This window comes from Dasypus novemcinctus, chromosome 5 (genome assembly GCF_030445035.2).
Source record: "Dasypus novemcinctus isolate mDasNov1 chromosome 5, mDasNov1.1.hap2, whole genome shotgun sequence".
Taxonomy (NCBI): Eukaryota; Metazoa; Chordata; class Mammalia; order Cingulata; family Dasypodidae; genus Dasypus; species Dasypus novemcinctus.
In genome coordinates this window covers 847,386-908,333 of record NC_080677.1, presented here as the reverse complement: position 1 = coordinate 908,333, position 60,948 = coordinate 847,386, and the positions used below count along the sequence as shown (strand labels likewise).

The window sequence follows — 60,948 nt, the reverse complement described above, 5'->3', positions numbered from 1 at the left end:
CAAAACTTTGATCAAAATCCATTCTGTATTTTTATGTTTTGCAATGAGCTTAAGAATGAGGTATGGAAGCGCAGTTGTCTGTGTTATTTAATCTGCTGTGTTGCCAGCAACAAAAGTGCTGTGTGCTTGTTTACTTATCAGTCTTCCCTATAAGTTTATAACTGTCCCAAAGATAGGGACCATGTCAATTTTCTGACTCTATCTTCATCTTGTAGTCCAGGGCTCAATAAATATTTGGCACCTGATAAATGAATGCTGTCCTCCCTAGGCTGGTAGATAGTGTCTGAGAGTGACGTCAATTCTTTCCCTCCCTGTACATGCTCACCACTCCTTCCATTAACAGATAGAATCTATTTCCCCTCCTTTGAAACTGGGCTGTCCCTGTGCCTTGCCTTGACCTGTGGAATACAATGGAAGTGATTTTTCTGGGACTTCCAAGCCTAGGCTATAAGAGGATTGGCAACTTGAACTTTCTTCTCTTGGAGCCCAGCCATCTGCAGTAAGGAATCCCAGACAAGAGGACTAAATTATATTTTTTTCCATTTTTTTTTTTATTTTTTAAAAGATACTTCGATTATATAAATGTTACAGAGAACGTATAGGGGATTCCCATATGCCCCGCTAGGCACACCTCCTGCATTTTCCCACATTAGCAACATCTTTCCTGAGTGTGGTACATTCAGTGCAGTTGATGAACACATTTTGGGGCATTGCCACCAAGCGTGGATTATAGTTTAAATTGTAGTTTGTACTCTCTCCCATTTGACTCAGTGGGTTATGGCTGGATATATAATGGCCTGTATCTGTCATTGCAGTCATTCAGGATGATTCCCAAGTCCCGAAAATGCCCCCTATTACACCTGCTTCTCCCTTTCCCTAGCCCAGAACATCCATGGGTCCCTGTTGCCACAACAGTGGTGTTTCTTCCATTGCTAGGATCACAAGTAGTCTATGGCAGAATACTAGTAAGTTTATTTTGGTGAGAGGACTAAGTTATTGAGACCACACAGCCACAGAATGGGTGGCCACCTCGGCTTTTCCAGCCCAATGGGTCTGCAGGTGAGAACCCCAACGAGACCAGAGGAGAGTCGCCCAGCTGGGCCCCAGTCAGCCCGTAGGATTGTGAGAAGTAATACTAGTGTGTTTTAAGCCACCAGATTCGGGGAAGGATTCTTACATAACAACAGAAAATTGAGACACTTAGCTAATCACCAGGGCAGAGACAGAAACAAGGGAGGAGCCTTGGATACAGCTAAAAGTCAACTTGGAATTTTTAAGGAAAACGTCTAGAAGTGGAATGACCACCACTGTCTTTTAGGTGACATTACTTTAAAAGCAAAATATTTAACTTCAACTGTAAAAGCTCTTGTTTTATAAATTGATTCTGAACCTCAGCTGCATTGGTATTAGCCTGAGCAGTTCATCATCTCGATTTTGTCAAATGGTTTCTGAAATGATATGCTGAATTTGAGGGCAGTCTTACACTAAATACATCACATCTCAATTTCATACCATGAAATTTCTTAAGTAGAAGGAAACAACCAATAGAATTCTGGCTAAGGAAATTCATCAAGGACTTTCTTATCACATTCAAATTAATTCAGGCTTTTATTTATGGATCTCAAAATCTGACATTTTAAAATAAAACAAATGATATCCACTTCAGAGCTGATGCCAAACAAAGGCTTCAACGCTAAACATTATGAAGATTGTAACTTTTCAAGCTTTTGACATTTTATAAATTCTGACTCTTAAGTGTTAGTGAAAATAGAACAAACTCTAGATTGTTAACCTATTTTATTACAAACATAAAATAACACCTTTCATATTCTATCACAATAATTTTTATTTTATGAATGTCCACACGAAAGCAATAAAGCCATTTCCTTGCAATTCAACAGAACTGTCCAAAAGATGCGTCAGTTTGTATGAAAGAGAATGAGTGGGGGAAAGTTCACACTGAATGTAAAGTATATCTCAGCTTTATCATAGGTGACTGCTGTATTTATTTCCAGAAATTTAGAGAAACTGGGCTTTCTCTAAACCTGACATTCTTTATTTGATTTCGTAGAAACAAAGTACATTTATCACCCAAATAAGTTATGTTGATGGTCGCTTAAGCATGAAATAAGAGAAAGGAGAGAATAGGGCTGCTGCTTTCTGCTGAGCACCATGCTAATTTCACCTTCCGCCTGTGCTCCTGGCATAAAACTGTCCTTTGGTCTTAAAATAGCTCTTGCAACAGTTCTTCTGATATTATTCTTTCATTAAATCATCACCTAAGTAGTAATTGTATCCTATTGATGAAAGAAATCTATTGATGTTCTATTTCCTTTTTATCAAGTAAAGGTCACATTAAGTAAAGCTGGCTATTAAGTAAACAGCAAATAAATTGAATGCTATAATAAATGTCTTCATCTGCATACATTACAGAGTAGAAGAAATGAAACTAAATATGAGTTTAAATGAAGTTCAGGTAAATGTAAAAATATTGTAGTACTTGAGAAAACATTGCGTAAGTGAAGTTCAGATGACTCAAGTAATGGGTTTCAAAATGGAAAACCTCATTATCATAGAAAAAAATTTATTAGTCCAGTAGAACAATGATGCTTTTTTTCTGGTTTGAGTAGTAGATATGCAAGGTATATCTATTTTTTTTTAAGATTATTTATTTATTTATTTCTCTCCTCTACCCCGCCCCCTTGTCTGCTCTCTGTGTCCATTTGCTGTGTGTTCTTCTGTGTCCGCTTGTATTCTCGTCAGGCAGCACTGAGGATCTGTGTCTCTTTTTGTTGCGTCATCTTTCTGCGTCAGCTCTCCGTGTGCATGGCACCATTCCTGCGTGGGCTGTGGTTTTGCATGGGGCAGCTCTCCTTGTGCAGGGGCCTCTCCTTGTGCAGGCGGTACCCTTAGGCGCTGGGGCATCCCTACATGGGCCGGCACTCCTTGTGTGCAGCAGCACTGTGCGTGGACCAGCTCACCACACGAGCCAGGAGGCCCTGGGTATCAAACCCTTGGACCTCCTATATGATAGGCAGATGCTCTATCTGTTGAGCCACATCCACTTCCCATGCAAGGTATATCTATATGAGATTAAACAATGAGGAAAATAATGCAGAATTATACAGCTGTTCTTTCCTTATCCTTACAGTGTCTTGGGAATTTTATCTGGACCTAGTTATTAAGCAATAATCTGGCAGCTATGTAAACACACACACACAAAGTAATTCTTGAAGCTCAAACTGAATTAAACAAAATAATTGTATTTTGTACCAAACCATTTAAAAGGCAATATATCTTTCTCTAAAGCAAAACTATATTCAGCAAATAGAAGCAAGCCTAAATTTTGAACTAGAATAAGTTTCAAGCATCAAGAGTCTTTTAAAACATCTAAAGATATTCACTCCAATTCCCTGATACAGCCAGAGTAACATGAAGATAATTATAATTTTCAGTCCCATCTGCAAGTTTCTCATCATATACACAAATCTTAACGCCACAGAAGGTATATTTTACCTGCTGGAGTGCCATTGGAGGGCTGCGTCTCGGCTGGGGTGAGATGTGGCAGGGGGTGAAGAGCCTGTGCTGACATCCGACATGCTCGTGGTGGGCAGATTCGTCAGGAGAGGGACCTGGGCTTCTCCTTTACCAGCCTGAGCCGGTCTACAGCACAGATTACGGGAGAAGAGGGACTTCCATAGGAAGACAGTGTTAAATTTGCATTGCTAAGGCTGGAAAACTGCCTTTATAGGATACCAGGGAGCCAGAGTTCAGTAGGAACATCCGAGTGCTAAAATCACTTTTTCCTCAAATGACAATGTAGTTGAAGGACACTGAATTTGACTCAAGAACGATGAATGTCTAGAAGTTTGTAAATATTTTCTAGTAAGTCCACAGAGTAATGATTTCTGATATAGTTATATGTGCCCCAGTTATAAAAAGGTCTGTGACATCATATATAATTGAGCTTCTTGCATCTACCAAGACCTTTACTTTTCATGGAACTTTCCCAAGGAACTTTCGGGGCCCTCAAGTAGCTGCACTGAGACAGCTCTGAGGGGTAGCCTGGCTCTCAAGACCAAGTATTATATAGATTAAGAAGCTACTCTGGGGAAACGGACTTTGGCCCAGTGGTTAGGGCGTCCGTCTACCACATGGGGGGTCCACGGTTCAAACCCCGGGCCTCTTTGACCCGTATGGAGCTGGCCCACGCGCAGTGCTGATGCGCGCAAGGAGTGCCACCCCACGGCAGGGGTGTCCCCCGCGTAGGGGAGCCCCACGCGAAAGGAGTGCGCCCGTGAGGAGAGCCGCCCAGCGCGAAAGAAAGAGCAGCCTGCCCAGGAATGGCGCCGCCCACACTTCCTGTGCCGCTGACGACAACAGAAGCGGACAAAGAAACAAGACGCAGCAAAGGGACACAGAAAACAGACAACCAGGAGAGGGGAGGGGAATTAAATAAATAAATAAATAAATAAATAAATAAATAAAAAAGAACCTATTCTGGTGTGTGGTAGGGAGGGAGTTTCTCTCAACCAATCCTTAGGGCTTGCTTTAAGGTTTTTGACATACCAGATATTAAAAAGGATGTCTAAGCTTGGTACTCTGAGTTTTAAAGTGCTTAAAATTAGTTCAAAACTTTAACAGAAAAACACAAAAACTGATGACCAACACATGACTGCAGCTGTGGGGAGGTGGGAGCCATCCCCTAATGACAGGAGGGTCAAAGCGGGAGTTTTAGGGAAGGTCATCTAGAAGAGGCAACGAGGAGCTAGAAAGACGCCCACCCCACCTCCAGCCTTCTGAGCTCCATGGGGACAGGGCTTATTTACCTTCATCTAAATACTTATGTTGCAGTTCTGATAGCAAACAGCTGCTCGGTAGTTTCCAATAAATACGAGGTGGAAACTGGGGCCGAGGCTCTCAGTTCCAGAAGCTGGGAGTCCCCTGGTACCAGCTTTATCTCCTCAGAAAAATAAATAAATCAATAAATACTATGTCCTACAGTCTAAAATATAAACAATAATGTAAACCAAAATGGAACCATGTTTGACAGCAATGTTTCAAAATTTGTACCTCACCTGCAGCAAATATAACATGAACAGCAAATATAACATGAAAGAGATCATAGTTGGGGAAAGGGCAAAAGGGTTTGATGTTGGATATCTGGGAGTCCCCTATATTGTGTATGTGAATTACTGTGATCTAAAACTTTTTTGAAGACAAAATTAAAAAATAGAAAAAAAAAACAAAAAGACAGGATGTAGACACTGAGGGAGAAATGAAAGTACCTTGCCACGGTACATACAGGGCAACACCTATTACAGTGATGAAAGGCAAAACGTTAGAAACAAAGCTTTATAATATTTTTCATTTTATTAATACAATTTATTTTTACTCTGTTAGTATTTCTAAATTACTATGTATTCTATTTCTAAACTTTAAACCCATCCCTGTATTTCAATTTCCTATTAATTGAATTTGGCAATATATTAGGGTTCACTGCTGAAGAAGTTTTGGATCACAGAGAGTTCAACTATGGCAGGGGAGGAACTCTGGTGTGGGGTGTTATTGCTGGGGGCACATGGGTGGGGGGAAATTCTCCAGGGCATGTATACAGGGTACATAAATATGTTAGGAAGTATGTTGGGTATTTTTATAGTAGTTACAGTTACAAATGTCAACGGAGGGAGTGCTGAGGCCCTACCCAGGGAAGCTCAGTCACATTCCCCAATGGAACAACAATAATCCCCAAGTGCAACGGCAAAGATCAACAAGGAAGGATGGTCCAATAATGAGCCCTTGATACTATTGACTGTGCTTAGGAGCCTGTGTGCCTGAAATATGAACTAGGTCTAGAGCTGCAGGGTGCCTAAGAGTTACCTCCTGAGAGCCTCCATGTTGCTCAAATGTAGCCACTCTCTAAGCCAACCTCAGCATGTAAATGCATTACCTTCCCCCCAGCATGGGACATGACTCCTGGGGATGAGCCTCCCTAGCGCCAAGGGATTACTACCAATCACTAACTGGAGAAGCAACTAGAAAGAGACCTTGAATAAAAGGGTCAACACTGACCAGCAGAATATCTCAGCCTACATCTTGGATCAAGTGTTAAAAACTGCTCTTTGACCTTGAATAAAAGGGAGAAATGGCAAAGACAAACGAGTTGATATGGCTAAGAGTCTTCCAGAAAGAGTCAGGAGGTCATCAGAGGGGTCACGCTTATGCACACCTCAGCAAGACCCCAGAAAAAGCCAAAATAGATAGAACCCTAGGTTCTCCTGAAGGCTACAGAGATCCACAGTGCATATAATCATGCCAGATGGATTTGGAGCTCTGTGCCATGTCAGAGGGCCCTACTTTGGAATTTGTGCTCCTGAGTGTGATGAAGCTGGACTCAAATGTGACTTTTCTACACATGCCTCTTCTGTCACTTTTACTGGACTTGTGGTTGGCACTAGGGATGGACCATACTCGGGAGATTTGAATCTCTGGGCTGCCCATATGCCAGCTGGGCCCAGAGCCTCAGCAGAGTGGTGACTCCTACTCTCTGGTTCGTTGGTCTAACCCAGGTCAGCTAACAGGGAGGTGAAGATGGTCAACCACCACACCAGGGAATCAAGAGTGCCTACAACTGTAACCAGAGGAATTGCATCTATCATCCTTGTGGAATCTAAGCCCCCTCTTGATCTAGAGCTGGAGTGGACATCGCCATCCCAGGGTCCACAGAATGGAGGAATAAAAATATGGACTAGACTGGACTTACTGACATTCTACTATAAAACTATTGTGAAAAGTAATAGAAGAAATTTTAGCATTGAGGTGGAGAAAGTGGCCACAGTAGTTGCTGAGGGCAGGGAAAGGGTAGAAGAGATGTGATGTGGGGGCATTTTTGGGATTTTGAGTTGTCCTAAATGATATTGCTGGGTCAGATGCTGGACTTAATATATCCTGCCATAACCCACTGAATGTACTGGGGGAGAGTGCAAACTACAGGGTAAACTATTATCTGTGTAGTGCAGCAGTACCCCAAAATGTGTTCACTGAGTGCGATGAGGGTGCTGCAATGATGAGGGAGGTTGTTGGAGTGGGAGGAGTGGGGTGAGGGGTGGGGGGTATACAGGAACCTTATAATTTTTTAGTGTAACCTTTTTTTCGTGATGTATATATCTTAAAAAAAATACAATTTACAAAAATGATGTGGTGGGGAGTGGGGAGTGGATTATATGGGAACTTATGTTTTTTGTTTTTTATGTTTTTTAATTAACATTCCTTGTGAGCCATTAATTTTTAAAAATTAAAAACAATACTATGATCAATATCCTCCAATAAAACAGCATTCGGTTAATAGCATCAGCATCATGGAAGAATAGAGATCATCTAACCATCCATGGACATAATCCACTTGTCCATTCATGAATTGTCTTCTTTGGGGCTCTTTAATTACAAAGAAGAAAGACCCACCCATGCTAGCTCAAGTGAAGAGGTTTACTTTATGGAAAGATGAAGAAATCTCAGGGAAACTCTAGAAAAGGAACAAAACAGAGGTAGGCACAAAGAATGGGAGCAGAAACCAAACCACTCTTTATCCCGTGTGTCCTTTTCTCTGCATCTCCCCACACAAGCCACCGGGGATTCAGCGGGGACTCAGGAGAACCAGTGAGGGGCTTGTCTCCTCCAGCGTGATCCATCAGGGAGGTCATGCAAGCAATTAAACTCATGTTTATAACAAAGTGTTGGGCGGTATGATAAAAGAAATAGTTATATAGGCTACTATCCAGTAAGGGACACCATTTTGTCCACAGGTCAGGAAGGTTCTTCTGGGAGAAGTAATTCTTAAACTGAGACCAGAAAAACAGCCAGGAGGAAGGAAGAGAGGAGAGGAAAAAGGCTCCAACCAACCAAGAAGAGAGAGTGATGCCAAGACTGACGAATGGCAGGCAAGCGGCACTGACACCCGTGGGTCAGTGACTGCCCAGGTCTTCACAAAGTGTTCAGGAGGCTCTGCCTAGCTTATTTGGCTGGAATTAGACTGTATACTAGGTCCATCTTCTGCTAGTCCTCCCCCCTCCTGATTCTTAGTGCCTTAGTCGCACACTTTACTATTGTCTTCAAGTTCCAGATTGTCTTCAGTCTTGTATTACTTAGCTGCATTTGGCTTCCAGACCATTAGAACCTAATGGAATATCGCTCACTATGAACAGTGAACTTGGGAGTGAAATAATTTTCGTATGGGAAAAGGAAGTTTTGAAGTAACTTTCAAGTGAGTAAAAAGCACAAAGATGACTATTTCTAGGTAGTACATTGCTATAATACTTTCCCTTGAAGCAATGTGTCAAATCAAGGAAATTTTAAGGAAAAAAAACATTTATAAATTCTTCGAGGAAATGCCCACTCTATCTCCCGTCTCAGCCTTCTGAAATCAAACACATATTAAAAGATTCATCTTCAATACAACCTTCCCGGTGAAACCTTTCTCAGCCCACCGGCTATAAACCAGTGCCCGTAAGGTTTGGTTATAATACTCCTCTAATGAACGCCTCCACTGCAGAGCTAAGGGGCTCTTGATAAGACTACCCCTTCTCCTCAGCACCTGGAGCCTATTAGAAATTCAAAAGCTCAGGCCCCACTGCAGACTCCCTTCATCAGCATCTGCAGTTTAGCAAGAGGCACAGGTGATTCATTTGCACATTGAAGTCTGAGAAGCCCGGCTTTGCAGCACGGGCCCCTCCCCGTTTTCATTGCCCTGCTCCCAGTCTCTAGAAAACAAAGGCACCAAGCATGCCCTGTTTCTCCACTTACCCAGTTACCCCAGGAGCTGCTCTTTCAACCCCACGAGGCTCTGTAGTTCCCTTTTCCTCTTCACTATCCTGAAACTCTCCCCCTCTGCCCTCTGGAGTCCACGGTCAATCATCAGCAATGCCAACATTTTCACCCTCTCAGAACATTTCCTTCAGCTTAGGCTGTTACAAACCATTTAGCCCGCAGCCCTGTCAATAGAGGCGTCTCTCTCTCCCAATCCCCTCAGCGCTGGGCCTGATATGGGGTAGGTAACCTCTGCCCCGTGGTGCAGCTGCTGGATCACCTTCTTCCACAACTCTGCCCCCTTGGCCTTGAACCCTTGTCACCAACCTGTGTGACCAACGACTCTTCCTTATGGCCGTCATCTGCAAACCCTTGAATCACTCCCCCTTCCCACCTCATTCCTAGAAGAGTTTAGTTCTTGGCTTGCCGTCACTCTCCACAACCCCACTTCTGTTATACCTCTTGGTGATTTTAACATACACAAAGACAACCCTTTAACAATTTGGCTGCCTGGTTTCTTAATTCCCTCACCTCCAAGGAACTCATTTTTCACCCTACCTTAGCTACCAATTCCTGTGGTCCTTCCAATGGCATAAACTGGTAATTACCAATAACTGCAACTCTTCCACAATTTAAATTTCAAGCATTCCACTCTGAACCATGAACTCCTATCTTTTTTTTTTAATCATTTTTTTTATTGAAGTATATCATTAATGTACACAGAAGTTTTAATTAACTTGACTATAAAACTGTGGAGATGGATAGAGTTGATAGTACACATTATAGTGAGTAACAACTGGTTTATAAATGGGATTGTGACTGAAAAAGGTAGTCTGGGGAAGTAAATGTCAATAGAAAGAAGCTAAAGAATAATCTAGGGACTGAATAACACAGGGAACCCAGAGGCGGTTGAGAATTGTGGTTAAGGGTACAAATGCAAGAGTCCTTCTGTGAGCTAGAACTCCTATCTTTTTAGTTCATTTTCTCTAATACCTCAACTCCAACAAAACTTCAACCTACTGGGACCCACAATTCATTGTTGCTTACCCAATTCTATTTCTCTTTAGTTCTTGCCCAGCGTAAATTCCATAGTATATCACTATATCACTCTGGTAAACATCTTCAACGCATGTACATCTAAAATGCTCCATTTCTTCACTTGGAAAACTCTCACTTCTGTACCTATAGCTTCTTTCCGTTTATTACTAAGGATGAGCCATTCCCTCACATTTAGCAGCAGATCCCATCTCTCCTTACTCCTTTCTCCGTATCATCCCTTAAGCCATAAAAACACATCCTGTGTCTCATTTTAAAAATAAACCCCTTCTTGACCCCAATACCCCTTCATCTCAGCAAGTCTATACTTTTTTCTCTTATTCCTAGCTCTTGTTGTCTTTGGAACCTACTCCAGGCAGGCCTTTTCACCAACCATTTTATTAAAACTGCTCTTATCAAGGTCACAAACAATCCCTACATGTTTTAGTTTGCTAAACACTGCCAAGGCAATTTACCAGAAATGGGTTACTTTCTACAATGGTGATTTCTTAGTTTAAAAGTTTACAGATTTGAGGCTAAGAAAAATGTCCAAATCGAGGCTTCATCAGGAGATGCTTTCTCCCTGAGCTGCAGCTGTGGGCGATCAGGCCCATGACAGGGCACATCTGGCCATTTCTGCCTTCTCCTCCAGGCTCCCTTGCTTTCAGCTTCTGGCTGCTCCATCCGTGACTTTCTCATAGAGCAGCTGGAAGTGCAAGTTTAACCCATAGAAGCTGTGGGTTAAGCTTACACTTCTGTTGACTTCAGCTTGGGCTTCCAGGGCTCCCTCTCTCAGCTTCTAGGAGATTTTCTGTTTCTGCAGCCCTGCCAATTCCAGTTTATCAAGGATTGTAGTAAGAGGATTTACAACTCACCCTGGGCTATGCCCTACTGGGTAATCTAATCAGAGGTTCACAATAGGTTCACACTCACAGGAATGGACCACTTTAAGAACATAATGTTCTGGGGTCTCTAAAAGACCACAATACAATACTATTACATTACACACTACCACTATACATTGCTAGTATAAATTTGATTTTCCAAATCTCAAACTGCATGTTACATAAACTATCAGCAGCAGTTGTCCTGGCTGATCACTTAGTCCTTGAAAGGATGTGTTCTACTTTCTTACTATCTCACTAAATGTTCCTTCTTCTCCTTTGATGGTTCCTCATTTTCTTTCCAACTTCTTAACATTTTAGTGCTTCAAGACTCTGTTACAGGATGTCTTTTCTTTTTTAGCTACACTTTGATGCTCTCATCCCAAGTCTTAAAAAAGTCTATAGTCAATGATTCCCAAATTCTATCTCCAGCTTGAACATCTCCTGCACCTCCAGACTAGTGTATCAAACTGCCTACTCAGTGTCTTCCCTTAACTATTTAACAGACCTCTCGAACTAACATGCCAAAAGCCAAACTCCTGATTGTCCTCAAAAAACCACTCCTCTCCTAATCTCCCCACTTTTAGTAACTGCAACCTCACCAGACCTATATTTGTCTGATTCCTCACAACTTGTATGAAATTGTGCACACAGGAGAATTATTTTGATTTTCAAGTCCTTTGGGATATAGATACAAATAAAGCAGTTTTGTTTTGTTTCTTAATAGTTGACAGGGGATGACCTATTGTCAGTGGGAATTAAATCTTCACACTGACAGGAAAGGATTTGGATAAATAAGGCATTGGTAGTTGCCTTAAAAAAGAATGAGGGTTTCAAAGATTTTTATTTTACCGACCTCTGCCCACCTATGCATGGTTCCCTATGCTGAGTATGTAACAAGCTCAGTGTGATAACCGTGCGATTGTAATTACTTCAGCAGCATCCCTGTCTGGATGTGGCTGCCCACGGTACTGAGTAGTTAGGTGAGTCTTACCATTCCATCACATATTTCATCTACTTCAAACGCCATAATGAAATGTCCACCAATGTTGTAAAATGAGTACACAAGCATATGAGAAATTCCTCTGACAGGACTGTGGACCTGCTGTAAGGACAGAGATGATGCTGTGTGAAGGTAATCAGAACTCAGTAAGAAGCAAGCCACAGCAAGGCCAGCTAAACCCAGCATCAGTGAACACTGCCTCCCAGGAGGTAGAAGGGTCAGGAAAAAGGAAGACTGAACGTCCAGTAAGAGAGCCCATGTTCCAGACACTGCTGGTTCATTCACATATGCCTTCCCAACTAATTAACCTCAACACTGAAATCTGGGGATTAACATCCCCATTTTGTGGACCTCTGAGACTCAGAGGTCTTGATACTTATCCTAAGGCCTCATGTCATATAACAAGAGAGTCCCTCTTTGTGCAACTACTGCTCTTCCCTGAGAGGAAAATCAACTTGGTTTGCTACTGACAGTTTATTATGACAGGGATCCTGATTTATTGTACATAGAAGAAATAACACACTTTTCCACTTCTGTAGTTTTACCTTTCAAAGCCCTTTCACATCTATAAGCATTATATTCCTCTTATGAGGAGGGACAGGACCTTTTATTCTCATTGCATTTACTGAGAACAATGTCAGAATAGAAGCAACTGGGCCAGTTTTTCTGGTCCTCTAATTTACATTTCTTTTTTCAGAAGGCCTCAAAGGCATCCTAGAAAAGTACTGATTGCCACCCTGGCCAGACTCAAATATCGTGTCCAGGAGTAAGCCCTTCCTTTCAAGATAGGTGGCGCCTACACATGGAAGGCACTTAGAACTGCAGGAGGCCACCATGGCTATGAGTGATGTCATCTGAAAATGCCCAAAAGAGTATTAGAAACACAAGAGGGAGAGAAAGAAGTGGTTTTTCTCTCTAGCCGATGGGAGAGGGGAGGCATAGCAAGGACTGCTACTGCCCAAGTCAAAGGGCCGAGCATACGTGGACCAAGACCTGATGCCGGGAGCATGGGAGGCTGAAAGCAGTGCCAGGGCAAGGCCAGGCAGGTCTAGCTAGACCTTAGAATTTAGCCACTTTTAGCATTTCAGAAGCAAAGTTTCTCTTCCTACCGTTACAATGGCTTTCCTCCCTATATTGTATCTTATGTTCCTTTATACAATTTTAGGAGTGAAAGGAAATGATTCTGCCCGGTTCCTGATTCACACTCAAAGGGGTGGTGAAGAAAAAAAGCCTCTTACTCTTAGCACTGAAGAGGGACACGTGTACAGAATCACCAACATGTTTCCTTCAGGACTCTGTGTGTGAGTTAAAGTTTTCTGACAGTTGATTACTGTGGTCAGAAAAGCTGATAATTTGCTTTGGGGTGTATTAGGCCAGTGGTTTAAATTACCACGTGCTCAGGTATGTTTTATTTTAAAATAAGGAATGACACAATCAGCAATATATTAACACTTTAGTTTCATACCTTCAACAAGTATTTTTTCAAGTGGGTCACTGTTCTAGGCACTTTGGAAATGGCACTAAATCAGACAAAATGTCTTTCACCGAATCTATATTCTAATGGGGTGGACAGTAAAGAACTAATATTCAGGTGAGATGGTGTTGTGGAGGTGGAGGGGGTGAAAAATAGCCAAAGGGTATATATTTTGAAGGATACAGTATCTACATTACTTACCAAACAAGGATCAGTTTAGAAGGAATAGTGGGAAAACTTAAAAGCTTATATAATGATTCTTAACCCTATAAGGTATATGCTCTAACCTCTGCCAGTCCATCATCATCTCTAATAAATACTATTCATTAAGAAAGTCAACAAGTGTTTCTTGAGTGCCTATTAAAATAATAATCAATTAGGTAAGGATTTTTTGCAGGGCGGGGGTTGGAAGGGTGGGAGGTAGGGAGGAAAATACAAATACATTGTTATTAAAATGTAATTAGTGAACTGATCTTCTATTTTAATGAGTTGTACTAAATCATCGAATCAAAACATTCCAGAAGCCTTTCCTAGACATCTTCTAAAGAGCTTGCAAAACAGTGCTAAAAGGTTTGATATAAAAAGGTCTCTTAGGCACTCAAAAACCCTGATGGAGCCACACATATTCACTTACACAATAGGATAACTCAGAGGTAATCGGTGGAATAAGCCCTGGAAAATCTGAGACAACCGCATTCAAATCCACACAGAAAAGTCTTTTTTTTAAAGCATAAATTCAGCACTGATGTATAATTTAGACATAGAACTCAGTTCATTTTAAGCAGGAGCTTTCTGGTATAAGGTGCCAGCTCTGAAGATGAAGCATTATGGAGCCTCCTGCACTCAGGTTAAATCAAGTACCCTTCCTTCCAAGCAGAACCTTTCTAACCAACAAATGGGAGGCAGGTGTCCAAGGACAGATTCTCTAACAAGGCAATGCCTTCCAACAGCAGCAAAGCAACTTGGGTAAGAATCGTGCCTTTTCTCTCCACCCGTCAAGCCTCCATTCAGTGCCCATACTATTATCGAACCCTCCTTGATGAGTCTGGATTTCACTGGACAGAAAGGCCTTCTCAGGCCCACTGCAGGCCACTGAACAGTATCTTTGGGAACAGGGCCCAAGAATGTTTCATGAAACTCCCCCGGGTGATTCTTATTCTTATCAAGTTTAGGTACTGCTTTATAACACACAGTACTAGTTTAGACACAGGAGTAGTTAATAAGAAAAATACATTAATTTATTCTTTCCTATTTAAGCCCAATTTTTGCTTTTGAAGGTTATTCTACCACGAGAGTTCTGGGCCAGCCCTCATTTTATTTACACATATAAATACAAAATATTTATGTAATACCTTACCTATCCAAGTGTCAAGAACTATTATTCAGCAAAAATACCACTGACCAGCCGAAATGCATAATCATCTTGTATCAATAATTGATGTGCAGAATTATCACTTTTCCACACCAGAAAATACACATTTGCCTACAGCAAATGTAGCATTTCATACATGTGCACATATACATACAAATATACATACATATACTCTTTAAATAGCTACAAAATGTGGCTATATATGGGCTCAAGATTAGATATGGCCAAGGCTTCATTTTATTTCCTTGAAGACACTCATTCACTCAAGATTTAAACACTATCAGCATCTCAGAATGGCAGGAAATGTTACTGTGAAAACATACTTTGTTCCCTTAACCATTAGGATCCCCAAACTGCAGAATATTGTCCAATTCCAATTACACACTTGCCCACCTTATTCCCTAAGAATCAGAGGATTCTTAGTGGGTGTTGCTAAGTTTAATATTAGATTTCGGAAATGAAGTTCAATATTAAACACCGAATGAATAAATGAAGATCATGCAATAGCTTTTTTAAAAAGGGAATAAATGGCCCCACTTTAAATTGCCCTGTTTTTATAGGACAAAGAAGATAGGCCCCTTTTCTATTTCAGATTCAACGTCACAAAGCTACAAAATTCAGAACTCCAGTGTTGACAAAGAGTGACTAATTACTTGCCTAAAGCAGGACATCTCATTTTGAAGTGCTAACCATGGTTCTCAAGAATTGATTCCAAGTTGTGCCTAAACTTCCTAAGAACTGTTTTTGATTATGTTTAAGTTGTGCTTATGAACAAAACTCCTTCCCTACCCCCAACTCTTACAGGTGTTCACTGTCTTTATCTTCTTTACTTGCCCTGTTTCTTCTTCCATCACAGGAAAAAATGTATTTGCAGAGTAAAACTTGAAGTGCAATAGTTCACCATGCCCTTTAATTTCTCCTATAAACCAAAATACTCAGAAAGTCACTATTTTTATTATAAAGTTCAATAAGTATATGTGATAGAAAAAAGAGAAGTCTGTTTATTTGAAATTAATTTAGAAATAAGAAACATCTTGGAAGAAAAAAATGAAACAAAAACACAAACCAAATAGGCAAATTTTTACTCCATGAGCTTCTCAAACCCTTGCTTGTCTACCAATCCCCAAGATGAAAAACAGATTCTTCCAAAAAAGGTGTTCAGCCACCACTGTAAAAGAAAAGAAAAATGAACAATTTTGAATGTATGAAAGATTTTAATAAGGTATTTGAAATACAATATGCCAGAATTTTAGGACACCAAAAGTTATTTGAGAACCACACCTTGACTTAGAGATGAGGAGGCTACTGGAAAAGGTGTATTTTAAAACTCAGAATGCTCACTTTGGAAATGTGTTTAATAGTCTAGCATGACATCTTTCTGAACAACACACAAAAATACTAATTACCTAATAGGCTACTTGGCTGAGAAGTTTTTCAAGTTGATATACAGTTAACCAGTTGGGTGAAAATAAAGAATGCAGACTAGTGAAACGTTTCTCAACTACTGCATCTTACCATGATCACTCAAAAATCTGGTTTAACCATAATGAAAACAAAAAATTACCTTCCTTGAAGGACCTCTAAAGTTTCAAAGGCATTAACATTAAAACTGTATATTCAGATATAAATTTCAGTGCTGTGATGCTAAGTAAATAAAAAATAGTTCCAATAGTAGATGAAAATTATAAACTAGTATTAAATATATATTTTAATGTTAAGTATTTTTAAGTGCTTATGGTTCGGTATTAAAATTTTATTGCTATAGGTAAAGCATGCAATTCTGTCTAAGTCCTCTAAAATTTAATATTGTAGATATTAATCTGACTACTATAACTGTATAGAAAATAAGGGGGAAAAAACTATATCACTAGGAAAACAATGAGATAACTCAACTTAATGAAGGAGAAACTTGTGTTGTATTTCATTTGCTATCACTGCAAAATGATTTAAACATTGATTTATACTCTTTCACACAGGATAAGATTTCTTTTAGTTTTAGAGCAGTTATGGCATATCATAAAAAGAATAAGTTTTCTGATAGCTTTTCTCACAAAATGTTTTATTCTATCTTTGCTATAAAGTAAAAAATATCTAAAGATAGATTTATAACTCCTTAAACATTGAAACAACTTTGGAAGTAGAAAAGTATTCTTAGCAACTAGCTTCCAAAAAGTCTCAATGTTAAGCATGGTAAAGAATATTTTTGCATTTGCCGTGGAAAGTACAATTAAGAGAAAGCAAAACCTCAATACTTGTTTTGATAACCTTTTTGGAACCACTGGACCTCAATCCAAAAACAGTGGGCCAAGAGTGCCTTGCTCTAAATACTTTAGTGGCAACTCAAGTAACAATATAAAAGATGTTCTGATGCAAAACTAGGTTAAATAACATTATGCTAGAATAAAAGTTCAAAAGGTCTCCATAATAACGGGATCTAGCAATAAGGAATTTACAAGGATAGTCTTATTCTTAGGCTGAAAACAACCTGGGCTAAAGGAGATCTAGTTTATTAGCAATTTAAGAGAAACCATCTGGGTAATTCAGTTGTTGGCAACAACACATCCATGGCAGGCATCTGGTTCTAGGTACTGGATTTTATGAGGGTTAATGCAATGCAAACTGAAGAATCAATGCAATGCAAACTGGTATCGAATGGAGTGTTCTGGCGGAAGGAAAGAAGGAAAGATGGCTTACAGTGGTAGGATACAGGCTCCTACACCAGCCTGCCTGGGCTGCTAGCCATCCAACTCCTAAGTTCCTTTGTCTATTCATGCTTTAGTTTCTTCATCGTGACAGAATACTCAAGCAGAATCAGGGAAACTGGAGTTCAGTGTCACTGGGTTACAGCTGCCTCATCAGTAAAAGGTGGATGAATCTCTGCAAAGACCGTTCTAGTCCATGCAACTTAATGCTTCTGTTCTTGCTCCCACTTCATAGTTTATTTCTCCAAATTGATATGAAATTTGTATCTGGTGATGACCACCCATGACTGTTCTTAGTTTTACCCTCTGGACCAACAAATAAACCACCTCCCCCTTCCTTTCTTTGGTACATGAACACGTTTCAGATTTCTCCCCAGCCTCATTTTGTACAGGACTTTTTTATTTCTTGCCAGGCATCACTATCTGCCTTGACTTACAGTCATGTCACTGCCTTTCACACCACATTAAGTTTTGAGGCAAACCTACTCCATTATTTAAATACATATCATATAGAACCTAGCTCAGCGCCCTATTGTACCCATGAAAAACAATGAAGAAAGTGTTTGTTGAATTAAGTGACCATCTACAGTTTACTTTTCTAATGCCAACAGTGGTAATAATAGCTAACATTTACCAAATAAGAATAAAATGATCCCAGTGTTTCTCATTTTTCCTCCCCGTCTCTAACACACTTAAAGGTCATTTCTAAATTTAAAAAAATAATTATCATTTAAATGCTCACCCCCATTTTTTCTTAGGGTCTTTACTATAAGGCAAGTAGGAACTATCCCCCACTGAATAAAATGGGGCGTAGAGAAGCTAAGTAAACTACCCAAGGCTATGGCAGCTTTTAAATAAAAGAAATAGGATCTGAATCAGGAGATGTGCTCCAGGGCTTGAACTCCATATCACCACTGTGACTTCCAGATGGGGAGCATTGCCTGTGTACCTTCAAAATCAACAAGTGAAGATGCAGCATAAAGGGGAGGGGACTTAGATTTGAATATGGTTCAGCCACTGAACACTTGTCACCTTTTGAGAGCCATTCACTTATTTCCTTGACCTTTTCAAATTGTATTAAAGAAAACAGTTGCATAGACTTGCTATAAATAAGATGTAAAATCACTCTGAATTACTAAGTACTCAATAAACATCAGTAGTATATAACAGTCTTAAAAAGAGACATCTCTGTGTATTAATGAAATAGGCTGTCAACTGAAATGGTTTCAATTTTCATCCCACCCTAGATATACTCTGTTACATAAAGTTTACTTACACAATGATGTTATTTATAGGGATATGGATTAATTTCACAAAAAAGCCAATGAATCCCATTATAGCAAATCCTATTGCTGTTGCCATTGCAATCTTCTGGAATTCTGCATTTAAAAACACACAATTCAAATTATTTTTTGTCTCTTCAAGAATGGGGAAAGAAACGATCAGTGACATGAATAAACTTAAGGTGCATTTCTCCTGATTAGTGGATATATAAAAATATATAAAACATAAAATATAAGGAAACAAATTAACCTTGCTAAATATATTGATTATAAAAGCACGAAACAAATTATTTTAGTATCTTCGATTATGATAGAGCGAAATGACTTGAAATATCAAACTGGGTTGAGCACTATTTCATAAAAATGTTTTAGATGCAGCAGTCTCAGTTTAATGTTGGTTCTTAAGGAAAGCTTTCTTGACCTCCATACTCAAACAGTCCTCCTATTATGTGTTCTCAAGCCTCCTTCTATTTCTCTTACAAAATACTTATTAGAGCATTAAATAAAAATCCTAAGTATTTGTTTTCGACTGTGTTCCCAGCAAGATTCTCAGCTCCATGAGAGGAAGAACTATCTTGCCAGCTCCTAACTCAGGCAGCACTGAATGAAAGTAGACAAATTATTATACATCTTTTAACACATGAATCACCATAAAGAAGAAAATAAACTTTCTAGGCTGGTAAGAACTATGAATTTTCATGTTACAATTTGTTCGTGGGAGTAGGGGGATGGCAAGGGCAGAGCAAGACTTAAGGATTTCCAAAATAGAAAATGGAAGTGCTAAAAAATACAGTCATAAAATACTAGTAAGCCAAATGTAACATGGAAAGCAAGGCTGTGATATGCTTATACTATTGGAAAATACATAAAACAAGATTTTAAATAACAAAGACTGTAGAAGATTTAGGAAAAAGTGATGTTAAAAATGTAGATGAAAGTAATGCAAGTTATTAATCAGAAAATAAGCCAATCAAATGAAAGGCTTAGAAAGGGCAAGATTTTATTTTTTTCTGTCATTTTAAAGCTATTACCTTTTCTGTCAGGTTTCGTGCATCTTTTAACCAGCCGAATTGAGTCCTTCACAAACTGCCGACTTGGCTCAACAAACTGCATTACTTGATCCATGATTGCCTGTTTAAAAAAAATAAATAAAAGAACAAAAACTACTCACTGGTATTATTTATTGTATAGCAAGGATTTGCTCAGTTAAAATCAAAATTTAAATGAGACCAGACATGAATGCAGGCCTGATATGGGTCAATTCCATTACATAAAATAATACAAACGCAGACCCCAAGCCTCAATTGCCATTATTTTTGTAAACTCCAGCTAAGAATCAGATCAAAGGCAATAAGAAAAGCAAAGGTGTACTGGTGTTCTCATTAATACAAGACTGCAAACTTTGTATAAAAGAGCTACCTCCGTGTATGAAAAGGTTAAGCCAACAACACATCTATTCCTTACCCACTCTGCAATCCTCATTGCTCCTGATAAGGACTACACTGGTATCCAACAAATATTTTCTATATTTTAATTTAAACCCTCAGAAACAGGGGGAATGCAGTAAATGCCAACTATGGTGCTGCAAGAGCCTAAAGGAGTAGTAAAAAACTAATTGTTCTAAAATATGCCCATGCAACATTTCAGAAGAGTGTATGTGGGGAATGCATGTATTTAGATATGCATACGTAACTTTCAAACGTTCAAAAATACAAAGATTGGCTAAAGCAAGGACCAGATTCTGAGAAGCTACTACCTAAACTCAATGCCTTCCTTTATGCCTAGCCACTCAATTCAAAGAAATAGAGCTCTATATTTTATCACATAGGTGGTTTTGCGTAAAGCAGGATTAAAACTTAGCTTTTACTATATCACCATGCTTATAACGGTGGCCAGGCACATACACGCTCAATAAAAACTTGCTGAGGGAAACGGACTTTGGCCCAGTGGTTAGGGCGTCCGTCTACCACATGGGAGGCCCGCGGTTCAAGCCCCGGGCCTCCTAGACCCGTGTGGAGCTGGCCCATGCGCAGTGCTGATTCGCGCAAGGAGTGCCGCGCCACACAAGGGGTGTCCCCCGCGTAGGGGAGCCCCACGCGCAAGGAGTGCACCCATAAGGAGAGCCGCCCAGCGCGAAGGAGGGAGCAGCCTGCCGAGGAATGGCGCCGCCCACACTTCCCGTGCCGCTGATGACAACAGAAGCGGACAAAGAAACGACGCAGCAAAAAGACACAGAAAACGGACAACCAGGGGAGGGGAGGGGAATTAAATAAATAAAAATAAATCTTTAAAAAAAAAAAAAAAAAAAAAAAAAAAAAAAAAAACTTGCTGAATCAATGGATGAGGGCCACTTCACGGGCAAGTGGTCACACAAATTCCTGGCTATGCCCTCCCAACACAGATGGAACTATTATTAGTAGTAATGAAAGAAAGTGTAGCATTGATGTGGATAAAGTGGCCACAGTAGCTGCTGAGGGTAGGGAGAAGGAAGAGATATGATGTGGGGGCATTTTCAGGACTTGGAGTTGTCCTGGGTGGTGCTGCAGGGACAGATGCTGGACATTGCATGTCCTGCCATGGCCCACTGGGTGGACTGGAGAGAGTGTAAAGTACAATGTAAGCATTATCCATATGGTGCAGCAGTGCTCCAAAATGCACCACATGCAATGAATGTGCCATGATGATGAGAGTTTGACGTGGGAGGAGTGGGGAGAGGGGGATGGGGGGTATATGGGAACCTCTTATATTTTTTGAATGTAACAATCAAAAAACAATAAGAAAAAAAAAATTCCTGGCTATGAAAGGTAACCTCTCTCAGCGCAGTTTCCTCCCCTTGGGTGGGCAGTAGAGAATTAAATGGAATAATGTATAGTTAGTACACCAAGAATTCTATAAACATAGTGGGTCAAGTATATTGGGTCCCTCCAAAAAGTTATCCCTGTTTTCTCAGTATTCCCCCTTAACTTTACGCTGCAAATCCCGTGGACTTGAACTTCATGTAACAGCAGACATCACGGTGAAAGCCAAGGATCCCTTCTCCAAAGAAAGGCACATACCCAACCACCGCATTCCACGCCGGTGGAGGGGATCCGTTTGGAATCGCCCCATTGTCCCGCCTGACCTCACACAATTTCAGCCCTTCCAATGCCTGACCCCACATATTTTCAGCTCTTCCAACGCCAACCCCGAAGAGGCCCCCGGCGGCAGGCAACCGCCGCTAACTCAAGACGACGCTGGACGCTCCCAGGGAGGCCAGGCTTGAGCGGCGAGCCCCGTCGAGGCCCCGGCCCTGGTCCAGGAGAGAGCGCGGGCCTCCTGCCCCGCCACGGCCCGGCGCAGACCTCCGGCTCGCCCACCCACCGCCCCCGCGAGTCGAGAGGGCCCGCAGCCCCGGACCGACCCACGACCATCCGAAAAGGACCCCTTACCTGCCCCGCCGCCGGCCTAGACGCCAGGGACACGTAATACAGCAGCGAAGAGACCAAGGCCCGCCGGAACCGGAAACGCGTCACAGGCTCAGAGCCCGCCCATTCCTCCGTCTATTGGCCCCTCACAGGGAGACCTCAATGCGCCGGCGCAGCGCGACGTGCTGTGCGTCCCGCTTTCCGGAAGTCACGGCCCGAGCAGCTCGGTGGCCTACGTCCTCCTACCTCGGCTTCATCTTTCGTCTGCGGACCGAGTGTCGGGTGCTCGCTACGTCGCGGTTGTCTTTGCGGTGCGCTCCGGTCCGACTTCGGCCTCCACCTGCTCACATGAGAATCCCTGCCCTTGCGCGGTGCCTGCTCTCGTGCCCTTAGCTAGGGAAAGCTTGGCCACGTGGATTCCATGGAGTGGAATCATCAGTTTTTCTTGATCCTTTCTTTCCTGAGGGTATCCAGGGTTACGTGTTTCCTGGCTGTACTTATTTTTTGCATGTATATAATTTCTTTGGCCAAAACGAGGCTTATAAGCAATAGTATAACCGTCCCAACTCAAAGTATTTTCCTTAACCCCAAAACGTGCCCATTTTCTTGTGTGGCGAATAGCGCTGGAATTGAGGCCATATTTGGTATACTCCAGGTTTGTCTCGGGAAAAGTGTCTATAACATATATAGACTCTCTGACTCTGTTTTGCCGTGATATTCCGAACCCAGACGTTGGGTGACTGGTGAGCATGCCAGGTCAATAAACGATTTTATGTATGTAGAATGAAATCTCCTTTCCACAAGTATTTATTGAACATCTGTGTTTAACACTTTATTAGGAATTGTGGATAAGTTAGACATTTTATACTACCCTCTGGGAGCAAATAGCCTAGTAAGGGAATTTCAGGTGTAGGGATGGGAACTGGAAAATAAACAAAATAATTATAAATTGATATAAACTCCCTAAAGCAAATAAAGTGTTGGGGATGGGATGAGGAGGTGGGTTAATTCAGGATTTCCTCAGATGGTCATTATAGGCTTCTAAGAAGATGACACAAGGACAATTCTAAGGGATGAAGAATTAGGAAGTCATAGCCCTGTCTGTTTAGAATTTTTAAAATTGACCATTAAAACGAAGGCAAGGTTAAAGTTAGGCTATGGACCATGATTGGTGGTAAAAGCCTGATGATACCGTCTCATAATCTGTAACAAATATTCCACCATGGTGTGTGTTGGTGAAAGGATACTGTATGGGAATTCTACACATGTGCACAATTGTTTTGTAAGTTAACGGTCTCTGTAATAAAAATATATTTTAAAAAGTAATAGGGCGGGTTGGGGGAAAAATAGACCAAATGTAAGATATGGACGATAGTATTTTGATGGTGCTGTTGCATAGTTGGCAAGAAATGTTTCACAGCAATGCAAGGTGCTGATGGAGGGGTGATGTGTGGGACCCATGTATGAGGGTGTTATGCTTATTTGTAAGTTCACACCTTTTCCTATACGCTTAGTTTATGGATGTTCATGTATGAATGATACACTTCAAGGAAAAAACATTTTTGAAAAATTGGGCCAAAAAAAAACTAAGGCAAGATATATATATTGGGGGCGGGGGGGGGGGGGAGATTTTGGACCACCTGTGATAAACTCACTAGGAATTAAAAATTCCACAAAAACTCAGATCCACTAAATCAGAATAACTGGAGGTTTGGGGATTGGCAGTCTACATTTTTACAGGCTTACCAGGTAGTTGTAGATATTGAAGTTTAAGAAGCACTGAAAGCTCTGACATCTTTCTGAACTCCTAAGCAATAGTCTTTCCTGTTTTACCCTTGTCATTCTCCATTGTTAGGATAAGAGAGGAAAAAAAATGCACAGACCTCTGAGCTTTAAAGGGTTTTTGTTCTGCTTCATATCCAGCATATACTACAGTCAATAGTCCTGTGAAACCAATATTGACAGGTTTTAGTAATTTGCTTTGAAATGGGGACACAAACCATAATCATACCATCACATATTTGGAAAACTGAGGCCCTTACCTAGAAAAAAGGATAACCATCATCTTAAGACATTGCCACAGACCACTGAGCTGAAACATTACAGAGCGCCATAATGAACTTTCCTTTAATGTTTGGATGAGGATATCACGTCAGTGATTTCAGTTTTCCAGAGTTCTCCTTGAATTAAGAGTTTATGAACATAGATTTTGAAAATGCCAAATATTGTAGGGTCATAGAATGGTTAATGGAACTGTATTGCAAAACTAATATAGTCTTTGAGAAGTGATATAATATTAAGAAGACTCTAAAGAATGCAGCCACTTGAAAAAAAAAAAAAAAAGCTCTTCAATGAGATATAGCCGAAAAGTCAGTCATGTTAGAATGCCCTACAAAGAAATATGCATATAACATAGAAGGCAAGAAAGGAAGAGGAGGGGGAAAAACAAAAAACAGTTAAATAGTAAAATGTTGGAACAAAATCTAACCATATCTTTAATTTTATTACATTTAAATGGTTTAGTCACTCCATTAAAAAAAAATCAAAAAGGATTTAAAAGAAAACATGAAATTCCAGTGTATACTGACTGCAAGAGATGTACCTTAAACGTAAAGACATACAGGCTGCAATTCAATAGATGAAAACGCAAATGGTAAGAATTTGTCTGAATTTGAAGTTCTGGGTTTGTTAGTATCAGATGAAATAGACTTTAGCATTGGGACTTTCTGGGGATAAAAAGAGACATTTCATAATGATTTATCAATTCACTGGAAAGGCATAACAGTCATAAATTTGTGTGCCCCTAGTAATATAGCTTCAAAATACATGAAACAAAGATCAACAATTAAAGAGATAAATAAACTTGTCCTACAGACAAGTAGGAGATTTTTAAAAATCCTCTCAGCAACAACTTAAAGAAGTAGAAAACAAAAATCGGTAAAGAAATAGAAGCTCTGAAAAACTCTTATCAAACACCATTACCTAATTGCTCTATAGATAAGTGTGTCCCCGCAAAATTGCAAAATCCACATTCTTTTCAAGTGCACATAGTAGCTACAGTATGATAGAACATATGCTGGGCCATAAAAAAAAGTCCTAATAAATATGAAAGGGTTCAAATCATTGTTTTCTCTAACCAATATGTAATTAAATTAGAAATCAATAACATGACTATTTGGAAATTAAACAGCACACTTATAAATAACCTATGAGTCAAAGGAGAAATCACAGAAATTAGAAAACTCTTTGAACTGAATGACACGGAATATATATATCAAACCACAAGATACCACTACATACCCATAAGAATGGTTAAAATTTAAAAGGTTGACAACACCAAATCTGGACAAAAATGTGGAGCAAATTAACTCATTGTTGGTAGGTATGTAAAATGGTGCATCCTATCCCTCTGAAAAAGGTCTGGCAGTTTCTTATTAAACTAAGCATTTACTACCCTGTGATACTGCACTTCCGATTTTAAGAGAATTGAAAATATATTCGCAAAAACACTTGCACAAAAATGTGTATAGGATCTTTATTTATAATAGTCAAAAAAAGAAAACATGGTTCGAGGGCTCATCAATAGGACACACAAGTAGTCTCATAATGGAATACTAACTCAGCAATTAAAACAGCATAACAATGTGACAACATAAATGAATATCAAAAACATGGCAAGTAAATGACTTACATAAAAGTGGGTACTGTACGCTTCCATTTTCAAGAAGTTGTAAACAATGCAAACTAATATATGATTGGGAAAAAAACATTACAGTGTCTTCCTCTGGGGATGTGGGAATGAGAAGAGGCACAAGGGAACTTTGAGGTGAAGGTAATGTTCCGTATGTTGATAGGAATTAAGGTTATACAGCTGTATTCATTTGTCACAACTCATCAAATAGTACTTCTTAAAATGTGTGCATTCCACTTCGTGTAAAATTTACCTCAAAAAATTTAACACTGTAAACAAATATTGAACTCTAGCTAATGATGTAACTGCTGAAGTATTTAGGTACCTGCACCATATTTTGAAGTGAATTTAAAACATGAATTCACGCTTAGATAGAGGAATAGCTCAATAGGTGGCAAAGCAATAAAATGTTAATTGTAGACTCTTAATGGTGGTATATGGGTCATCACTGAGCAATCCTCTCTGGAATTTTTCATAATAAAATGAAAAAGGATGCTCAGATCTCTAAATGAATTTTTTAAAACTTTAATGTAAATGATGTGTGTAAATTGCAAGGATCAACAGTAGAAAGTATAAATAGTCTCAAAATCCCTCAAAAAATATCAAAGTGAAATATGAATAATGTTGCATAAGATAAGCTGAATTAATATTCCATTTAGATTTTTGAAGCTGGGAAAAGTTAAAAACCCTTGCATAGATACATAAAGGATTTTTTTTAAAACACCAAGCTCAAATAGTTTCTCAGGCATTGAAATAGACATGTTAATTAATGCTTTTCCAAGAGTTTGTCTTTTTGTTCCTTTAAGTAGGAAAATATAACCTTTAAAAGCAAATGGCGCATATGATATTTTTATGTTTATTTTACATCCAGGCAAGAGCTCTTTGCTTATTTGAAAGAGAATTAAAAATTAAATCTCTACATCTTTTTTAGATTTTAAAAATGGGTATCGAAAACATCTATAACTAGAGATCTCATTGTGGTAATTCAGGGAGGTCTATTATTTACAAAACAGTAAATATTCTACCATACGATGTAGTATAAATACATATGTGTATGTATGCCTAGAAAAAGTCTTTTAAAACTATTGTTACATTGTTTTTTAGAGCAATAAGATATGTCATAATGGACAGCAAGCACTAATAGAACTATACCATATCTTGGCAATCTCAGGAAATGATGCCTCATATACATTTAGTGGAATGAAGCCATAATACTTTGGTTCAAGATACAGAAACACTAGTTATATAGCTTACCATTCCAATTTTGACATCACCCTTCCCTGACTTGAAGTTGCCCCATCAGTCCTAGTCTCTTCTTTGTTTTCTTGCTTCAACTATGCTTAAATATTTTTATTCACTTATCTTTAATTCTTCTGTTACATTTTATCCCTCCATTTGATTCTATTTCTACTTCCTTTTATTTTGCTTCTAATCTAGGTCAATGATGCTCCCTCTTCTTGGGAATTCATAGTTTATTTCTTCTCTGGAACTAATAGTTTTATACAATAAGCATCTCACAACTAAAATGGTCAGAAAATGGGAAGCAGGGAGGATCTCATAACACCTGCCTTTTGGTGTGTTATTTCATTTAAGTATAATAAACTGGGCTAGCTACATTTTTTTAAAAAGATGAAGCTGAAACTCAGAGACATGAAGTATAACAAACATAGGATTTGATACAGAGGGTGGAACATCATAAAAAGTTATTAAAGAGTTAGCAGATAACCAGGAAAAATAAAGAGTGGGTATAGATACACAGAAATCATTGGGGCAGAGATATTTTAGAGTTAAGCTGAAAGCCTTCCACCTTAAATGTTTTGTTTTTTTTTGAAAAAAAAAGTGAGGTTTTCGCATACTATGAAAAAGTTATTCTGTCTTATTTTGTGGAAAAATATAATAAGGCAGTGTAACTTAATATCAATCAGATGACTTGGAAGATTTAGATGTCATATACTTAATCATCCGTGACCCCATATTGTCAATTCTAGTGAACAGTTTTCATTTGTTTTTTACAGCATTTGACATCATTGACAACGTTGATGTGACAGTTGAAATTTGGTGAATTTCTGGAAAAAGTTTTTGAACTAACACATTCCTGGGGGGGCTTTGATTGCATTAAATTCAATTAAGGGACCTTTGATTAGGTCATTTGATTGAACCACTTTAGGGCTTTTCTTAAAAAAAAATCAGTTTCTTTGATACATACTAATAAAGCATACAATCTATCCAATGTGTACAATCAATAGTATTTGGTATAATCACATAGTTGTGCATTCATCAATTCACCATTATTTTCTTTACTCCAATATTAATAGTAATAATAAAAAGTAGACAAATAACTATACCACTTCATTTTCACCTCTCAGTCTAAGATTACCCTACAATACATAGCTATTTCATTTCTGTTGCCCTAATTTTTTTTGTACATTCATATTTTTCTTAGGCATTTTTTTCAATTTTATTGATACATATTAATAGAGCATAATCCATCCAAAAAGTACAAACAGTGGTATTCAGTGTAATCACATGTTTGTGCATTTATCACCCCAGTCACTCCCAGAGCACTTCCAGTATTCTAGTAATTATAAGCAAAAAGCAAAACTCTTCACTCTCAATCTCTATGCCCTGCCTGGCATACACAGCTTCTATTCTTTTTCCTTCTTTCTAGTACATTTGTATTTATATTTTGTAAAAACAGTCTTAGAAATGCAGTATCATCCATATTCATGCTTTGCATGAGGTTTTACTATTTTACACATTTCCATGTTACAGATTTTAGCTTTTCTTCTAGTAACATACATGACTTTTCTAACCACTGTCCTGCCCGTACAATAGCACTGCTAGTTACAAACACCATGATATGTTTTTACCATTTCTATTCATTTCCAAAGATTTGCAGCCTTTTTAGCATTTACACACAGATTAACCCCCAGTTTTCCATTCTCTACTCTCCTATTTTCTGGTGACCTATATTCTAGCTATTAAGTCTTTGAGTTTACACAGTATATTTAGTTCATAATAGCACAGTCATACAGTATTTGTTCTTTTGTGTCTGACTTGTTTCACTCAGCATAATGTCCTCCAGGCTCATCCATATTGTCATATACTTCGAGACTTCATTTCTTACTGCTGCATAATATTCCATCGTGTCTATACACCACAATTTGTTTATCCATCAGTTTATGAACACCTGGATCTTTTCCAACTTTTGGCAACAACCCAGCTGATGGACCCAAAACTCATTTTGGAGCACAGTGCTCTATAGATGTCTGTTATATCTAGTTCATTTATCGTATTATCCAGGCTGTTTCTTTATCCCCTGTCGAGATGTTCTATCCAATAGTGAGAGTAGTGTATCAAAGTCCCCAACTATTATTGTAGAGGCATCTACTTCTCCCTTCCCTTTTGCCAGTGTGTGTTTCATATATCTTGGGGCATTCAGGTTAGGCACATAAATATTTAATATAGTCATTTATTGTTGGTGAATTGTCTCTTTTATTAATGTATATTGACCTCCTTCATCCTTATAACAGTTATGCATGTGAAATCTATTTTGTCTCATATGGTATTGCTACCCCAGCTCTTTTTTTGGTTACTATTTGCATGGAATACCTTTTTCCAACCCTTCACTTTTAACCTGGTTGTGTCCTTATGTCTGAGGTGGGTCTCTTGTAGACCACATAGACAGCTTATATTTTTTCATCCATTCTATCAGTCTTTGTCTTTTGATTGGGAGTTCAATCCATTAATATTCAATGTTATTACTATAACGGCATTACTTTCTGCATGAATTTTGTCCTTCAGCTCTGTTGTCATATCATTCTATTACCTGTCTTCTTATCTTTTAGTTTACCCTTTTCCTAATAATCTTCATTTCTAAACTCCTTCAAATCTTTCACCCTTTTTTTTCCTTTCAGGCTGCAGCATCCCCGTTAATATCTCTTGTAAATCTGGTCTTTTGGTAACATATTCTATCAGATTTTATTTGTCTGTGAAAACTTTGAACTCACCCTCATTTTTGAAGGACAGTTTTGCTGGATACAGAATTCTTGGCTGGAGTTTTTCTCTTTCAGTACCTTAAATACATCATACCACTTTCTTCTTGCCTCCATTGTTTCTGATGAGAGGTGGGCACTTAATCTTATGGCAATTCCCTTGTATTTGATGCTTTGCTTTTCTCCTGCTGCTTTTAGATTCCTCCCTTTATCTCTGATATTTGTCATTCCAAATAGTAGCTGTGTTGCGGCAGGTCTGTTCGGATTTATTCTGTTTGGGGAGCGTTGTCCTTCTTGTATATTGATATTTATGTCCTTCATAAGAGTTGGAAAGTTCTCAGTCATTGTTTCCTCAGATATTCGTTCTGCCCCTTTCCCATTCTCTTCTCCTTCACATGAATAATGCAAATGTTTGTGCATTTCACATTGTCATTCAGTTCCCTGGGACTCTGTTCCATTTTTCCCACTCTCTTTCTGTTCTGTCTTTTCCAGTTCAGATGTTCTGTCTTTGAAATCACTAATCCTGTCTTCAGGCAATTCAAATCTGCTCTTACGTGCTTCTAAAGTATTTGAATCTCATCCATTGTGTCTTTCATTTCCATGAGGCCTGTTACTTTTCTTTGCAGGCTTTCAAATTGTTCTTTATGCTCTCCCAGTGTCTTCTTAATATCCTTTATTTCTTTAGTCATATTTTCCTTAAATTCTTTGAAGTGATTTAGGAGAGTTGTGTGATTATCATTGATTAATTTTCTTAAATCCTGTATCTCTTCAGGATATTTGCCTTGTTCTTTTGGCTGGGCTATCTCTTGTTTCTTAGTATGGCTCATAATTTTTTGCTGATTTTTTTTTTTTTAATTTCCCTCTCCTTCCCCCTCATCCCGGTTGTCTGTTCTCTGTGTCTGTTTGTTGCACCATCTCTGTCCACTTCTGTTGTTGTCAGTGGCATGGGAATCTGTGTCTCTTTTTGCTGTGTCATCTTGTGTCATTTCTCTGTATGGGCGGCGCCATTCTTAGGCGGGCTGCACTTTCTTTCGCACTGGGCGGCTCTCCTTACGGGGCGCACTCCTTGCGTGTGGGGCTCCCCTATGCGGGGACAACCCTGCATGGCAGGGCACTCCTTGCATGCATCAGCACTGCACATGGGCCAGCTCCACATGGGTCAAGGAGGCCCAGAGTTTGAACCGCGGACCTCCCACGTGGTAGATGGATGCCCTAACCGTTGGCCCAAGTCCGCTTCCCTTTGCTGATGTTTAGGCATCAAAAATGTTGGTGAATTTACTCTGATGGCCAATGTCTCTCTCTTGCTTATTTTTTTTCCCCACAGCTTTTCTTTGATATTTGGTTCAACTTATTCTAAGTTTTTAAAATTGCCTGGCTTAAGTTTTCAAAATTGGGGCACATATTTTCTCCCAGAGATTGGATACATAGAGTGCAGAGAACAGTTTTTGCAATTTCCAGACTGGCCAACATATGGCACTCATCAGCACACCTTTCCACAGAGGAGTTTCAGTTTCAGCTTTCCTGTGTTCCTGTGTTGAATCTCCAGAGTGGAGATTCAAAGTGGGCTCTGCTGGCCAAATTCACTGAAGAAAAGCACTCCAACCTCCCCTTCCTTTTCCCTTGAACCAGCTGACAGGCAGGAAGATGTCTGCTCCCCTCTCAGTCGGCTGCAGTGAGCCAGGAATTTTAACCCAGGCTAATATCTTGGGGCTGGGAGGGGAGCCCTTCCTAGCTGCCACGGAGGCTTAGGAACTCACCTTTGTCATTTCAGCTTCTTTGTCTCTCTGTCCCTCACCCTTCTGGGAGTTGTGTAGTATTGTCCTCGGCTGCTGATCCCCAAAGCATGTTTCTCGATCAGCATTTGTGTCTTTCTCCAGTGCTTTCATGAGTCCATTCAGCTCTGCCTGTTAGCCCATCGCCATCTTCCTACAATCCTTCACGTTAGAGCTTTTGATTGTATTATGTCACTGAGACATGACTCAGTTTGGATCTTGGCCCTCTTGCTGAGGTTTATATAAACTGAGAATACACAGAGAGAAGAGACACAGAGAAAGGGAGCTTTGCCATCTTTACCCTGCCATTTGAGAGAGAAGACTCCAGGTTTGCCTGCAGCTGCAGAAAGACGGAGAAGCGCCAAGAGGTTCAAGGAGACAAAGCCTAGGGAGAGAGGCCTGATTGTCCACAGCTGAGCTCGGGGAGAAAGCAGAGCAGCTGAGGCTAAGAGAGGACACCTGGAAAGAGACAAACCATAGGCCTCATCTCCCACAGCTGATATCTGAAAGACTGAGCCTGGAGAAGGCAGGGCCCTTGGCAGAGATCAGCCACCACCTTACTTTGCCCTGCAGCAGGACTTCAGGATCTGCTATCGCCAACCTTAGGTAAGAAAACATCTCTATGATGCCATGATTTGGACATTTCATGGCCTTAGAACTGTAAGCTTTTAATCGCAAATAAATTCCCTTTATAAAAGCCAACACATTTCTCGTTATTCTGCATTGATAATCTTTGACAAACTAAAGCAATTGACTTCCTTCTAGAAACCGTCTGCTCCCTCTGCTTCATGAAAATTTTCTCTCTTTCTCAAACCCCTTTTTGACCACTTTGAAGACTCCTTAATGGACTTCTTTTCCTGTCCTAGTTGTGTATTAGTCAGATTAGGCCAACTGCTCTAGCATACAACCCAGCACCTGGATTAACACAATGTTTATATCTTGCTCAGGCCACAGTCTTAAAATGAATTTAGGTAGGGGCGTGGTTTGTTCCACACAATGACTCAGACTCCTTCCATTGTGCAGCTCTGCTGGTTTTGAGGGCCTTGGCGTCCTCCAGTGGACTCAGCATCCAGCCAGCAGATAAGGGACAGTAAAAAGTGTGGAGGATCACGTGAGATTTTACAAGTCTGAAAACAGCATTTATCATTTCCACTACAGTCTACTGACCAGAACTGAGTCACATGGCGGCACTGAAGTATAAGGCTGGGAAACATAACCTCACTGTGAGACAGGAGGAGAGGGACACCATCATTACTCCTGAACAGCCAGCCAGCCTTTAATGTCTCCTTCAATAATTGTATACCTTAGGGTTCCATTCTTAGACTGCTTTTCTTCTCACATTTTAGACCTCAGTTGATTCTCAGGGCTTCAACTACTATGAATAGAATATTCTTAGGATCTGAGTTAGTTCTTTTTCTTAAGATTCATACCTGAAAATTGAAGTCATCTTTACTTCAAAATTGCAACCCTCACCACACAAACATTATAAAACTGTAACAAGGAAGGATTAGTACTAGTGAAAAAAGCAAGGAGGAAAAATGTCTATTATATGCTGTAGTTTATCTAAGAAAATGTATCTCTGTCCATCTTTCTATACTTAAATTTTTTAAATGGAAAGATAAACCTTTAAAATGTACATTATTATAGATTAGCGAACAGGGATTGAAGCTAAATTTATTTGAATGAACCTCTTTTGGTAGATTTGTCTTTGTAGCGTGCAAATATTTTATATATTTTTTAAGTATTTTTCAAGGAAATTTTGAAAATTTTTCTTTTCAAAAGCAATTCCTAAAAATAAAAATTAAGTGAAACTACTCAAAATTACTTTAAAGCACCGTGCTTATAAGGGTAAAAAGAAAAGCAAAACTTTTGATAGCTTTTAATAATCATAATTTGGGTGGAAGTGCTGGTATTGTTATTCTGAGACTATTTGTACATTATGTGATAAAGCAAATGAGCGATTGGCTGGCATTATTGAAAGCCTGATTCTCACAATGGATGAAAGGAGAAGCAGATAAAATATTGACAAGATTAAATCACAACTTTGTAATTCTGGAGTTGAGTTGGAAATACCGGTATGTCTCTATGAGGCATTTTATTTGCAGACAGCGAACAGCAAACAAAATTTCCTAGGTCTGTCCACTAAGAAGACCTGGGTAAAATGATCATCCCAGTAGCAATGAGCTCCTAGTGCCTGAAATGTGCTTTCCAAATACCATTTTCCAGTCAAAGAAACCAAAGCTGATTCCAAGTCAGGGGCAGGAAAAATACAAAATGAATCTGGAATGTTATATTATAGAAGACTACTAAAGTGTCAAAAGGCCTTGAGCTAATCTGAAAAAGCTCCTGTTGGCCAAAGATGGGACAATTTGAATATCTGAAAGTATGATAATTGCATGGATTGAAACACATTGAATATATTTAAATCCATTTGTTTATAATGATATTTTTAAAACTTAGTCATGAACTAGAAGGAAACTGTCCACACGATGAAAGGCATGTATAAGGACCCTCAGCAAATGGAACAGTGGATGGTGAAAGACTGAGAGCATTTTCCGTAAGATCAGAAACAGGACAAGAATGCGTGCTGTAACCACTATGATTCAACATTGTACTGGAAATTCTAGACAGAGCAATCAGGCAAGAAAAAGTAATGGAAGATATCCAAATAGAAAAATTCTTTGGAGGATAGGCTGAGAATCAAGCATTTATCCTGATTTTCCTATACTATCTAACCAAGTCATTCATGAGAGGGAGCTTCTCTTTATAAAATTATTCCAGCTAATAAACAATAACAAAATGATATAGTTAGACTATAACCTTTTTGTTATAAATTAATGGATTTGGACTAGGAATCAGGTCAGCAAACGTTTCCAGCAAAAGGTAAGATAAACATTTTAGGGTTGCAGAAAATTTGTAAATAAATGGGTGTGACTCTGTTCCAATAAACTTTTTTACAAAAACAGGCAGACAGTCGAATTTGGCTTGTGGGCCATATAGATTGCGGACCTTGAGCTAGGCTTTGCTCATCAAAGACCCATAACATCACAAAACAGAGGATCAGATACTTTTCTGATGGAAGAACACAACACTGCCTATGACAAAGCCTTGTCGGAAAAAAAACCACAAGTAATTAATCCTAGCCTTAAGTCTTTCATCAGACCTCCAGATCTAAGTGTCATTTTACAGAAATGTAGGGAAACATGTTCAACATTACCAACGTACATCCAGAAAAGTACATGTAATGAAAAACTCCAGAAGACAAATGACCCAGTGTTCTTGAAAAGAACAAAAAACACATCAACAAAGGACAGTCTATGAATCAAACATATGTAAAGGACATATCAACCAACGACAAGGTATACATCTCATTTATTTTATCCTGGTTCAATGAACAAGCTGATACTTGTACTCACACATACAAATGACATGATACTGAAAATTATTGCTCTCCTTCGGGTTTTTACAGTTACTGTCCTAAGCTCTTGAGATAGTAGCTCAAGCGTTGCGCTATGGGGAGGATGCTGACCAACTCAGCCGCCTCAGGCAGTGTGTTATTTATAGTTTTTAGGTCTGGTGGTCAGTTTTTTGATTGATGCAGCATTTTAATCCCTTAGCTAGGAAGAGGCAAGAGAAAATAAGTGGGTGATTTCTACCTAAATCCCCAAATTGTGGGGCACTGCTTCAGAGGGAAGAAGATGCTTAAGCCAACATAGTGTCATAGTTGAACCGCGTTCTCTGTGCCTGGCAGGTTCCATGCCCAGTTGGACACGGGGCTGATTATTATCTTCAGTTTTCTGGGTTGTCGGTGCATCGTTTTGTGAACATTCATGACTACTTTTGAAATAACATGTTTGTTTTAGTAAAAGTAATACATGCTAAATATGTTAAAATTTGAATAATACAGACAAGTACAAGGAAAAGTGTAAAAATCATCCACCATCCTTCATCTAGTAAAAACCTTCATTTAGTAAAAGACATAATTAATTAGTGAACCTCACTCCAGTTCTCTCTATATACATACTTAGAAGGATCTCAGGGAATATAGTTAGAAAAATAGATACATAATAAACATATAATATTAAAATGATACTGTATAAAATAGCAAAATTAACTTTGCAACAGAAGAAAAATGAACTAAAATGAAAATGAAATAATTTCTCAGGTTCTGAATGTGAGAGAAACATTTCTTCACCACATGTGGTCTTGCTCCTAAATTATCTTTTAGATTTAGAAGAATTGTGGAAAACATTAAGTGGCTGTAGTTATAATAAGATATATATTCTAACAGTGTTTTAATTATACACAGTAAAATGGACTCCCTGCTATGACAAGAAAATTAATACACTTCTTCCCACTCACCCTTCCCCCCCCCCTCTTTTTGTTAATACTTTAGAATACTCCCTAAATGAGGGATGATTCCCTTGGTGAAATCTACATTAATTCTTTTAAAAACAACAAGGTCAAAATTTTAGGACCCCAAGAGAGAAACTAAAGTTTTCTCCCATGTTTCCTTTACTGCCTTCCATTGAAGACTGGTAAGCAGCTTTCGCACTCCACTGTTTCCCTCACCTGTCCATCTTTCTGTTCATGATTCTGAGCATCCCAGCACTGCTCCCAAGACAAGGGGATGGACAGAAATGAGTTTGCCCACAACGCCAAGCACAACCAGCTGACTTAGTTAAGGACAGTCCCTGGACTTAGATAGTGGACCATGATGTCCCATGTAAATTTGGGGCCCAGAAAGCAAGGTTTGTTTTTATTTTTTTATTTTTATTTTCCTCTTCCTGTTTCCTAAAGGAACTGTTGAAAGAGCAAGGCAAGTAAAATTTTGGGGCCCAGAAAGTAATCTCACAGGAACGTAAAAATGATTGAATGTTCTCATCCATTGTTGCAACGTGTAATTAACCTTTCAGGAAGAGATGCAGAGCTTGGTGAAAACTTGTATTAGGGATAGGGATCACTGTTTCTAACATCATTTTTCAAATTATTATTTATTTCTTGGTCAGTTAAATTTCATTGTCAAATAGTTTTCTTCTGTTAAAAAGAGGGTTTTATGGGTGACTATTTCCTAAGTTTGTGAATATTTGAATTATACCTCTTTTTAAACTTTAGTGACTTGAGAGGATATAAAATTGGGTATCACTCTTTTATAACACTTGGCAAAAATAGAGTTACTCCATTATTTTCAGCACTAAGTTTACTAAGATGAAATATGACACCAGCCTGCTTGTTTCCCATCTTACTTTGTCCCTTCTAAGTGATTAAAGAATTCTTTCGCTACACCTGAAATTCTTACTTCAATTTAGGGAAATTTGGGGTTCTTATATTTATAATACTTTTTCTCTTTGGTCTGTTGTGATATCTGTTTAAGGATTTAAGCTTTTTAAGCTTTTCTGTGTTCTTTGTATATATTTTTTTCTTAATTGTTCGCCTTGTTTTTTCTTTCTGTACTCCTTGTGATTTGCTCAAGATTTTTTGCTCTTAATATTCAATTTTCAGCTGTCCTGTTTCTTGCTGTTTCTAATTATTTGTTCTCTAATATTATTTTCATTCTGTCTTTTTTCTTTAGTGACATAGGCCTTCCTTTGCATCCATTCTATTTCTTAAAAATGATCTCACTGAAGGAAAATTACTTTATGAAGCTCATGTCTGTGTTAAGATGCTGTAACAGAAAGTAGTTGCAGAGCATTTCCTTCCATTTCTTCGAGATTGATACTCTTTTAGGTTCTTTCTCTGTCTTCTGAACGCCATTGTCATCTCTCTACCTGTGTATCTTCCAGTAGTATATTTGTATAATTTAAACAGCTTTCTTTAAAAGTGTTCATTATAAGATTTTAAAGTGCAAAAATAAAGAGTCTAGTACAATCACAGCACCCCCCTTTCCCTCTTGGTGTGCTGGGCACAGGCAGCCCTGCCTGACGCTCCCTTTCCTCATCGTCTGGCCATCCTTTTCAGGGTCTTGTTTCTTCCCTGAGAACTAACATCTGAGAGGTGTACATTGCTTTTATTGATTTCTCTGTGGCCTGAAGCTGTAGAGGAATGGCATGGGCCTGCCTCTAGCGGGGTGTTTCCATGGCTGGAGGACATGGATTCTGTTCTCTGTCCTGAAGTCCAGTGGAGTGCCCCACCCTGGGATTCTCTTCATGTGGCCCCCGGTGCCCGCTCCTGCGGGGGAGACCCTTGGTCTCAGCTCTCTCTCCAGTGCAGCACATCTCTGGTCTTTCTGTGACAGGAAGAGGCTTCCACTCTCCAGGATGTCTCCTTGACTTGGGCCTGGCCTTCCTGTCTCCACAATAAGAAATCTTCATGGCAATTGTCAGAATTTTATTCCGCCACCTTTCTGGGGCTTGTGGTCAAGGTTAGGGAGCAGTACCCAGCTGAGCCAGACTCTTCACTTCTGAGCTTTTCCCACTGCTTACTGAAGTTTATGCCATGAATTCGTACACATTTCCTCATATGGTTCTCCCTGTTAAATTTATTTAAGCTCTTAATAATTCTTGTTCATTACATTAGGTGTTGGAGGAGGTGAATTCTGGGCTCTTATATTACTTCACAATCATTACTGTTTTAATAAGAAGTTAGAAGATTACAATATCAGGATACATTGTGATCCTTTTAATCCAGAAGTGCTCTTTTTAACTGGAAAATACAGCAATCTCTACACAATTCCAAGAAGCCAATTGTTAAGTCCTGCTTTTTAGCTTCCCCTCACTTTCCCTCAACTACTCTTAGCAGCTACCCTGTACTAATTTGATGCAATAGGAGTAATTAAGCCCTTAAGAACCTAACTGTCCTAGCCTAGGATAATGCTAAGAACAATGGAGAGAAAACAAAATAATATAATAGCAAAAATGTCAAAGCCAGAAGGATTGTTACCGAGTGAAGAGTTCAAGTGCATATTTTTTATAAAAAGAAATGAAAGCAAGTGAAGAAAATAATTATTAGAGTCCTGGCTTTTTAACCAAGCTTCCTAACTCCCAAGGCAGAATTTTTTCTGTAAATGGAAAATTTGGTTTTTTTCCACCACTCCATGTTGGCATCCCAGATGGTTACTTCTAGTAAGTCATTTAGAAATGGGAAATTTAAGATGTAGCTCTCAGTTTTATTTATTTTCCCCTAAGGGATAAGCACCAAGAAAGGACATATCATTCATTCACTATACAGAACCGTCTCACTGCAACATACAGTTCCTTCAGTGATAAGGCGTTGATTCCATGGATTTTAATGTTTACTCCCTTGTTTATCGTGTCCCACGAAACCTGGTATTGCTGTTCCGAGCTCTATCAAGGCTTTGGAACATCCCAGATGAAGGAAGGTCGTTGGTTTGCTCAAGAGTGGACAAAGAAAGATGTTAGTGTCCACTATGATGGAGAAAATGAGAGCAGACTGTCCTCCCAATATAAAAAATAAGAGAACTAAACAAAATATATGGAAAAACTGTTTTCAGACATAAGAGAAAGGCAAAAAAATGAGTTCTAAAATTACCCCAGCATTCTGCCTTAAAGGCACCTTCCAAAACAAAGCTGTGAGGTAGAGAGAAGGGCCCGACATGGAGCATGGTGATCCCATGAGCTCAGGACACAAATATTAGAGATCAGAAAGTCTGGTGGAAGAGAGAGCTAGATGGAGAATGCTGTAGAAATCTGCAATGATAACAAACCAAGCCATGCTGATATAAGATGGAGCTCCACAAGGCTGGGCCAAGAATGGCCAGGAGCAATTCCTAGAGAGCACAGATGAACGATTCCTAGAGAACGTGTAGGTCGGGGAGACGTCCACGTCTGGGCAGCCAAAATGGAGAGACCCTGATGAATATATGAGACATTCAGTAGGAACCGAAGAGGGTTGACACCCCAGTAGTAGGGCTGAATTAACAGTAAATAAAAGGTTACTCAAGACTTCTGAAAAAAAACAAAGCACAAACTTACAATCAAGACTTGAAAGAATCATATTTATCCACTATAAGTAACCTAACTGCCCACCCACAACAAAGCTGTCTACTTTCTTTAAAGGAAGACGACAAACTCTAAACACTCAAAATGAAAAATTCACAGTGCTCAGCATCCAACTGAAAATATTAAACATGTAAAAAAGCAGAAAACTATGACCCCGAACCAGGGAAAACTGTCTATAGAAACATGCAGAAATGACAGAGTTTGTGGAATTAACACAGTGACTTCAAAAACAATTATGTGGCTCTCCCCCCTCCGTGACAATGCCCCAGGAACACTTGAACTCATTCACATGCCTTAGAGGCACGTGCAGGTGAACCTCCCCCCACGCATCCCTGTCCCTGACACCTGCTCCAACAGCCTCCCTTGCCACAGGTGTAACAAAACAGCCAATTACAATGAATAAGAAAATGACATAATAATGACAGTTCTAAAAATCACAAAATACAAAAGATTTTTTTAAATTTTGGAATAAAAAAAATAAAAGTATAAAATTTTTAAAAATTTTGACACGTCTTTCATCACTGTGAGATCTGTTATCTTGTATGTACGGTGACATTTTCTTCCATTTATTCCCCCAGTGTCTTATTCTTTCAAGTTGCCTTAAGAAGCTTTAGGATACAGAAAAGGGACATATAAAATATAGGGGGTTCCTATATACCCAACAGCCTCCCCCTATTTCCCTTTTCCACTATTAATAGCATTTTACATGACGGTTCATTTGTTACAATTAATGTACAAATATTGAAACATTGCTACTAACCAGGATCAATGATTTACGTAATGGTTTACATTTTGGATCGTACACTTTTATAAATTTTAATGAAATTTAACATGGCCTGTATCCATCATTGCAAGATCATGTAGAACACTTCCAATTTCTCATTAATGCAAAGAACTACCAAACTGAACTTTTAGACCTATAGAAAGCAATAGCCAAAGTGAAAAATTCACAGTATAGGAATAGCCTCCAGTGAGATCTGCAGAAGCAAAGATTAGTAAACCTGAAGGCCTAGCAGTAGAAACTACCCCAATAGAAGTGCAGGGAGGGGGAAAGATTAAAAATAAATGAACCAGGGAAGTGGACTTGGGCCAGTGGTTAGGGCGTCCGTGTAGCACATGGAAGGTCTGTGGTTCAAAGCCCGGGCCTCCATGACCCGTGTGGAGCTGGCCCATGTGCAGTGGTGATGCGCGCAAGGAGTGCCGTGCTAGCAGGGGTGTCCCCGCATAGGGAAGCCCCACGTGCAAGGAGTGCGCCCGGTAAGGAGAGCCACCCAGCGTGAAAGAAAGTGCAGCCTGCCCAGGAATGGTGCCGCACGCAGGGAGAGCTGACACAACAAGATGACGCAACAAAGAGAAACGCAGATTCCCGTGCCGCTGACAACAACAGAAGTGGACAAAGAAGAGGACACAGCAAATAGACACAGAGAACAGACAACCGGGGCGGGGGCGGGGCGGGGGTGGGGAGAAGGGGAGAGAAATAAATAAATCTAAAAAATAAATAAATGAAATCAGTTATTAACATTATAGGGGACTATGCTTTGCCCAAAGCTTTAAAAATAAATAAATAAATAAATGAACCAAAAATCAGGGGCCTGTGAACAGAAACGTGCTGGTAAATTTTAACAACTGACTCGCTGATTATAGCGTTGGTCAATTTTCATGCTGACATCTCTGAACACGAAGTTTTCCAAATTTAATCAAACTGACAGACAAAATAAGTTTGAAATATCCAAGCAGAAGAAACAGTAGAAGACCACAGCCAAGTACATAATAATCAAATTTATGAAAGCAAATAATAAAAATAAAACCTTAAAAGGATTCCAAAAAATGCACATGTACAAAGGAACAAAGACAAGCCTGTGGGCAGACATGTCATCTGAAATGAGAAAAAGGCATTACCCACATCTGAACAGCTGAGAACAAAATACAAACCTACACTTCTACATCCACTGGAAATGTGTTTCACGAGTGAATAGCCTAAGCTTTCCACCTTAGAAATCTAGAAAATAAAAGAATATTATTAAGTCCAAAGTAAATACAAGGAAGCAAAAAGAGTAGTTAAAATTAATGAATTAGACCTCAGGTCAGCACACTACAACTTGTAGGCAAAATCTGGTCTACCACCATTTTTTTTTCCCCTATCACCTGTTTTCGTTAATAAAATTTTGGTTGAGCACGGCCACCCTCATTCATTTACTTATTGCCTAATGCATCCTTAAATGTCATATGGCCCACAAGTCTAAAATATTTACTATCTGGCTCTTTACAGAAATGTTTGCAGCCCCTCAAGTAGACAGTAGTGATAAATCAATGAAGCCCAAAGCCAGATTCTTTGAAACGATATACTGACAAAAAGAGAAAAAATGTGAATTTCCAATACAGGGATGAGAGAGAAGACAACACTACCAATCTTACAGACATTGAAAAGAGTAGTATGAGAGGAGAACAAGAAAATTGGTGCCATTAAATTTTATTACTTGGAAGAAACTAACGAATTCCTTGCAAGACAAATTACAAATAGAAATTCTGAATATCCCTACATGTATTACAAAAATTGAATTCATAATTCAAAACATGCTGACAGGGAAAGTTCAAGCCCAAATAGCTTCATCGTTGAATTCTACCAAACATTTAAGAAAGAAACAATAATAAGTAATACACAGACTCTCAGAAAATAAAGGAAAGGAAACCCCTCCCAAATCAATTTTTGAAGCTACATACTTCAAGACTTACTTTTGAGCTACAGCAAGCAAGACAGTGCCATATTATCTTAAGTTCTGATAAAAAATCTATAAAATTAGGGAGTCCAGAAGTAGACCCACATGAATATGCCTGATTTATTTTCAAGAAAGGTACCAGGGTAATTCAGTGGAGAAGGGATGGTCTTTTTAACAAATGGTGCTGGCACCATTAGCCATGTGGCCTTTACTTCATATCACACACAAAAATTAACATGAAAAGGACCTTAGGCCCAAATGTAAAAGTGAAAACTATAATACTGGGAAGGGGAGGGAAGGGGAAGGAAGGGAAGGGAAGGGAAAAGATTTTAGACAGCTATGATTATAAAGAAATATAGCTATATTTTATAATTATGAAAAATTATGGATTGGACTTCATCAAAATTAAACACTTGCTCTTCAAAGAACACTATTTTTTTTAGTTTTTAAAAGATGCTTAGAATACATAAATGTTACATAGAATATAGAGGGGCTTCCCATATGCCCCTCTCCACACACCTCCCACATTTGCCCCACATTAACAACATCCTTCGTTAGTGTGGAAAATTGATTGCAATTGATGAACACTTTCTGGAGCATTGCCACTAAGCATGGATTAAAGTTTACATTGTAGTTTACTCTCTCTCCCACCCAACTCTGTAGGTTGTGGTAAGATACATAATGACCTGTGTGTGTCATTGTAATGTCATTCAGGATGATTCCCAAGTCCCAAAAATGCCCCCACATTATACCTCTTTTTCCCTTTACTTACCCCCAGAACCTCCAGTGGCCACTGCCTCCTCATCAGTGATAGTTCTTCCATTGCTAGAATCACAGTAAATCTATAGTAGTACACTAGTAAGTCTACTTTAGTCCACAGTTCATCCCCCAGTCCTGAGTTCTCTGGGATGGTGATGCCCGCTCCACCTCTAAGAGAGGGGGGCTGCGATCCCACAGGGCGGGTGGATGGGACTCGCTTGCTTGCAGTTGTAGGCGCTCTTGGTTCCTAGGTATGTTGTTTGAAAAGGGCACTATTAAGAATGTAAAAATGCAAGTCACAGTCTCGGAAAAATATTAAGCAATGCATTTATTTTGCAAAAGACTGGCGTAGAGCATATATAAAGAAATCTGGTAACTTGATAAATAGAAAACAACTCAATTTTATAAAGGGGGTTGGAGAGTAAACCAATTGAACAGATGTTTTAACACAAGAATACACAAGAATGGCCAGTGAGCACATGAAAAGATGCTTGGCATCATTAGTTCCCAGGAAAATGCAAATCAGAATCATGTCGAGTTACCACTACACACCGACTAGAATGGCTAAACTTGAAAAGAATGATGACACCAAATATTGGCAAGGATATGGACCAACTGAAACTCTCATTTATTGCTGTGGAAATATGAAATCGTAACCATTTTACAAAATGGTTTAGCTGTTTGTTTTTTAAAATAAAGTTAAACATATACTTGCCTGAAGACCCAGTAATCCACTTCCAGGTATTTACCAAAAGAAATGTAACACACTTGTTACACACACATGTTCATAGCAATCATATTCATGGTAGTAAAAACAGGAAGCACCCCACATGTGCACCAAGAGAATGAGTAAATAGGGGTACATTCACACAGGGAATAGTGCTCAGCAAGAAGGATGAATGCGCTACGATAGATGCAAAAACGAATGGGTCTCAGGAATGTTCTTTTGAAGGAAAGAAGCACATACTCATATAGACAAAAAAGCCTGGAGTGCATGCTGTATGATTCCATCCATATGAATATTCTCAAAATGTCGAAACCAATCTGCAGCGAAGGAGAGCAGATCAGTGGCTGCCTCCGTCAGGAGCTGCAGGTGAGATCATCTGCAAATGGACACAGAGTACTTTGGGAGGTGATGTTCCGTATCTTGATTGTGCTGGTCTGTATACATTTGTCAAAATTCATTGAACTGACGCAGTTTGAGAGTATCAGTTTGCTATCAGGATGTGCTGTAATGAATGGAAATCATATTGTGTTTTAAAAAAAAGTTTAAGCATCTATGTTCTCCTTCTTCAACCTTGAAACAAATTCTTAAATTTCTCGTTAAAGAAATACATAAACGAGGATTTATATATTTTTATCCGCAGTATCTAAAATACCCACAAGATGGCGCTGTCACTCCATGAACATATATATTCAGGCTGTCAATTTGACGTTTGTGTTGTATATTTTCAGAGGGAAGAATTTGAACAATGTGTGGAAGTCACATCAACATGAGAGTGGGTACATAGGCTATATTTTTTATGTTCTTTCTTTGTACGGTAACATACTATATATGCCAGATTGGGAAGTTAATATTCTTTATGTAAACATAGAAAAAAACCCTCAGAAATGCCTGCGATTCTAAATTTCATCCATACAGAAATTAAAAGTTTTATATTATTCCAGCAGTTTGTCCAAGAATGCATGACCAATGCATCCATTCAAGTGGCTGTTATCAGATGGTTGCTCCCTTTAGAAACAGAGGTATATAAGGAATAATTATAACGTACTATACTGCATGCTAGAGAGGAGAGATCAGCTAACTTGCCCAGATAGCGCGGGCACATGCACGTCCTGGGCTTGCAGGGTGGATGGGAATGGGAGGCCAGGCTTAGGCGCCCTGCTAAGGAACGTTCCTGACAGGTTAGAGAACCGCGCAGGCATTTCAAGGGCATGGTTGTTTTGTTGTCTTTTTCTTTCTTTCTTTCTTTTTTAATAATAAACTATTGTGGTAGCAGTGTGCAAGATGGTTTAAATAAAGGGAAAATTGGAGTCATGGAAGTCCATTTTAGAAAGTCTTTTTAATAGTATCTGGGCAAGAGTCAAAGAGTACCTGTATGAATATATTTGTTTACCATTTCTTTCCAGGAGGAATTTAAGTTGGAAAGTCTTCAGTTTGGTAGTAGTTGGGGGTTTGGAAATAGGGCAGTTGATTTTAGAGGTATTTAAAAAGTAATGTTTGATTATTTACTGATAGACCACACACTTGATTAAAGCTATAGTAAAGTGAGGGAAAGAAAGAAACATCATTTACTTAGAATGTCTCAACCAAAAACTCTACAAAGAAGCTATTTGCCTACACGTGAGTTTCTGTTGTTGTTGTTGTTATTGAAATATTTTTGTTCTATGGGAAGCACCACAATATTTTCAATGCTTAGGACATCTAAATGTCTTTATCTGACCTTGGTCTGTCATCAACAAGATTTTATCAGCTTATCGGGTATGGTAATAAGGTTCGCTAGTGATGATCTAGACTGCAGTCCATCCTTTGCTTAGTTTAGCTCATTTTAGAACTAAAATAAGCCTCGCAGTGACTTTCATGCATTCATCAAGTTCTACCTCTGCTGCTGCTCACCACTGACGTCTAGCTTCACCGGAGGCCCTTCCTGTAGGTAGCTGAAGGTATTGTCCTCAATCCCTTCTCTTCAAGATGCTTCTGGGAGGATTATCTAATCTGCATAATTATCATCTACATTCAATCACTGCCACCAATCCTTTAAACATCTCATGAGCTTTTAAAAGACAATCAGCTCTGTTGTTTCTGTTGCTAATTAAAGTAGAAAAGATAAATAACTCACAATCAGTAATATATTTTATCAAGGAGACACATATCTATTACAATTTGTTAATCACCAGTGGAACTGCCTGAGAAATTGCCTTACCTTTCCAAAGAGTGCTTTCCATTTCTCAAATACTTTGATTTGTACTTCAGACATCAGCCTTTGGAGGGCAGTGCAGAAGCATAAATGCTCTCGTACGTGAATGGGATGTGGGAAACGCCTGTGGAATCCTTTGTTGGGCCTTGGAGCACTGTGGTTTTAGTGAAGGAAACAACTAGATTTTTTACAAAAGGAAACTATAACTCAATTGTTAGTGAGCACCAGGAAACATTCTATCAAAAGTGAGGGCAATAAGAAAATGTGTATATTTCTAGAAACCATCTGAATGATTCTGGATATTTTGCTTAAAACATTGCTTAGTAATGTCAGGGTATTTCCAATCAAACTAACTCTCCTGACGTTCTGAAGGCAACAACTACAATCTGTGAATTCAATATACCAGGCAACTACATGAAGTCAGTGGAAAGAGAAGAAAAGCAGGCAGATTCTAGAGGGACGTTGATACTTGGGAGAACAGATAGCACTGGGTGAATTTCCCATTTTTATGGATTTTAGCCTGAGGGCAGACCCCAGTCTGTGGCATGGGGGGTGGCTAAAGTCCAGAAGGCAAACCCCATCTTACTGACTTGAGGAACTAGAGAACATAGTTAGAGACACCCGTAGTGACTAGAGAGCAAGGGGGAGAGGGTAGTAAGAATGAGTCAGAGGAAGGAACCACAGATGCTGTGCACAAAGTGTGTCTAGCTGACCCTGAACCGTGACTGGGTGGACTTCCCACAGCTAGGGCTGGAAGGGCTGAGCTGGGGAGTTCAGCTTTCATCAACCAGGGGAGGCAGAGTTTAACATTCGAGATCAGCCTAGTTAAATCCCTGATTAAAAACTTCTTCTTAAACCCAAACTCTCCTGAGGGAGATAACAGAGCCCTAAGTCCCTATAATGTATCATTTACAATGGCCAGGATACAGTCCAAAATTACCCTGCCTATAAAGAAACAGGGAGTTTTGAACTACACTCAAAAGACAATCAGCAGAGGCCAGCCCCAAGGTGGCCCATGTGTTATATCTATCAGAAAAGGACTTAAAAACAGATGTTATAACTATGCTTGGGACAGCCAAGGAAAATATGCTCATAGTTAATGAAAAGAGAGGAAATCTCAGTAAAGAAACTAAAAAACACTCATACTGAAATTCTAGAAAGTAAAACAAATCTAAAAAAAATTCTTTGTGTATGTGTAATCACAGATTAAAGATGATAGAGAGCCAGCAAAGCTGGAGAGAGAGCAATAGAATATATCTGACCTTCAGAACATAAGGAAAAAGGATGGAAAATTAGTAGAGCCTCAGAGACTATAGAAGAAGACCTAACATACGTGTAATTGGAGCTGCTGAAGGAGAAAAAAATGGGTTGGAAAAAAATATTTCAAGGAATAGTGACTGAAATTTTTCCAAATTTGGTTTAAGACAATATTCAGATTCAAGAAGCTCAGTGAATTACAAGTAGGATAAACACAAAGAAAGTTATGCCTAGGCATATCACAAGACTGCTGAAATCCAAAGGTTAAAAGAAAAGCTTGAAAGTAGTGGGAGGGGAAGACAACCCATTAAATACAGCCTAACAACAATACCTAGGACCTTTAGCGTGGAGGCTAGAAGAGAGTGGAATAACATACCTAAAGAGCTGAAAGAAAAAATCATTGTAAACTCCAACTTCTATATCCAGTGAAACTAATTTTGGGGAATGAATGTGTAATAAAGACATTTTTAGAAATAAGCCAAGAAAATTTGTCACCAACAGATCTGCGCTACAAAAAACATTTCAAAGGAAAGTCTTCAGGTTAAATGGAAACAAATGATACTAGATGGAAACTTGGATCTTCAGGAATAAATGAAGAACAGAGGAAATGGAAAATATCTGTATAAACATATATGATCATTATTTTCTTCATTTCTTTAAAATACATATTAAGCAAAAATATATAACATTGCATTATGGGGTTTATAACATATATAGAAGAAATACATATGACCACTATAACATAAAGGCTGGGAAGATGGTATAAGTAGATCTATATCATTGCAATATTTTTGCATTTTGTGTGAAATGAAACAATATTAATTCTAAATAGATGTTAAAAGTTAAGGACATATAATGTAACCCCTAGAACAATCACCAAAAAATGCAAAGAGGCATACCTAAAATGCAAATCAATAAACTAAAGTGGAATTGTAAAATATATTCAAATAACTAAAAAGAAGGTAGGTAAAGAGAAACACAGGAAAAAACTTCAAAGGGGCTAACAGAAAATAGATAATAAAATGGTATATATAAATCCAACCACGTCAAAATTACATTATATGGGGGGTTTTTTCCCTATATTTTGCCTTTTTTTTTTTTAGGGTGCACCAGCAATTGAGCCCAGGACCTTATCCATGGGAAGCAGGTGCTCATCCACTGAGCTATATATGCTCCCCAGGGGGAGGTGTTTTTTTAAAAATATATATATATGTATATATATGTATATTCTTAAAGATACTTAGATTACACAAAATGCTACACAAAAAAATATCAGGGATTCCCATATGCCCCACTCCCCACACCTCTCACTTTCCCCCACATTGACAACGTCTTTCAATAGTGTGACTCCTTCGCTGCAATTGATGAGCACATTTGGAGCATTGCCACTAAGCAGGGATTGTAGTGTACATCGTAGTTTACACATCTCCCCCATATCACACCTCTTTTTCCCTCTCCCTGCCTTCAGCCCCTCCAGTGGCCACTCTCTCCAAATCAATGATATAATTTCTTCCATTACTAGAATTACAATGTCTATAGTAGAATACCAGTAAGTCCCCTCTAGTCCATATTTTATTTCCCAGTACATTATATATTACTTTCAATGTAAAAGCAGGAATTGTCAGAATAGGTAAAAAGGGAGTTTCGACTATGTGCCGTCCACAAGAGAAGCATTTTAAGTATAAAGACACAGATAGGTTGAAAGTAAATGAATGGAATAAGAAGTCTCTGTAAACAGTAGGCATAAAAGAAAGCTGGTGTAGTAATATTGATATAGATCAATAGACTACAAAGCAAAGTGTTCTATCATAACTAGAGGGACAGTTCATATTGATACAAATAATAGTTCATCAGGAAGTCATAACAATCATAAATATGTATGCATCTTATAACAGCTTCAAATTGACAGGAAAAGAGCAAAACTTGATGGAAAAGAGAGAAATAGACATTTCCACAATTGAAAATGGAGATTTTAACACTCCTCTTTAAACAACTGGTAGACCAACTGGGCATAAAAATTAGTAAACACATAGAAAATCTCAACCAAAAAAAAAATATTAAAGAGCAAAAATTGATAAATTGAACTGCATCAGAACTGAAAGCTTCTGCTCGTTATAAGCACCATTAAGAAAGGGAAAATCAAGCCATAGATGGGGAGAACATTTTTGTCATATTTTTCTGTATTCAGAATATATATAACTATACATCGATTAGAAATCTCAGTAATTAAAATGGGCAAAAGATTGGTACATACACAAAATGCCAGGATAGCATATGAAAAAATAGCATCATTCAAAAGGGAAATGTAAATTGGAGTGACTACGAGTTACCACTAAACATCTGGCAGAATGGATACATAATTGAATAAAGTTGACTACACGAAAATCATCAGGGTGAGGCAGAGCTGGAACGCTCATACAAGGCCGTTAGGAACATAAAGTGAGTCAGTCCTTTTGGAAAACTGTCAATTTCTAATGAAGTTAAGCATACACCTACTAGATGATCCAGTAATTCTACTACTGGCTATATACCCAAGAGAAATGAAGAGATTTGCCCATAAAAAGATTTGTACAAAGATGTCCACAGCAGCGTTAGTCATAATAGCCCCGAGCTTGAAACAGCCTGAGTCCACAAGCAAAACCAGTAAAGCAATGTGGGTTTCCGTACAGTGGAATGCTGCTCATCAATAGAAGGGAACAGACTGTCGACGCACGCAACCACCTGCTTGTGCTTTGGTAAAATGAGGCTGAACGAGGCAAGCCAGACACAGAAGAGTATGTCTCTTATGATTCTCGTTACGTGACGCTTAAGAGCAAGCAAACTAATCTCATGTGATAGACGTTGGAGTAGCGGTTGATTCTGGGGACTATTTACTGGGAAGAAGTGTAAGGGGATTTTCTGGGAGGATGGTTACATAGTTACATAGACATGTGAAAACTGAACAAACTTTCCACTGAATATCTCTGTTTTATTATACGTAAATTATACTTCAAATTAAAAATAAAAACAAAGCAACTGCAAAAATCATTGAATACTAAGGTGTGAATCTACCTTGCTAAAAATCCAAGACAGCCTTTACCTAGGAATGGTGAGAGATCCCTAAGGAGATGTATTTGCAAACATATTAGGTTACCAACAGTTACATAAAACCAAGAGGAAAACATGTCATCCTTTTACAGCTGGAAGGTTTTGCCCAGAGCACTTGCAGGCCTGGTGAGGGACTTGTTGAGTGAAAGGTGTTTGGAGACCCTGAGGCCGCGTGAGCTATGAGAGAGCACGAGGAGAAATGGTATTTGCCCAGAGCTGGTCCCGCGAGGACGGTGTGGACACCTGCTGACCAGACCACTTGGGCCCACGCCAGCCACCGCCCTGCACTCCCTGGGAGGCACAGCAGTCACCGTAGGACAAAGCTTTCCTTCCTCCTTGTGCTGTGGGAAGCTCTTTTTGGTGGGCCTGAAGGGGTGTGGCTCCTTCTCCCTGTCTAGAAGCTCCCCGCTGGCCTTCTGGAGAAGCCTCTGCGGTCCTTAGGGCAGCTCCGCTCCTGCTAGGTTCCTCGTGGGTCACTCTTCCCGCCCTGCCCTCCTCAGGGCTTTGCACGACCCTCCTCCTCCCCTCTGCCTCTGGGCTGTCTGATCAGCTGCTTAAGGCGCTTTCTCCTCTCGGGCTGAGCCTTCCCTGTGCATTGGCCCCGCAGAGCTGGGGGGGGCCCAACAGCAGCCCTGCTTTCATTTGCCCTAAGCCTCCCTCCTGCTGGACAGGCGCTCCGGGCTGTGGGAGAGGCGACCCAGGCGGCTACCTGCTTCTCCCAGCTGTTGTCTGTCCTCTGGGACGCCTCCGGCCTGTTGTATCCCTCCTCCCAAAGCTTTTCTTTGGAGGATCTAGCAGATAACGTGGTGGCGTCTCCACCTAAGAGTGGGGTGCAGGACTCGCTTGCTTCCCCCTCGGGTCCGGGGCCCCACGGGGCGCGCTGCGCCTGACCCTCGGCTCGGAGGGCTGGTAAGGGCAAACCTCCGGCCAGCGAGGGCTTGGGCGGAGCCGTCTCCCAGGCCTGGGGCCTTGCGTCTCCCAAGCTGTGTCAGCTTCCCGCCCACCCCCCATTCTTAAAGTCCATTTTTGAGGAATAATCCGCCCCATTTTGCACCAGCACTGGCCGGCTAGGCGGCCGGGACCGCCCGCAGCCCCCGGGCGCAGGGCGCTGCCTGCTCAGGCTGGCCTCCCGGCCGCGCTCACACTGGAGAGTCTTGCCAGCCTTCGCTTCCTACGGCCGCCGCGCTTCCTCAGGGCTGCTTCTGCGTGACTTTGAACGACCGGCACCAGCCTTCCGAGGACTAGGCCTGCCCCGTCCGGGGTCCTCCCCGGGGCGGCCTCCCACCTCCCGCATCTACCGCCACCCGCCCGGGAGCCCGAGGGCCCGCCGCTCTCGCTCCCCCACGGGCCCGCGGTAGCCTCCTAGCCAGTGCCCCGTTTGCACCCCGGTGCCTGCGTGCCATCCTCACTTTTAAACACGTTTATCAACTCTTCTGACGCCTTCACTCTAACTTCACCCACCGCAGCTCTTCACAGATAGAATAAAACCTCATCTCCTGCAGGAGGCCTGATTGCCTGCCCGAGGTCGGCCGGCACCCTCCCCGCAGCGGCCACGCTCCTGGCTTCTTCCCTCCAGCAAACACTCAACCCGTGCCTTCACCTGGGTCTCTGCCTGTTGCTGACCGTGACCCGGGGCCCGCTGAGAAGGACTCGACCCCAAGCGGTGTGTGCTTGGGCAAGGGGAAGCGGGACCAGCACTTCCACCACACAGCAGAACAGTGGGGACGTGGCTTTCCCAGAAACGGGTCCTCCAGCACCAGGCAACCAGTATCGGCCTGTCCTTCTTGAAGCTGACTTAGTCTCTTACCAGGCTGTCTGCTAAGCTACCAGGAAAGTGAGGAGCAGCGTCCCTGGGGCCATGCACATTTGTCTCTCTCACTAGGGCGGGGACTTTGTCTATCTTGTTCTTCGCTAAAATAGTATGAGGCACATAGGGCAGTAACCGAACTACTTGTTGAATGCATTACAGGAAAACAGAAGGAGTAATGATGAAATAAATGCCTGAAAAGGAACGGACATTTGGAAGGAAAGGTCTTACTTTTGAAAGTATATTGGTAGTGGCTGAGACCTGATGGTCCATCAGTGTCTAATTTAAATGCAGCAAACTGTAACTGAGGGGAGACGCCACAGCTGGTAGGCACTGGCGACTCCAGCTAGTGGGGTCCTCTCATTGTCTTTATTTTTTATTTTTTAAAGATGTATTTTTTTTTTTTACTTCCTCCCTTTCCCCTCCTCCCACCCTGCTATTTTTGCTGTCTGTGTTGTCTTCTCATTTTCTCTCCTCTAGGATTCACTGGGATTCGGTCCTGGAGACCCCTGATGTGGAGAGGGGTTCCCTGTCAGCTGTGCCACCTCAGCTCCTGGTTTCTGCTGTGCTTCCCCTTGACTCTCCCCTTGTCTCTCTTTTGATGCATCATCATCTTGCTGCGTGGCTCACTTGCATGGCCACTGGCTCACCACGCGGGCGCTCACACGGGCGCTGGCTCACCACACGGGCACTCACAGGGGCGCTCACAGGGGCTCGCCACGTGGGCGCTCACAGGGGCACTGGCTCACCACGCGGGCGCTCACACGGGCGCTGGTTCGCCACACGGGCGCTCACACGGGCGCTCACACGGGCTCACCAAGTGGGCGCTCACACGGGCGCTGGCTCACCACGCGGGCGCTCACACGGGCACTGGCTCACCACGTGGGCGCTCACACGGGCTCACCATGCGGGCGCTCACACGGGCACTGGCTCACCACTTGGGCGCTCACAGGGGCACTGGCTCACCACGTGGGCGCTCACGCGGGCGCTGGCTCGCCATGCGGGCACTCACACGGGCGTGGGCTCGCCACACGGGCGCTGGCTCGCCACGTGGGCGCTCACAGGAGCACTGGCTCACCACACGGGCACTCACACAGGCTCACCATGCGGGCGCTCACACGGGCGCTGGCTCGCCACGCGGGCGCTCACACGGGCGCTCACACGGGCGCTCACACGGGCGCTGGCTCGCCACGCGGGCGCTCACACAGGCGCTCACACGGGCGCTGGCTCGCCACATGGGCACTCACACGGGCACTGGCTCACCACACGGGCACTCACACGGGCTCACCACGAGGGCGCTCACACGGGCGCTGGCTCGCCACGCGGGCGCTCACACGGGCGCTCACACGGGCGCTCACACGGGCGCTGGCTCGCCACGCGGGCGCTCACACAGGCGCTCACACGGGCGCTGGCTCGCCACACGGGCGCTCACACGGGCACTGGCTCACCACACGGGCACTCACACGGGCTCACCATGCGGGCGCTCACACGGGCGCTGGCTCGCCACGCAGGCACTCACACGGGCGCTCACACGGGCGCTGGCTCGCCACACGGGCACTCACACGGGCGCTCACACGGGCGCTGGCTCGCCACACGGGCGCTCACACGGGCGCTGGCTCACCACACGGGCACTCACACGGGCACTGGCTCGCCACACGGGCGCTCACACGGGCGCTCACACGGGCGCTGGCTCGCCACGCGGGCGCTCACACGGGCGCTCACACGGGCGCTCACACGGGCGCTGGCTCGCCACGCGGGCGCTCACACAGGCGCTCACATGGGCGCTGGCTCGCCACACGGGCGCTCACACGGGCACTGGCTCACCACACGGGCACTCACACGGGCTCACCATGCGGGCGCTCACACGGGCGCTGGCTCGCCACGCAGGCACTCACACGGGCGCTCACACGGGCGCTGGCTCGCCACACGGGCGCTCACACGGGCGCTCACACGGGCGCTGGCTCGCCACACGGGCGCTCACACGGGCGCTGGCTCACCACACGGGCACTCACACGGGCACTGGCTCGCCACACGGGCGCTCACACGGGCGCTCACACGGGCGCTGGCTCGCCACACGGGCGCTCACACGGGCGCTGGCTCGCCACACGGGCGCTCACACGGGCACTGGCTCGCCACGCGGGCGCTCACACGGGCACTGGCTCGCCACACGGGCGCTCACACGGGCTCACCACGCGGGCGCTCACACGGGCGCTGGCTCGCCACGTGGGCACTCACACGGGCGCTGGCTCGCCATGCAGGCACGCTTTCTCTTCTTCTTTGTCACCAGGAGGCCCCAGGGATGGAACCCAGGTCGTCCCATATGGCAGACAGAAGCCCTATCACTTGAGCCACTTCCACTTCCCCACTGTCTTCAGATGTTATCCTTGGGCAGCCCACAACTTCATTTGCAGAATTCTAACCATTGAGCTGACATGCTTTATGCTGTTACTGTTTTTCAAATATTCTGAAATTGCTGTCTCAAGTCTCTGATGCAGTCTTTGATAATGTGTGGAAGTTTCATGTTCGTTTTCATAAAACAGAGACCTCGGGAGCCGCGTTTAAGTGTTCCTACTACCAAGAACCTCTCTTTCCCCCCGTTCTCAGGCTGTTCTGGCCATCTCAGCCCAGAGTCACCATCTGTTCTGTACTGGTTTTGGCCACAAGACTGATAATGAAGTCATTTCCCCTCTGACAGGGTCAATGCTGGTAGTATTTACTGCATCGCATTCAGCTCTAAATTAGCAAAGGAAGAAAAAGTATATGGTGGCTTAATCCTGAGGAATATGATTAACGCTTCAGTGTAAAATACTCATTAAGCACGAGATCAAATTCATCTCTCAAAGATTCCTTCCTACAAGAAACTTCCCCAAAGGTTCATGTCAGCTTTCCAGATAATGGGGAAATCACACCAAGTAGTTCAGTATGTTTTTCTACAAATCAAGTAAACCGTTGCAATAATTTTAAGGCAATTTTCTTAAACCAATAATCAGTTTAAGACCATCTCACACTTTCTTCAATTTTACACCCTCGATTACTCTTTCCTTAAAATTCTCTCCGGTCAAAAACATCATCTTTCCCAGTTTTTCTTCTACTCTCTTTCTGTTCTTTCTAGACGTCTTTTTTTCTAAATTTTTTTTTGAGAAGATTTACAGAAATAGCATGCAGAAAATAACAGAATTCCCCTAAATATCCATTAAAAGGGCTTCTAATATTTTTTCTCTCTTCGGTCACCTCATAAGCAGTGATTTCTCTTCTTACACTTTCTGCATTTTTTTACTTCCTCTAATCACATGGCTTCAACTTAACTATAGGTTTCAAGCCAAGCTTTGGAATAACGCTTGTAGCATGTGAGAGCTTTCACACCCTCACTTAACTATTCTGCAAGTACCTCCCACTCAGCTCACCCATGCCCCCAGAGCCCCACACCTAAACTTTGCGTTTTCTTGATTTTAATGTTGTGATGGACATCATCCACTTTTCCAGTCCACAAACCACAGGTGTCTAACTGGAGTCCACCCTGCCCCTCGCCGCTTTCCTTATCCAGTCTTCACACCTGGTAGTATCTATTTCCTTAACGTCCTCCTACACCATGTTCGGATCTGACCAGCACCATGCCACCTGCGTGTCTGAGCTACAGCCCGGCCGTCCCTCCACATCCTCAGCCGCTCGGAGCCCAGAGCTGAACCAGATCTCCTCAGCGTCCGTCCCAGCCTTCTTGTGTGAAGCGGGGTCTCTGTTAAGGTTTGAATTGTGCCCCCAGAAGTCATGTTCAAGTCCTAAACCCCAGTTCCGTGAATGTGATGCTATTTGGAAATAGGGTCTTTGAAGATGTGCCCCGTTAAGAGGACAACTGACCCGCTATGCCCCGTGTCCTTGTGAGAAGGTGGGAATTGGAATTGGGCACTCATGGGAGAGCGCATGAGGCCACTGAGGCAGGGCACGCCTGGTCGCCCACAAGTCGCTGCCGGAGGCCAGGAGAGAGGTGTGAGCAGACTCTTCCCGACAGGTTTCAGAGGCAGCCTGGCCCTGCAGGGCTGGATTTCACACCTCCAGTCTCCAGAGCTGCGTGCAGCCCGCTTTCTCTTGTTTTGTGCCACCCAGTTTGTGGTGCTCTGAACCAGCAGCCCAGGAAACAAAGACACAAAATGCCATCCAGCTCCTCAGCTGCTGAAAGGACTGCAGTATGGACTAAGAAAAGTGAGCACCCTTTGTGGAGTTTTACGGCCTTTAAATAAAATCAGTCTGAGGCTAACGCCATAGCCTCCTCACCTGTGTCCAGTAACGTCTAAGGTTGAAATATTTTCCAGCTCCTCCCAATTATCCAGTTGTGATGCACTGAGGAAAGCAGGTGAACAGGCGTCTCCCAAGGGTGCCACCCGGCTGGGTGAGGAGGGTAAGAGGACGAGAAATTGCCATGTCCGGCTACTGCGAGCAGCACGCGGAGTTTTCTTACTTGGTTAGGGATTTGGGAGGTTGTTTAGTCCAACCTTTTGTTTCACTGAACATGAAACCCAGGCCCAGCCTGAGCTGGACCCTCCCGGCTCCTGGGGGCGAAGCCAGCCCCAGTCCAGATCTCTCCATCCTCATCCAAACTCCTTTCCACCACCCCGCAGCAGCTGCTGCTTCACAGCACTGAGGCTTTAGAAGCTCAGCCATTCAAATGCAAATGTTCTGTCTCCTTCTTTATTGGGACCTTTTTTTGGGTCTTACTTTACAAACCGGGGTTTGCTGTACAGAGTAAAATGAGAGTGGACTTGGAGAAGTTAAAACCATCTACCTCCTTTAAAGCTGCATTGGTTTCCCTCTTTTTCTCTTCACAATTTGGAAAACTTGCTTCTTTTTTGTCTTACGGCTTAAATGGGAGGCAGTGGCACGTGAAACTTGATTTACGAGTGGATGATACAAGCAGCGAGGGTGAGATGATGGGAATCAGTGTCGCTCCCAGGACGGTCTTCCCACTCCCACTCCCGCCCTCCTCGGGGTCTAGTCCAAGGAGCGCGTTGCCGTAAGACTGCCGCCCCTGGGCCGACTCGGAAAGCCGGCGATCGCGCAGCTCTGGGAAGGCGAGAGGTGCCGCGTGTCATCCGGCATCCGCCACGGAGAACACGCCGTGACCGTGGCTCTCACCCCTCCATCCACCAGGCACCACCTTCCAGGCCTTCCGCTGGGGGCTGGGGCTGTGCTTCCTGCCCCTCGTCTAGAGGAGGCCAGACAAGCAAGTGAGCAGCGAAAATGCAGTGTGGTAGGTGCAGTTCCAGGGCTAAGAAGCAACTAAGATTTTGTTACAGCTGAGTGCCACCTGAGCCCATCCTCCAAGACTGGTGAAGACTTTTTGAAGAACAACATTTAAGCAGAAACCTGAAGAATCAGGGAGATTGTGTCATAAGGAGGTAGAAGAGAAGGCGTTCCTGGCAGCTGGAGTGTACGTCCGAAGGCTCAGAGGCGACCGAGAAGCCATGACGTGCCGGGAAGTACCAGTGAGCAGTGCACACACTGAAGACCCCGTGAGGGCTGGAGCAGGGGTGAGGGGATGGGGCGGGAGAGCCTGCCGGGCGTCGAATGCCTGTCGTTCCAGGGCCTGCGCCTCCCAGAAGCAGTGGCTGCCCCCTGCTATCCCCACGAGCCTGGCCTCTTGATTTTGGGGTGGTTATGGGATGACGGTGATATCGAGAGAGTGGTGCGGGTGAGGGCAGTGAATGGGGTTCGAGCCTGGCCACGTCAGAAAGCATTCCTGAGTCGGGGCAAGAGGGCAGCACGGGTCTCTGGTTGAGTCAGGCCCTGCAGCTTGGAGCTGGGGCAAGACGGTGAACTTTAGCTGCCCCTAGCAGCAGCATGTGCACAAACAGTTACCGCCATGTGTTTCCCTCGCCCTGATGCAGCCTGGGTTAGCGCTCCTTCCTGCTGATCTCCAGGCCAGTCCAGCCGTTGGCTCTCAGAGCGCGGCGTTCCTGCATGCTGCTCACTGGGGTTGTCAGCTTGCTCTGTGGCCCTGTCGCTGACACACAGGTCTGCCACCACCTTCATTAAGTGACTGTGCTACTCCTAGCAGTTGGTTACAGTCATTTCCAGTGCTGTTACATACTTCATGAAAATTTCCTTTTGTATGTATTCTTTTTAAATTATTTTTATCTGCCCCCACCCCCCACCCCACTGCGAGGGCTCTCTTGTCTGCTCATTGTCTGCTTGTCTTCTTAGGGGCACCAGGAACAGAGCCTGGGGCTTCCCATGTGCCCAATTGCTTGAGCCACATCCATTCCCTATTCTTTATTTTTTAGCTTTTCATTTCTAAATAATTTCAGGCTAACAAAAGTTTGCAAAAATATTACAAAGAGTTCCCATATACTCTTCTCCCAGCTTCTCAAAATGTCACCATAGTGCCATGATCACAACCAGGAAATTGAACTGACTCAATAGTATGAAAGCACCTGTAGACCTCATTCAAGTTCCATTGCCCCACAAATGTTGTTTCCTTGTTCAGGATCCAGTCGAGGACCACAATTCACATTTAGTTGTCATGTCTGCTCAGTCTCTTCTAATCTAGAGCAGTCCCTCAGTCCTTTTGTCTTCCATGATCTTGAGAGCTTTAACTCGTACTAGTTAGCTATTTGGTAGAAAGTCCCTCTCTTCGGATTCATACGTCTCCTTATGATGAAATTCAGGTTATGCATTTTTGGTAAGATACCATGAAAGTGATCTTGTACCCTTTAAATGCATCATGTCAGGATGCATGTCGCATTTCTCAATATGCGTGATTTTAATTTTAATCTCTTGGTTAAGGTAGTGTCTGCCAGGTTTCTCAACTATAGAGTTATTACTTTTCTCTTTGCAGTTATTAAGCATCTTATGCAGAGATACTTTGTTACTACACAAATATACTCTTTCTCATCATCCTTTTCCCCCACTCATTTCGCACCTATTGATAATTCTTGTCTGAAATAGTTATTACTGTGGTGTTTGCCAAGTGGAAATTTTTGTTTGGTCTTTCAAAGTGCCTTCGTAGGCTCACAATCTAATGTTGGACTCAAGACTATCAGGCAATGACTGTCCTCAATATCAGGCAATGACTGTCCTCAAACCAGTCCCTTCACTGGGTCCCAGACCCTGTAAGGGCAGCTTTACCTACCTCAAACCCCTCAACAGTTGTCAACGCCAGCCCTAAGGAGTAACATCTGTTCCAGAAAACCACATCCTGCTTACTCTCTTCTGGGTCTGAGATTCCAGACTCCATTATGCCCTTTGTACCCTTTTGGTCCAGTGGCCCATCAAATCTCCATTTTGGTTTATTAAAACTTGGCCTCCTTGCTCTGAGTCCCATGTAGTCCTTTGATCTGGAGTCCATCACAGCCTTAAGCTTGCCTTTCTTTCTTTCAGGTTCAGCTCTGTAAAACCCCACACATTTTCTGAAGCTTTCCATAACATTTTCCCTCCAGAAGAGTAAGAGTCAATATTGGACAGATTATTCAAATCTTGGGAAGTTGTTGGACACAGTCAAATCAAATGAGCAATTTTGTCCCCAAAACCTACTGTACGGTGCACTGATTGTCAGCATAAGCGGTGACGGGAGTTAAGGATGAGGGTGGTGTGGGCGAGTCCTGCTTAGGAGTGTATCATCACCTCCTAGGAGAGCTGGGCATGCTACTTTTATGTTTATCAAAAAAGATTGACAGAAAAGTAATAACAAGAAAAGAAGCCAAAAAGAACAAATAAAACAAAGCAAAAAGGCTAAGAAACAGTGCTGTAGCACACTTTCAAAATCTGTGTATAAGCATAAATGAGAAGCAAGTTTGGTGTCAGGGGGCAAGCCGGTCTCAGCAACTGCAGGAGAAGAAGGGAAGAAAGTGATAACAATAATAATGTTTTTGTTGTGTCCTTACTATATGCCAGGCACCATACTAGGCTGTTACCAAACACTAAGTCTCCACAACAACCCTATTAAGTAGGAAGTATTACTGTTCTTATTTTAGAAGTGTTGATTCAGAGACAGGATGTAACCAAAAGGCACTCAGGCAGTAAATGTATGGCAGGGGGCAACACTCCACCCCAGTTCCTGCTCCAGAGCCTCCCCTCTTGATCACTCCCCAGCCATGCTGTGCAATGAAATGATCCCCAGGTTTCTGTGACACTTGGACCGCCAGCCATGTGGAGGAAAGTGGCCAGTGCTGTGAGACTAGAACCGATGATGACCCCTGCTGACAACTCAGGCTGTCAGTGGCCATCAGGGCGCCTCCCGATGGCCTGAGCCCAGACACCTCCCCACCTGAAGTGTCGACATTACTCTGCCATCCTGGCCGCCCTCTGGCTTCCTCCCACTCCAGGGACGGACCTGGGCTTCCTGGGCAGTGCGAGCTATCACTCTGGCTCCTGCGCCTCGTCGTGAACAGCACCCACTCGTTCCTGTCTCAGCTAAAGAGTAAGTCTACCTGTAGGCTCCTGGAAGCACATAGAGTAGCTTACAAACAGAAGTGGGGGGACTCACACCCAGTCAGAGAGGAAAGGAGGAACGAACAAGAGGCTGCAGACACCAAAGGGAACAGGAAAAGAGAGGAGGGGAGGGACCAAGGCTGGGCCTCAGCTAATAGCACTGATATGGCCATACTTTTGGTGAAATTTTAAAAATGTTTCCATGCTGGTTGGTAAATGACCGTTTCATCAAGCTCACTCTCTCCCAGGCACCTCCTTGCCTCCTTCCAGCAAACAAAGGCTTAGTGTCTGTTTTGGTCTGATTGACTGCTGTCTGAACCATAGCCAATTGATAAATATTTTCAGTGTTAACCCTGGAGAGAATTAATGCTGAAAAACTGGCAACAGTACAGAGTTTTCTCTCCCTTTCACTATTTTCCCCCAGGGAAGAATTTATGAGGAACAATCCCTTTCTCTGTGTAAATCCTGCTTGACTAGACACCTTTCATCACGTAACTCTGACACCGAAGAGTCTGCTTTCACTTCCCTTCCTTGCAGAGAGGACTTTTAACTCCAATTCCCTTTGGCCAGTCCACAGGGCCTGTGCCATAGGAAATCCACCTTCTCA

The 60,948-nt window shown here is 41.7% G+C and overlaps 1 non-coding gene across 1 annotated transcript; it reads right to left on the bottom strand.

Annotated features, from left to right (window-relative positions):
• Nucleotides 1–1,577: 1,577 nt before the first annotated feature.
• On the bottom strand, nt 1,578–15,733 carry LOC111764501 (SEC61 translocon subunit gamma). Its single transcript, XR_009185725.2, has 2 exons — nt 3,517–15,733; nt 1,578–3,083 (listed from the first exon to the last, which is right to left on the bottom strand). It is a non-coding gene; the product is annotated as an SEC61 translocon subunit gamma (transcript).
• Between the last annotated feature and the right edge of the window lie 45,215 nt (nt 15,734–60,948).